Source organism: Lactuca sativa, chromosome 5 (genome assembly GCF_002870075.4).
Source record: "Lactuca sativa cultivar Salinas chromosome 5, Lsat_Salinas_v11, whole genome shotgun sequence".
NCBI lineage: Eukaryota > Viridiplantae > Streptophyta > Magnoliopsida > Asterales > Asteraceae > Lactuca > Lactuca sativa.
In genome coordinates, this window is record NC_056627.2 from 201,440,448 (window position 1) to 201,512,536 (window position 72,089).

Sequence of the window (72,089 nt, forward strand, 5' to 3'; positions counted from 1 at the left end):
AAACATATATTTAAAAAGATATAAGAATTTTGAATTGAATGCCTCTAGAATAATTTTTACTTTTATTGCTAGAAGAAAAAGTTTTTTTTTTTTTTTTTTTTTTTTTTTTTTTTGTATTGTTTGATAGTATATATTGGGTTTTTGCTAGGCGGTGGAGTAGCTCCATATACCAAGTCTAGACGGAGCAATATATGAGGCATACTAATTAAGAATGGTGTTTCTGTATATGTGTATTTATCAACTGATCATTCAATTTAATTATATATTTTCTCCAAGTTAGATAAGATGTCTTAACAAAACTCATGTATTTAAGAAATATGTACCAAGTATCATCATCATTACCAATATCATTGGTCTTGTGCCACCATCAACATCATTTTAGTAAATGAATTAAAAATATTCTAATTACACTTATGTCTTTTATAAAATAAAATTGTTTTTAGGGCTTAATTAACAGTTAACCTAGAATGAAGGGATTTATTTGACATTTAAGCTAATAGAGGGTATTAAATGTCATAAAAATGAAAAGTAATTTTATAGAAAAAAATAATCAAATGTCAATTTAAAAAGTTTATGGGCTAAATATAATATTTTTGAAAGCACTAGATTATAAAACCAATTTCATTTTGGTGTAGGAAGTGTAACAAGAGGGAATACTCAGGGACCATCTTTGTAACTTCGATTTTTAAAATACACAACGTACTTTTTTCATGTGGCGACTGGCGAGATTCCTGTTAAATATCCAGCCAAACGATTTAATAATATTTATTAGTATTAATGTAATACAGTATCTAAAAGTGGGCCAACATTTATGTCGTTTGACAGTTAACAGTCATATGACAGTTACGAAAACTATGTATCTATGTATCTGTGTCTTGATTCCAACAATTCCTTACTCACAAACGGATCTGGAAATGTGATACGCTCAAAAGAAAAAAGTGATTTGAACCATATATACCCATTTATATACACACGTAAGGATATGTTCTTTTCTGCTTCTCTTAAACTTCAAACAAAACGTTATGAGAGACCTCTGGTAAGTGAGCTATTTCTCCTTTATTTTCTTTTTAGTCTTTTGATCTATTGTTGTAATCGATACAATGTCTCTATCTGTCTTCTATATATCGTTCTAAATTTCTCAGCGCTACTTTCAGTTCCTCGTTTATCTGCACTTGTGTTCATCTTCAAAAAATTGTACAATATGTTCTTGTTAATTTGACCTAGTTTGGATTTCACTGATTACCCTATAATTTTGACGAAGATCACTGTAACCCTTTTATGACATTTAGAATATGACATGAATGCTTGCCTGAATCAATTCTTTTACAGAAGCGAGTTTATATCTACTTTTAGTTTGTGTTTTAGGAATCTGCAGCCATGGATGAAAAGTTAGAAGATGGAGCCTCTTTGCTTTCTCGCATTGAAGTATTGGAGAAAGGTTTGTGCTCTATTTTTTTTTCTATGATTTCGTTATTTTAGAACATTGTTCACTTGATCTCAAATCAAATACAAACTAATTTGAATTTCTACTTGTTATGAACTTTTTTTTTTTTCAAAGGTACATCATTATTCAAGAACTATGAACAAATTTTCCCATTGTAACAATCTTTAATTTTGATATTAATGCCCATTAGGATAGCTGGTCTGGATCAGGATATAGATGATTTTTTTAAAATAAAAAAAACTTACCTTCTTGTCTAGCCTCTTGTTGATTCTATGTATTAATTACATAAATTATTATTCTATAATCCTGTAAATTGAAATGTGTATATGGTCTCTCTATGTTGTGTATCTTTTCAGTGAGCAACAATGAGAGTGCTTGGATGACTATTGATACAAAGGTACACACCCTTATCCTTCGTGTTTTGGGATTGTCACGATGGGTTAATTAATTTGAAAAGATATTCTTGGCAATCCCATTTATTTATTCATTTATATAGTGCACTCTATTATTGGTTTATCAATAAAAATATTTTGAACTTGATAATTGTGAATGTACTCTTATTAAAGAAGGAAATTACCCATTTTATTTGGATAAGTAACTAAGAGAGATTAAATAATGGGAAATTAAGTAATCTAATAACTTTTTAATATGTATTTGAAGAAAACAACCAATTTTTTTTAGCAAAAATAACCAACTTGGTTTGGAATAGGCATTCCAGTCAAAAATGACTGATTTCAGAACCACATAGTAACGAGATAAAAAAAAAAGTTAGAATGCATGTAATTTTGAAATAAAACTAACAAAAGTAGCTAGTAGTTCCTATATATACTACTCTTTTTTAAGTTGTAATGATTGTGTTTTGTTGTACCTATAAGTTAAAGTTTTTAAATATAAGTACCATTATATTGAACAAAGAGAAAATATTGTTTATATGAATATCCATGTTTAATAATAAAATATAGGTTTAAACCAGTAGCATCTAATTTGATATAATTTTTAAAATTTTGATCCTTATGCAAACATCTAATGGTTGTGTCATTATTATAGTTATACTATTATAACTTAATAAGAAAAATAAATTGTATTGTATGATGTTAAGAGTTAATGAAAATTGAACAAAATTAATTCAACTAATGTAAGTGACATATATAAGTTTGTATTAATCCGTATTATTATAAGGGCGTTAGGGGATTGCAAATTGGCTAGTGAAACGACTTATAAGATTGATACATATTAGGATCAATTACTCATAAGTGTTAGTATTTCAATGGTTTTCTATCAAACTTTCAGGCATGTCTAAAACATATCCAACCCAAAACCCAAATTTTTGGATCGTTTAGCCTTTATACTTTCAACATCAGAAACCCGATCTACCTAAAACAATCCAAATTATTAGCCTTTTAAGTGGATATCAAAATTTATGTTGTAACAAATACTAAAATTGACAATGGTAAGACTTATTGATTTTATTAACTTTTTTCTACAAGCATCGACCTCGCAATCCTTAATGAAATATGCTTCAAGTTTAAATGTCTTTTGGAATAGGTTTGTTTATTTTATTCTTTATTTACAAATTTACAAATTTGACTAAACTTTTAGTTGTTTTATAGTTTTGGTCCATTTTTTATAAGTTATCCTTATTTTTTTTAACTTTTTATTTTATGCTCAAAAGATCTCTTTAAGTATATGCTCAAAAGAAAAGGAAGTCGTGAGAACTCTAACATTATTAACTATAATTTTCTGAAAATAAAACTCATTCAAAGAGAAAAATACCCCTGGATAGAAACGATCATAAACCAACGGCCAGGAACTAAAATTTAATTTCATGGTCAATTTCTTTATTTTTTTCTTTAACAATATCATATAGGCGGTCTATGAAAAAACTTGTAAAGAAAATGTAAAAGAAATTGTCAAACAAATAGAGTATTGTTATATATATATATATATATATATATATATATATATATATATATATATATATATATATATATATATATATATATATATATAACAATACTCTATTTGTTTGACAATTTCTTTTACATTTTCTTTACAAGTTTTTTCATAGACCGCCTATACGATATTGTTAAAGAAAAAAATAAAGAAATTGACCATGAAATTAAATTTTAGTTCCTGGCTGTTGGTTTATGATCGTTTCTATCCAGGGGTATTTTTCTCTTTGAATGAGTTTTATTTTCAGAAAATTATAGTTAATAATGTTAGAGTTCTCACGACTTCCTTTTCTTTTGAGCATATACTTAAAGAGATCTTTTATAAGGACTTAATGATTTGTTAAAGGCGTTGTACTTGGTAGGGCTAATCAGGTTTTTTCTTTGCTATTAGTTACATCAAGTTCTTAAGTAGTGAGAGAGTTAGTTTGAGGGCATCGATTTTCATAACCGGTTTCTTGAGATCGTGGGCTCTAGGTGAGTCTTGGTCTCTTGAACATCGATCCTATCCTGAAATCATTAGAATCAAATTCTGTTCAACTGATTGTTCTTACATAACGGAATTCATAAACAAAAATTTCAAAAATATTCTAAAACTATATCTACAAGATCTATCATGTGAAAATGCTATCATCATGTTGAACATTCAAATGCAACATGCATTTAATATTAGAAGTAAGTTGTTTATTTTGGAATTTAATATTGAATTAAAAAAAAAAACAAATCATTCGCTTTTGAAAATGTCATAGTTAAGAAATTATTATAAAACCAACACTCAAAAAGTAAAAGTCAAATAAATAAATAAATATATATATATATATATATATATATATATATATATATATATATATATATATATATATATATATATATATATATATATATATATATATATATATATATTAAAAAAAAGGTTTTATGTATATTTTCTAAATCTAATTACTAACAGTAAATTGAGTTTTTTTTTTATTTTTTTTTTATTTTTTATTTATTTTTTTTTCAAAAAGGTTAGATGTTTTGTTAATGTCAATTAGTCAACTATGTTGGTATTGAACTCACAAAAGTGATATTGCAAGAGTTTTGGTTTGTATCAAAGAGCATATGGTGTGATGTGTACGATTTCTTCAGTAATCATTCATTTTTATGTCAGTTTCATAACAGTTTAACTATAAATTTATTAAAATTGAAGTCATATTCACAACCGAAAATTGAAGTCGTGATGTCTGTTCCCCATAAATTGAACCAAACAAATGTTTTTTTTTTCACTTGAATATAAATCAAACAAAACCAAATTTGAGATATTTGAATATAGTATCCATTTTGTTTGGTTTCCTTATAGTAGAACATAAACAACAAATTAAAGTAATGCATAAACATTGATACAAATGTTTTTTCTGTCTTCATATTAAAAAATAACATTTAAAAATAGTATTTAGTGTAGAACAAAACAAAATGTTACTATAAATAATGTAAAACTTTTTACCTCACCCTCGACTGTCACCGGATGAAATCATATATCGCCTAAACTTGATGCACCATTAGACAATGCAATAGACAGTTGCTTTAGTATTTAGTATTAAGTCGTCTAAATTTTCAATATTACCAAAAAGGTTATGCATAATAGAATCAACGACATGAGGTGGAGGTTTTTAAAGGCGTGGAAGCTTTAGTTGAAATATGTTAAGCGCATGTGAGTGGGTGTGGGCTTTGCTCCTCCTTTAAACCCTAGGATGCGTCGTTTGAATGGGATGATACCTTCTTATATTGGCTTATGCGATTGTTTGGCTGTTTATATAGTTTCTTGTGGTCATTTTGGTGGGCAATATTGATTATAATATTGGGTTATGTTTATCCGAATAAGATAACTTATATTTTATTCTACTACAACAATACCACAACTTCTATGTGTTTCTAGTAGTTAAACATTTAACATAATTTTTTTATGGAGTTAGAATCGTTTGTAAATGTATAATCATTCTCACTCAATTTTTTTATGGAGTTAGAACCGAGTGTTACAACGCTCCCCTTCTTAAATTCGATTTTGTCCTCGAAATCGTTCCTTACCATCCCTGGCATGCCCGACAGACTGAGGGGCACAACAACAAACTTAAGCATACAACGGCCTCCCCAAGGCACCCGAACCCAACGCAAGCAGAACTTTCCAACCCTAAGAATAATGAATCCTTATTCCCATGCAAAAAACCACCTCTACTTCCCCGAAACCTGAAACCTCGAATTGGTCTGACTCCCTGACAGACCGCCATGTAAAACCACTATCGGGCCAAACCCTAATTAAAGTCCAGACTTAAACAAAATACTTCCAACCTTTGATTGACTTGATGATTCAAATGGAAATAAAATCACTGACCATTACTGCTGCATAACACCTATACTTGACAGAAGGCTCGGATAATCCTTCGAGTAGAAGACTCATCCCTGCAACGGTTAGACTCAAACGAGAGCGACGCAACAGGTTCAAATGATTTACTATGAGATTATTCAACCCAAGCTGCAAGTGACTTACCATATTTTCTGAATATCAAGCGACTCCACACACGAGTCCTAAATCACAATACCGCCTTGACTTGTCTGGATGCCCCCTAGCTTCTTTCCAAAAGCAGTCGATACCTCCCTTGATCCCAACTTATCTACCAACTAAATGAATCATCGGATCCCCACCTGGTTGCTGAGTTAGAAGACACACGTAGTCGCTCCACGCGACTTCCGAATAAAAGCCTCATCTGGCAATAATTGCCCAAGCTATCTCGCCACTTATGACTCCAACAGATCATAACAATCCGATAAATCTGATGCCACCAAAACCAATGCTAAGAGTGAATGCTACACGACCAATTGTAGTCTTATATCACAACCGGCCTCTAATGACCTACCATTTCATGATTCTATGCTTGTTGTGGCCTTCCCACGGTCTTACGAACTGATCCATCCTAATCTAATCCATCAGAACAAAATCCATGACTAATCATGGGTTTGCCACATCCTTACCGCTGCAAAAGGACCGGTGAATGCTACGGGTCAGCCTGCAATCTTACAACACCCCCACACTAACTGCCAACTAGTGAATGCTACAGGCCACCCTACAGTCTTACACCACTCCACACTAACTGCCAATTAGTGAATTCTCTAGGCCACCCCATAGTCTTACAACACTCATATTTTTCTATGGCCTCTGCCCATGGTCTTACCGCTCATCTATCAATCCATCCATACACATCCAGAGTCGAACACGCACCCGACCAAGCGCCCCAAGCTAGGTTCGAGTCATGCCTGGAACCTTAACTTGGGTCCACCAAGAGCCTACTACCCATCACTAAAAAGGCGCTAACCAACTGTTGGGAAGTTTCCTGAACTCCCAACTCATAAATTCTCAATCCAAATGGCCTCTTGGGCCGCCTTCCTCCCCGAAGGGGATGTGAAACTCATCCTAGTTCCACACTTGATTCCGCTCTCAGAAATCTGAATGGTTCTCCCCAACTTTGATTTGGAAAAGCTCTCCCAGCCCACAAGATTTGAAGGATTCCCATTCCATTTTACCCCTTATGATTGAACCACTGACAACTTGTGCTTACCAATGCTAGTGTTCCATTACTAGCCAAACCCAAAGGCCGCACAACCCTTGAACACCAGATGAACACTCCCTGAAATCTCAACAAATCCGAAAACCCCAAATGCTTCTGATGATACAGCCCCCATATCCTGAAGTCCTTTATGTTGGTGACAAGACTAAAACCTTAGCAATAAACCACTTCCCTTGGAACTCCCAGTGGCCAGCCGAGCTCAACTGCTAAAACCACTAAACCCGAACGATACTAGAGAACTAACCTGTTGAACCTAACCATAGACCTTCAACACAATACCCTTGAACCGATCTCGAACAAGAACCAGAATAACAACTGGACACATTGAAACCTACTCAACAAGATGCAACCCCCTTTAACCCACTAATGATTCATGGCATGCAAAATGGCATATAACAATCCTTGATGATACAACTCAAACAATAACAAAGAACTAAACCAAAGATAACGCTTACCCAAACCGATACAAAATCCCAAGTAATATAAACATAGATAAGAACCAAAGAGAGAGCAAAAGATACATCCCGCAATATCACCTAGTGAAGTCCCTGCCTCCCCTGACTGATACTGCAATGCCCGAATCCTCTCTGTTGGGGATCCTACCATACCCTCACCACCATTAGTGATCCTCAAAGTAGCCAGAATAGGAGCACTCATTGCTCCCCTCTCTACATCGGACAGTTGGCCTACTTGTGGCCAACTAGGTTGCGGTGAAAACATAACGGGCTTGCTCCCTGAGGATAATCCTTGCTGACATGACCAACCTTGCCACGCTAGTAGCAACCCAAACCCCTAGAACGACTTTAGAGTTAAGTGGTGATGCATTAAAAATAACAGTTCAATTTTATTATAAAAAAAATTAATATAAACCAAATGACTTTAGAGTTAAGTGGTGATGCATTATATTTGTTTATATTGAAAATAATTGTACACAAGTTATTAATATAGACATATTGCATATTATGGAGGAATAATAATCATGTACTTGGATAATTGAAATTAAAAGTTCCTTTAAAGCACTATGCTAGAATTAAATTATGATAGGTCTAGTCTTAAACCCATACTGACGACATGTTGAAATACTTTGGGTGCTAGACTTTTCATCATCGAATCCGCTAGCATAATATTAGTACTGATGTGCACGATACAAATATAATTTTCCTCCACTTGCTCTAAAAAAACAAGTATTTTGTATCGAGATAAATTCCCACTCTGCTTTAGCTATTTCGAGTGAAATTTTTTATAAAGGCAAAGTTATAGGAATTTACCTCTTTTAACATAATAGAACTGGAATTTACAATAATGAGCCTTGTGATTAAATTTCTCAACAAGATTCGATGGCAAGTTGCATTATATATGACAACATATTTTGCCATCATAGTGGATATAGTCATCAATTTTACTTATGACTCTTCCATGATATTCGCTGGCTAATAACATAAAGATGTATCCCAATAATGACTATTCATCTTTGTATTTTGCAAAGTAGAGTAAAAAAACATATCATTTCCAAGTTGTAACTTCTTTTATAAACAAGTTTGTAATTATCAGTCTCATCACAAAACTTTCTTGGCAACATTTCAAGGATCAATACCATGATTTGATTGATGACGGCTCATCAGGCCAATAATATAAGCGATTTCGGGACGAATATAAACTTTGGCAAACATAAACTTCTAATTACTTAAGCATAAGATATTAATTTCATTTGATCTTGTTGTACCTTTATTTTTAGCATGGTTGTATAAATCGGCCTAGGGGGACGATTAATCGGTGCCTAGATGCTTAGTGGTCTCCATCCGCCTACGAATAAGGGTTAGAGGGTAAAATAATTGGCCTTAGTCAATATCGGTCAAAATCGGTACAACTCGGTCCAAATCGGACTAAATCGGTCCAACTCGGACTCAAAATTGGGCCAAATCGGTCCAGCTAACCAGGCTCGAAAGAACCAGCTAGCACACCGAGTAGTTGGGTTTGAATTTTTAAAGGAACCTAAGTCTCCTTTTATAAGATATGGGTGCCTTTGTTTATTTTCCCACCAGCGATGTGGGATGACAAACTTGTAACAATTCTATACATATTTGCACATGATGGTCTATTGGTTCACAACTCCACCGATTCAATTCAAACTCATTGTGATGTCGTTTTCTGCTAGATCGAACGCGGAAATTGGTAAAGTCGACTCTCTCACGACTTAAGGACAAAAGAAGTAAAACATCAAAAAGTTGAATCTTCTTCCTCCGTTCACGCTATCGCCTTTTGCTCTAGTTTATCATCCTCCTCCAACCTTGTTGTTGCATTGTCGACTCAAAGTTGTTGCCCTTCTCCTCCGATGTCATCCATGACTCTGAAAGCCCTTTGACCCAGTCCTTATCATCTATGAAGGTTTGTTCTTCAATCTATACTCAGATTAGTTGCTAAGGTGTTTTTTGTTGGTAAAATCGATTCTCTCTCGACTTAAATTGGCAAAATCAGCTTAGTGTTCTTCAATCTATACGGATGTTTGTTCTTCATATACACTCGATTCGCTGTTAAAACATATTTTAGACAAACCTGTAAACTCAATTGAAGGCAAACTTATGTTGTTACTATGTTTGTGTAAATGGTTGTCTGATCACTGGGAATCACGATTTCAGTGATTTTGGTTATATAATGCTTAAGAGAAATTTCAGTGATATGGTTGATATGGTTGTTTGATAACTAGCATGCCAAGTGTTTGTTTAAATTCTTAAGAGAAATTTCAGCGATTTTGGTCATAAAATGCTTTGATGGTCCAACAACATTTACACGAATCTGAATTGCACACCATCTGAATTGATGTTACATCATTCAAACATATATCAGGTACCAAAAGAAAAACTTAATTAATCTGTTGGATTTGCTTTCTTTGCATACCATTGAAATCAAGAATCTGAATTGCATACCATCTGACTTACATTCTAGTTCTTTACATAGCATGTGCTCCATTGAAATCAAGAATCTAAATTTCATACCATCTGAATTGAAATCTGAATTGCATTCTAGTTCTTTACTATTGCTGCTCATTCATCAAAATCTTCAAAGTCAAAGAAAAAAAGGATTCAAAGCAAAAAGGAATAGAGAAACAAATCTTGAAATGAATCAGCCGAAGAAACCAAGAGGGAGACCAAGAAAGAAAGCTTCTAATAATGTTCTTGCTCCCTTAACATTCACAATGTAGTAGTTGGTTATTTAGATGTGATGTATTAAGAATCAAAGGATTTTTTTGTAATCATAGTTTCATGTTACTAATGTTATATTTATTAAATTTTTAATATTTGTTTTTTTAATTTATAATGTTATCTTTATTAATGTTGTATTTAATGTCATATTCTTAGGATTAATGATATATTTATTAATTTTTTTAATAATTAATGGTCACCGATTAATCCCCCGATTAATCTCCGCCAACCCGATTAATCTCTTAACCCCAGTCCACCAATTAGCCTACGTCGAACGATTTCTACAACCTTATTTTTAGGTATTGAAATGATCTGAAAATGTTTCCTTTAACTACGGAAACAACTGAAGGGAAGCATTATTGCATGTTATCCTAACTTAATACACACTCGATATATCCTTTTAGGATAATCCCAGTGTTCTAAAAGGCGCGCCATGGCGTGAGGCGTGGCTTTGCCGTTACGAAAAGTTTCATAACGTTGCTGTTAGGTGTAACGCGTAGCAAGGCGTGATATGGCGCGCCATGGCGCGTTATGGCGTGTTATGGCGCGTGTTTTTTCGTTTGAGACACAATTTTTTTTCTCTTTGTTATGTTTTTTCAAACCGGAGATACAAGTATTGTGGTTTTTGTTAACTTTTTGTTATTAGTTATTGATTTAACACTTCTAAAAAGTAGTTATATTTAATATAAATTTATATCTATGTGGTAATATAATTTTAAATTAATACAAAATCGCCGCCTTACATTACGCCTTGAAACATGTCATGGCTCGCCATGGCTCGTTAAGCTTGAGGCTTGGCCTTGCCGCCACGCCACGCCTCACGCCATTTAAAACCTTGGATAATCGTATTCGATATATTCATATGCCTATAATATACAAGGCTTCAGTAGGATCTTTTATATCGATGTGACATAATAGAAAATGTTTTGATTAATGCAACATATAAATGTCATTACTCGCCAAGAGAATGTCATCTACATATTATACAAGTATGATAAATTTCCTCCCACTAATCTCGAGGTATATACATTGATCTATTTCATTCTTAATAAAGTTGTTCCTTTTCATGACTTTGTCCAACCTTAGATATCATTAACACAAAGCTAGTTTTAGCCTATATGATGATTTCTTGAGTTTAAACACTATATGTTATTGACAAATAGAAATAAATCCTATCGGTTTGGTCATGTATACATTTTCGTGTTAGTCATTATTAAGAATAACTATTTGACGTCTATTTGATGTAGCTCTGAATCAAAATGAGCTACAAGGGCCATTACGATCATAAGGAAGTCATTTTGAGAAACGAGTGAGAACGTTTCTTGGTAATAAATACCTACATACCCTTGTTTTGTGAGTACCCTTTAGAGACAAATCAAGCTTTATTGTCCGATGTTAATCACTAGGATCCAACTTTGGCCTTAAAGACCTACTTTCATCCTATAGGTAGAAATCCTTTGGCAATTCGGCAAGTTCCCAAACATCTTTCTTTTATAACGAATGTGGAGCTCCTCAATAGAGTCCAAGGGGTCATGCATTCTAGTGACATATCTCCTAGATCCACAAATATTGTTTTCAAAAGAATTGGTTTTGCTAACCAGAAAGGGCTAGCGGCGCAGCTTGTTTCCCGTTTGCCTTCAATCGATATGCATTGAACCTTTATGTTATCGGTAAATACCGCTTTGTTATATTTAAAAAAAAATCTCTTTAATCATTGCTTCATTCCACTTATTTGATTGATCACAAGTTATGATATCACTATACATAATTTGGTTACAATCCTTCCTTATGAAGATCAACCTCATTTAAATAGGTTATGTAATCGTTAAAATTCATGGGCCGCTTACATCAAAGAAAATGTCTTATAGGCCATTTCGTTCATGGCTTTCGTGTCAATGTATTAAGTGGGCTCATTTTGTGGTATTTCATTTTCATTTTCATTTGAGGGGTCATGTTCATAAAGAAAACATGAATCTCCTTATGAAGTGCTAATCATAATTGGCACTTGAATTATAGTTGACGATTATTGGAGGTCAAAATCCCTCAAAGAACCACTCCTACTGATTTTGACTTCTCAAGATTTATGCTTCATTAGGAGATTCAGAATTTTAATTTAACAAGTATGGATAAATGTAAAAAAAATTATTTATGATTTATGATCACATACGTCCGTTGAGAAAATCCACAAATAGTGGTATAGATAGCTTTTAGTAATCTTGAACTTATTGTGGATCTTTCCTTATTCTCATTTACATATTTAACACGTTTATTGAATATTGAGTAGTGAAGGTATAGTGGAACTTCATATTTTATGATATGTACCCTCTTATTATGTCATGAGTGGCCTAAGCTTTAATACCACAACATGGATGACCTCTTCACTTCGTAATTATGTTTGTTCAACTTATCATTACGTAATAAAGATTCCAAAAGTGGTTGTTGAGTTTTAATTGATAGAGGTATCCCTCCTCCAGTCATATGAGAATTGAAACTAATAGTTACATGATTGTATCAAAACTAGGGGTGACAATTTATGACACGAAACGACAAAAATACACGACACGAAACGAAATTGGGACGAAGCTGAAATTTGAATTCATGCTCGTGTTAACTGTTAAAAACACGATGTCGTGTCGTGTCATGTTCGTGCTCAAAATTCGACATGAAATTGACACGATTTAATAGTTATTTATCGTGTTTGTTATGTTATATTTGATAAAGTATTCATTAAATAAACTAGTTTTTAGTATATGTTATATTTATCGTGTCGTGTCGTGTTTGTCGTTTTTTAATTCGTTCGTTTTTGTGTTAGTTAAAAAAAACACGACATCGTGTCGTGTCGTGTTCGTGTTACATAAAACTTTGTCATGGCTTAAGCAAATGTATGCAAAGAAGACAATAACTTGATTTAATGGGATAACAAGATTAAAACATATCATTACACCTATTATTAACACCATCAATAATAGGTCACAGACACATCATTCAATTGACAATTTCGTTTTGGATAGACCACCAATTGTATTATGGCTTCCTAAATATTACACTACGCTACATAAATATTGCATTCACATATGGGCAGAAATACAATATTTATGTATATTATGCTAAAATTTCATTGTATGAATCATTATCCAACGTCAAACTTAAGCAACTTTTCTTTGGTCCAGTTACTTAAATATAACATTGACGTTACCACTAATCATTCAACATTAATATTCTTTGAATTCTATAAATAGTTTGCTAATTTGATGAACAGATCCTGAGAGCTAAGGTATATAATTAGATGCCAATTATAAATGTAATTTCTTAAAGTGACATATTAGACAAAAACAAATAAAATGTCAAGATCTTTTACGACAAATAAGATGTAAATAAATAAGATGACAAATGTATTCATACATCGTATTCTCCATAAGAAAAACTAATTGTAGCTGTAAATTAGTGGTCATTTAAAATAAATAATATATAATGCATCTATTTCGTTTAAATGACATCATACAATCAATATAGAAGAGTTCAGGCTTCTTATAGATTAAACTTTATATGGATGTCATATTAAGCTTGAAATGGCATCATATATGTGGTCATAAATGACCATAGAAACATTTAAATGAATGTTGATAACAGTAGTTGCAGTCTTTACTTTAAATAAACTGTCAAAATAAAAGTTTAATAGATTCTGAAACATTATGAAGTAATAAAATTAACTTCGATTATTGTAGGATATCACAATTAACCTCAATCATGTTTCTAGTTAGTAAATAATTAACTCAACTTAAGCGAATTTTAACTGATGAACTGTTAAATATGATGAGACCGTAAACTAAAAATTTCCCATCATAATTATTCAAACCATATTTAATAAGTTCATGGTAATTATTTAACGTTTCATGGATCATCATAAAATAACTTTGAATACCACTTTATTTGTTTTTATTTTTACTCAACCCAAATAAAATAAAATTTGATTTGAATGAACGAACTCATCTCAAATTAAAACAAGTAATTTGGTATGGCCAATTAAAGAACACCAATAAAAGAAAATTATTAGCCATGTGATTATCCTTTAAAAGGTATCACAGACACAAACGTATCCACATTAATTTAACTAAAGTCTCGAATATTAATTTAAGTGAAGTTTAGAAGTGACAAACAAAAGCGAGATGTAGGCCCAGTATAAAAACCTTTCACACAAACAGAAGACAGCAGCAACGAAAATAAATTTGATTGCGTTTGATTTTTTATTATGGTACGCACACACAAACGTATATCTAATATATTGTATATAGATTTCAAAACTATCTCCGACATCTAAAAAATTCAAATTGTAAATATTTTAATGGTGGCATGAAAACGCTTCATCTTGAAGGTATCAAATCGATAAAATCAAACAGTAACCACAAGTTATTCGTTTATTGAACTTCTATTTTGATCCCATCTGCTTTTAAGAAAAGGCCAAACATTACCATTTCATATATATTTCCAATTTGAAAATTCAATTGTAAAAGTGAAGTACCGATTGTTAGGAATCAAACGCCAAAACCTCTAATACCACAATGTAAATAATCAGGATCAATTAAGAAAATAGATTGACTTACTTGGAAATGTATGAGCTTTGAAGAAGAAGATGATGCCATTTCAGTGACCCATTTCTTCCCGTAATGTTGCCTTTAGATTGAGTTGATGCCTTGATACAAATGATCATGGTGTTATATAATGGTTAGAACATAAAATGAAGTGCTCTTCATTTCCCATGATTGTTCATATGCACAAGGGCATTAATTCATGAGTTGCAACTTATAGGTACGATATTGGAATCTCTCAAGTTATAGACAATTGTCATATCCATCATACTACAAATATTTAAGTCTAAGGACCTAATATGTCAGTAGGACAATTATTATGATACACAATTTAAATGTACATAACATGTAACAATCATTACAAAATAGTCCTGAGGCCACACGGATGAGATTTTTTCCAACATGTTTAACTTTCTTTCTTAGTTGTTAGTAATAAACTAGAGTGGGCAGGGTGATATTTTGGTCATCGTCTTTTGAGATCATTAGATGTCGTGTTAAGGCTGGTTAGTCGATTATGTTGGCATTGAACTTGTAAAAGTGATCTTAGGTGAGCTTAGGTCTCTCAAAGAGCCTATCGTGTGATGTGTAAGATTCCTTGAATAATCATGCAATTTCGTTTCAATTTCTTGCAATTGATCCTGTCTATACCAATCTTATAAGTTGTTTCATTAATCCCCCTAACTACTTTATAATAATGTGATTAATAGGAACTTTTAGATAATTAAATTAATTTTTGTTCAACTTAAATTAACTCATAACAAACTTATAAACAATTTATTTTTCTCATTTTCAACCTATGAAGTTGTAATAATATGGACTAATAGAAACTTGTAGATGGTTAAATTAGTTTTTTATCAACTTAAATTAACTCATAACAAACTTATAAACATTATATTTTTAGGTTATTGTCATTGTAGACCAACCAACTCTTGAATTTTAATTTAAAAGGTTCTTGACATATCTTGTTTGGTTGTTTAGATCACAAAAATTACATTTTATCTGTTAATTATACCAACAATATATTTTTTATCAGTTTTATTGGTTATCATATGATAAAGGTCGGTCAATTCTCAGTGTGACCCAAGTCTACAAAGCCACGTGGCATGCATTGACATTTTCAACAAACCTACCACCAAAAGCTTTGACTCTATAATTTTTGCAACTTCCCATCATCATCACTTCAAATTTTTTCTTCATTTCTCACTTTCTTCCAAGTTGATTAATGAAGCACACAAGGCAACCTCCACAATCACAGCCACCATTGTATGCAGCAGTGGGTTGTACTCTCAGCATCACCAACAGTACCAACAACAAAATACAACACAGTTCATTACTCAAGAACTTCAAATCATACCTTGACATATCCATAACCTCAATATCACTACCCCTAAAAGCCCCATCAAAGAATGACAGAAGTTGCAGAGAAAAACATTGACGAATCAAGCTTTGAAGATGCACAGTTTTGGTCAACGTGGGTTAGTTCAAGAAGCAGGACTAGGAAGTTGCCTCTAATGTTGGAAGTCTTGAAGATACCTTCAAGAATCATTTCTACTAGCAGTGGTAATGTTGAAGATGCCTTCTGGAAACCCAAGAAAGATAAGTCTCGTAGCAGATTCCTTATGTCAGCCAAAGAATCACTTAAAGTTGCAATATTATGTGTTCTTAGCAAGTGGCATAGAAGGTTATCGTTTTTCTGGAGACATTCGACTCGAATTTTGGGAAGTTTATGGGTGAGTGAAGCTTAAAAAGGGGTAGTGATTCGAAATTGCTAGTTATTTCACGGGATTAAGAGTAGTCATCATGAATCAAATTTACTTAGCTATTTATGGGAACGATTCGAAATCGTTAATCATGCTAATTGCTTGGCTCTCGGAAAGCAGGGGAGTATGTTTATGTGTTCTACCTCAATTTTGCAAAGAAAAGAATAGTTGGTTGGCTATAGTTAACCCTATATTTTTCTAAGAAGTTTATTATAATTTAATTTATTACTAGATAATAATTATGACACCACTGCTAGATGTTTGTAAAATGATCGAGCTTTAAAATATTATTCTACTAGGTTAAAACCCGTGGAATCCATGGGTTAAAAAAATACTATTAATAATTGTAAATTGTAAATTGTATTATGATCGTTAATCAAAGATATTGCAAGTCTTGGTAAGAATTACTAATATAGTTTAGGGGATATTTTATAATTTTATATTCTAATAAAGATAAATAACATTTTGTAATTTTATATTCTAAAAATGATAAACATAAAAAAAGGAAAAGAAAGATGAAGAATGTTTGTGTATTTGTTGTAAATGTCTTTATAGTTATGATTTTGTTAATGATAAAAATAGTTAGATTTAAAGAAGTGGTTAAGACGTTATTACAATAAACTGATAATTAACCCAAAAATGACATATATTCGATTGAGTTATAATAATCACTTAAAAAACATATCAAAATTTGAATATAGATAAAAATCAAGGAAATTAATGTTGCAATTATATCTTCTAAAAAGATAAAACACAACAAAAGAAGAGAAAAGAAAAGGAAGCAGGTAGTCATTCATAGTAGACAAATCCAACATCTCTTCTACTCTCACACCGGTTCTACAACAAAGTTGATGTCGTTGGTCTGCCTTTTTCCGTCGTCATTGATGTGGCTTTTTTCTATTTCTCTGCCTGTAGTTTTCTGAGGAGGCGATTCAACTTTTGCTTTCATCGATCATTGATGAATCCCCAAAGGCATGACGCTGATTTTCGAAACTACAGGTTAATTGATTCAATTTTTTTGATTTTTGTTTAATAAGGGTTCTTACAATTGTGTATATAGGTTCGTTTTTTGTCAATTCGGAATCAACAACTGTGTTTTATTTGGTAAGAATAAATTCATTTGGGGATACATAGGGTTTCCTCTCACACCGAAGGTGAACTAGGCAATTGCAATGTAGAAGACAAAAATCTGGAATGGAAATCAGTTCATCTAAGCATTTCTCAGGCAACAACTATTATAATCTAACTCATGTTTTCTCAATTAAATTTTGTAGGTCAGAATATACAAAGGTGTTTGTTGTTGTTTATTTATGTATCAATTTCTGTTGTTGCAGGTGTTTGGAAAGGTCTACATTTCTTTATAAAACATGGGATCCATGGTAATATTTTCTTTGTGAAGATTACTTTTTTTTTTCTTATTTTGAATTATGCATATAAGTTGTTTGATGAAAGTCCTGTTAGAACATGAAAGTCTTATGAAAATTAATCGTATGGTGCAGGTGTAAGGTTTAACTTACTAATATGAATCATTACACTGCTATGTAGGTATAAGGTTTAACTTACTAATATGAATCATTAAATTCCATTTTGATTAAATAAAATGTATAAAGTAATTAAGAACTTCGTGGGTAAAAGATAATTTATTCTTTTGTATTATTCCATTTCAGTACCTATGGAGAAAAATGTTTTTAAATACCATTATTTAAGGTATTATCACTTAGCCCCTTGATTATCTACTAATTAGCAATGTATTCAGTAATCTTCATCTTAAAATTATATGGTTACAGACTTACAATTTCTTTCTAGATGGCTTGATATCTAATTTTGAAAAAATTAGCCGATGATTACACTTTTCTGTTTCAACATGCAACTCTATTTTACCTTCTTAATTAAAGAAAATTACTAATTGTTTCTTAACAGTGTTGGCTATGGTGGTTGATTTTCCAAGAAATTCAAATCCAATAATTTAATACTTTCATAAAAAAGATTAATTAAAATAATTTCTTTTAAAATAAAACAGTTTAACATATTGTAAATACTCATATTGCCAAAATTTTATGTAAATTGTTTATTTTTTACATTTATAATTAATTGTAAGGCTGGTAGTAGATGAAAAATATGGTTTTTTTCTTCAAATTTGCTATTAACATTGATCCTTATAAAGTGAACTTTTTTTTAATCTGTTTGATGCGGCTATTGCTAATTTGCTATATATATTCATATTATTTTTCAGAGATTTCCCTTTTATTTTATGATAGATTAAATGTGGAAACCTTTATTCATATTGACTTGGTTAATAAACCTGTTAAACCTGATGTATTTTCCTACCATTCTGTTTTGATATGCCTCTTACTACTGAGTGATATCACACTTATAAGCCTATGACTTAGTCCTAACCCCTATGATGTATTAATGTTTATGATTATTATCATCACATGTGTTTATCTTTATTTTGCTCCTCTTTTGTTTATTTTGCTCCTTTTTTGTATTGTAGTGAAATAACACCGGAAGGACGTAGGATTACAAAGCTTGATCATATTTTGCTCAATGGAAATAACTTAGCAATTGTAGGTTTCATTGTCATGCTTCTTGATTTTTGTTTAACTTCAACACAAATCTGCTGTAAAAAAATCCCCTTTTACCCCTATTTGGGTCCCTCATTATTACATTGTCATGATGCAGCTGGTTCCTGGTGGTTCTCCAAATCCAGAATGATCGAAGATTTTGTGATATTGACAAATAGGGGCAATTTAGGATTCTTTGAAGATATTGGTAGATATTTTTTTAGCACAACATCTTCAGTCACCAGAGTGTACAGAGGCATAATAGATCATCTTCTATTGTTTAGTGAACTCCTATTTTCATTTGTCAAACAATGAAAATACATAAACTTTTTGAACTATTTTCCATTTATTTTCAGGAATGGTCATTCAAAGTAGAATCGTTTAATAGGAAAAAGTTAAGAAATTAGTTTTTTCTGAAAGTACAATACTATTTTCTTCATATGATACACAGTTTGTTGTCTATTTTACGTTTTTATAGAAAATAGTTTGAAACACAACACAATAGAAACACTGTAACGACCCAAGTTTCACGTCCAAAAATTTCGTTTTTAAAACATTACTTTAGAAAAACATTAATAATTAAAACATTGTTTGATCAAACCATATCACAACGTAAACCATGTCTAAAAGCCAAATCATACAACCAATCAAAATATCAGAGTATAATTCCCAGAGAAATCTCGTAAATGCGGAAACTAGTGTGTGTGTATGATGTGCCGCTACCGCGCCAGCTCCTTCCCCTTCGATGAAGAGGTACCTGAAACCAAAACTGTAAACTGTAAGCACAAAGCTTAGTGAGTTCCCCCATAATACCTCATACCATGCAAGCATATAACATACAGCATTCAGCTAGGAGTTACGGGCCTCGCCCACACTCGTGAAGATACGGGCCCCGCCCATACTTCGCTAGCCGGGAGATACGGGCCTCGCCCACACTCGTGAAGATACGGGCCCTGCCCACACTTCGCTAGCCGGGAGATACGGGCCTCGCCCACACTCTACTATCTGGGAGATACGGGCCTAGCCCACACTCCACCCTCGGAGAGATACGGGCCTTGCCCACACTCAACCGCTAACTCATAATATACAAGTATCACACAGACAACAAGTATAGACAACTCTATCATACCGACACATATATCATAATTAACTAAACCAAGAGATACGGGCTCGGCCCACACTCTAGTGCTAACATCTCGTCTACACGGGTCGGCCTTGGTGCCTTAGACCCGTTCCTACTGGAAGGAAACTCACCTCGAAATAGCTGCTGGTCTGCGTGGGAATTGACTGACTGCTGCTGCTCCGGAAATCCTCTGACTATAATTCCCACAAAACACTCAATCAAACACTGCTAACTGACCCTCGGGTAAATTGACCATTTTACCATTAATCAAGTTAAAAGTCAAAGCCATAGTCAACTTTCAGTTGACCCGACTCACCGAGTTGGCTCCCCGACTCGCCGAGTCCTTATCCAATCAATTGACCTGCAACCCGTCTCTACTCGTTGAGTTGGGCGTTGACTCGACGAGTTCTCCTTCTAAACTGATATCCAAGTCCTTCATCCTACTCGCCGAGTTGTATGAATAACTCGCCGAGTTCATCTTCATCCGATGAACAATTTATGTTGTGACTCGCCGAGTTGTATGAACAACTCGCCGAGTCTGTTCTTGATCTAAGAAGATTGTCTTGAACTCGCCGAGTCAGGGCGTTGACTTGCCGAGTTCCTTCATGGGTGAGTTCGGCTACCAACTCACCGAGTCCACCCAGGACTCACTACTCAACTCGACACAACGAAAAGGGGATAACTCGGAGACTCGCCGAGTCTGCTTCATGCAAAAGCCAAATACGCGATTTTGCTCGAATCCAGTCCATGCCATTCATAGATCTAGGCTCCTAGGGCCTGGTTTACACGTAAAGTTTCCAACTTTACGTGTAGATCATCACCAATAAAGGTTCCAAGGCTCAAAGTGCACCAAAAGGGGTAGATCTAGGGCTTGTGTGCAATATGACTCCATAAAGGCAGTAGATCCAAGCTCTAGGGACTGAATAGGGTCTAGATCTAAAGGCTAACAACTTGAATCAACCAACAATGCACAACCAAGCTTGGGACATGGTTCAAAAAGGACTTTAATGGAGTATGAGCATAGAAATAGAGGGAAAACGAGTTATACCTCCAAGAAATTACTGAGAGAACACGGAGATGCTTGGCTTCCTTCCCTTCCTCTTGATCTACTCCTCTTCCTTCCCAAAATCTTCAAGGAAACACACTAAAAAGCCTCAAACTCACAAGAACAAGGGTTATACTGTATGGAGAGCTTCTGAGGGTGAAGGGGGCGGAGTTGGGGCGCAAATAGTCGGTTTAAATAGGGTGCAAACCCTTGGAAATTAGGGTTTCATCAGACAGCGCGGACTCGCCGAGTCCATAATATGGACTCGCCGAGTTGCCAAATTAACCGCGTCCCAAGTCCCGTCTCTACTCGGCGAGTCGGCCCTCCAACTCGCCGAGTCCAAGGCCAATAATACAAAATACTCAGATAAATCTTACATACCAGGAACCAGGTGCTACAAATCTCCCCCACTTATTTTAGACTTCGTCCTCAAAGTCTGCTGCTCGATCCTGAAACAGCTCGAGGTAATGCTCCACAATCTCTTCCACCGACTCCCAAGTCCACTCCGATCCCTTCTGGTGCTGCCATTTCACCTTCACGAGTTCCACTCGCTTGTTCCTCAAATCCTTCGACTTCCTGTCGAGGATTGCGACTGGGCGCTCAATGTAATTCAGGCTGTCATCAACCTGTATATCCTGTAACGACACTACTACTGAATCGTCTACTAGGCACTTTCGCAGCTGAGAAACATTGAAAGTGTTGTGGATCTGGCTGAGCTCGACTGGCAGATCCAGCCTATACGCTATCTTCCCCACCCGGGCTATAACTCTGAACGGTCCGATGAATCTCGGGCCCAACTTGCCCCGCTTCCTGAATCGAATGACGCCTTTCCAAGGCGACACCTTCAGGAGAACCATATCCTCGACTTGGAACTCCAAGTCGGATCGACGCTTGTCGGTGTAACTTTTCTGTTGACTCTGAGCAGTCTGAAGCCTGCTCCGAACCTGCTGGATCCTCTCGGTCGTCTTGAGCACCACCTCGGTGCTCCCCATGACTCTCTGGCCAACCTCCCCCCAGCATATCGGGGTCCTGCACCTCCGACCGTACAACAACTCGAATGGAGGGCGGTCAATACTCGTGTGGTAGCTGTTGTTGTATGAGAACTCTATCAAGGGAAGATAGGTATCCCAGCTACCCCCGAAATCTAGCACGCATGCCCGCAACATATCCTCCAAAGTCTGGATGGTTTGCTCGCTCTGACCATCCGTCTGCGGGTGAAAGGCGGTGCTAAAATGCAGATGAGTGCCCAACTCGTCATGAAATATCTTCCAAAACCTGGAAGTAAAACGCACATCCCTGTCCGAGATAACCGATACTGGCACCCCGTGCCGCGCTACAGTCTCCCTGATATAGATGTCGGCTAATCTCTCGGCCGATATGCTCTCCTGAATCGGGATAAAGTGAGCACTCTTGGTCAATCGATCCAATGACCCAAATCGAATCTAATCCACGCGCAGTCCTGGGAAGCTTCGTGATAAAATCCATCGTGATATCTTCCCATTTCCACAACGGGATGTCCAACGGCTGCATCTTGCCATGCGGTCTCTGATGTTCGGCCTTGACCTTCCTGCAGGTCAAGCACCGCTCAACGTACCATGCCACATCCCGCTTCATGCATGGCCACCAATATTCTGGACGAAGATCCCTATACATCTTCGTCGCCCCTGGATGAATAGAGAATCGGGATTTGTGCGCCTCCTCCATCAAGATCTGGCGCACGCCTCCATAATACGGCACCCACACCCTACGGTGTAGTGTCAAAAGTCCTCGGCTATCATAATCGAAGGAGGAAACCTGACCCACCACACGCTCGCTCTTCCGATGCTCCTCCTTGATAGCCTCCTGTTGAGCCTCCCGAATTTGCTCCAACAGGGGAGTCACTACGGTCATCCTCATGCAAATATCCCTGATCGGCGCCGCCTTGCGGCTAAGTGCATCGGCCACCACATTGGCCTTCCCAGGGTGGTAAAGGATCTCACAATCATAATCTTTCACCACGTCCAACCACCGACGCTGCATCATGTTCAGAATTGGCTGATCCATGAGGTACCTCAAACTCTTGTGGTCCATGTAGATGGTACATCTAACCCCGTAGAGGTAATGCCGCCAAATCTTGAGGGCAAAACCCACCGCCCCCAACTCCAAATCATGCGTTGGGTAGTTCGCCTCGTGGGGCTTGAGCTGCCTTGAAGCGTAGGCAATGACATGCCCCCTCTGCATCAGTACCGCGCCCAACCCTGAAATGGACGCGTCGTAGTAAACCACAAAATCCTCTACGCCCTCTGGCAGGGCTAAGATTGGCGCCTCGCACAATCTCTATCTCAGCGTCTCAAACGCAGTCTGCTGCTCGGGTCCCCACCGAAAGACTACGGCTTTCTTCGTTAGCCGTGTCAGGGGTACGGCTATCTTGGAAAAATCCTGAATGAATCTCCGATAGTAGCCTGCTGATCCTAGGAAGCTCCAAATCTCGGATGGAGACTTATGAACCTCCCATCTCATCACGGCCTCGACCTTGGCCGGGTCGACTAGAATCCCGTTCTAGTTGACAAGGTGTCCGAGAAATTGCACCTCGCGCAACCAAAACTCGCACTTGGAGAACTTGGCATACAAGCCCTCCCTCCTCAGGGTCTCCAAAACCTCTCTCAGATGCTCCTCATGCTCCTCCTGTGTCTTGGAATAAACCAAGATGTTGTCAATGAAAACTATCACAGACCGATCCAGCATCGGTCTGCATATGCGGTTCATGAGGTCCGTGAACGCGGCAGGAGCATTGGTGAGCCCAAAAGGCATCACCACGAACTCATAATGGCCATAGCGCGTCCGAAACGCGGTCTTCTGCGCATCCTCCTCTCTGACCCTCATCTGATGGTATCCCGAACGCAAATCGATCTTGGAAAACCAAGACGCTCCCTGAAGCTGGTCAAAGAGATCATCAATCCTCGGGAGTGGGTAACGGTTCTTCACCGTTACCTTATTCATCTCCCGGTAGTCTATGCACATCCGGTGCGACCCATCCTTCTTCTTCACAAACAGGATCGGGGCTCCCCAGGGTGAACTGCTCGGACGAATAAATCCCTTGTCTAGCAGCTCCTGCAGCTGCGTAGACAACTCCTGCATCTTGGGAGGAGCCAACCGATACGGTGCCTTGGCTATCGGAGCCGCACTAGGAACGAGGTCAATCCTGAACTCCACCTGTCGTTCCGGAGGTATCCCAGCAAGCTCCTCTGGGAAAACATCTGCGAAATCTCGAACCACCGGAATCTCGCTCACTGTCGCCTTACCCGCCTCCCGGGTATCCATCACATATGCGACATATCTTGCGCATCCCTGCTGGAGATAGCGTCTAGCCCTCGTTGCTGAACATACAGTGGGTCCGCAATGTGGCCTCTCGCCATGAATCACTAACTCTCCCCCACCTGGGGTCCTGACTCGCACTAGTTGTTGTGCGCAGTCTATCACCGCCCCATTAGGGCTCAACCAATCCATGCATATAATCACCTTGTTCCCGCGCAACGGAATGGGAACCAAGTCTACCAAGTAGCGCTCCTCAAACAAATGCAATACACAATCCCGAAACACCATCGATGCTCGCACCGATCGATCATCAGCAATCTCTACCTCTAAAGGGCAATCCAATATGCCTGAAGACTCAGGAAACTTCTTGCTAAGCGCAAGGGAAACAAATGATCGGGAGGCACCCGAGTCGAACAACACCTGAACTGGGATGTCGTTCACATGGAACGATCCTAATGCATACATATACACACAGAGCACATATCAATATCATAACATCATAAAATAAAGTAAAGGGAAAGAATCATATCCGTCACCATGTCGGGTGCGGCGCGTGCCTCCTCGGTAGTCAGCTGAAATGCCCGACTCCTCACCACCGGAGCCTCTGCCTTGCCTTGCCGGCCATCAGTGATCCGCAAGGTCGCTGGAGCTGGCGCCTTTACTGGCGCAGATGCTGTCAACTAGGGGCAATTGGCCTTCTTGTGGTCCCTCTGGTTGCAGTGAAAACACAACAACTCCGAAGTCTGAATAGCCGAAACAGGAGTAGTACAATCCCTGCTAAAGTGCCCTGCCTTGCCGCACTTGTAGCAGCCTGTTGATCCCATCCTACATGCTCCCTCATGTGTCCTGCCGCATTTCCCGCAGCAGCCCGGTCCCCCTTGGCCTTTCGGCCTCCCATCTGATCCCCTGGGCTTTTTCCCTGAAGCCCCAACCGCTTGCCCCGCCTCTGCTTTCCGTTTCCAAATGTGCTCTAAATCGATCTCCCTTTCCCTCGCCCTGGCAATCATGGACTCCAGGGTAGGGCAAGCTGAAAAGCTAACATGCTCTCGGATGTCAGCCCGTAGCATATCATGATAACGGGTCCTCCTCATATCCTCGTCACCCGCATACTGGGGCACCAACAAAGCCCTCTCCCGGAACTTGGCGGTGATCTCCGCCATAGTCTCCGTCGTCTGCCTCATGTCCAAAAACTCCCTAGCTAGCTGCTGAAGCTCGACAGCTGGTGCAAACTCTGCCCTGAATCTGGTCACAAAATCCGACCAAGTCATAGCCTCGATCGCTGAAGCTCCCAACGAGTCACCCACTGACTCCCACCAGTCTTGAGCTCTCGTAAACACCCAGCGGCATACCTCACCTTTGACCCCTCGGGGCAGAAGCTAGTCAACTGTGCAGACTCGATGTCTGCAATCCATCGTCTGGCGGCAATGGGGTCTTTCACCCCATGGAAATCCAGCGCACCACTGCCCCTGAAGTCCTTAAAGGACAGTGTGCGAGATCTCGATTGGCCAGATGCCATGTCGCTCCTGAATGCCCGAAGGCGATCTTCCATGAACTCGATAATCCCCTCCTTGATCGACCCGAAGATAATGGGGGTCGACTCAAGGATACCCCTGGTGATCTCTGACGCGATGAAATCGCGTAGTCCCTCATCTATTGTCTCGGAACCTGATCCTGAACCTGACCCCTCTCCTGAACCGCCATCTATCAGCCTCGATCGTAGTACCACCATTCTGCAATACATAGTAACAATCATTAGTGATACTGATACTTCTTGAGGGATCACAACTACTTACAAGTTCCCGGGTCTTATCTTGGCCTTCCTTGGTTCGGGTACGGATCCTCTGCTTTCAGTAGTACGGGCCCATACTACCTTCCACATCTATCTGTACCTTCTTCAAGGACTGCCTCGACTCCACCAGATTCCTTCCACTACTACTAATTACCGCTATACTCATCCTAGGCTTGCCTTAGGGAAATCTCTGACTCTACTCTATCCAGTCCTCAGCTGCTGCAGGCCTCCTTGTGATGCCAATTAGTCATTACCCGAATACCATCACATGTGATGAGGCTCAGATAATCCTTCGAGTAACAGACTCGTCCCTACAACGGTTGGACTCAAACAAGAGCTACGCAGTAGGATCGAATCCAGCACTCTAAGATTATTCAACCCTGATCACAGGTGACGTGACGTATTCACCTAATGGCTAACTCCCATTATTCAGAGTCCCACAAAGCACGAAGCAAGCAGCATTCAGACAAGGGTAACAATCTCAATCAACTCTTTCTGCTTACATGAACTGTACTAGCATAAAATGCTAAGCTCATACTACCAGGCATAACCTAATCAGGTTATCCTACTCGCTGTCTACTTAATACTAGCATGCAATTCTCATACAACTAAAACACATAAAGCAGGCACATAAGGCATCACTCCTAGATCCTTAGTCCTATTCTAGCATGTTGTTCTACAAAAGCTGATAAACATAACATAAACTTGTATGGGTACTTTGGGGAATACTTACTTGAGCTCGGCCGGTCGCGCACATCACATACTTCGTTCCTTCTTGAAATATTTTACTTACCCTTTTAGAAAACGTTTTCTTTTACAAAATCTTTTGACCCCTCGATTTGAGTTCATACACCCCCGAAGGTGTGTCTGAATCCCTCAAACCAGGGCTCTGATATCAACTTGTAACGACCCAATTTTCACGTCCAAAATTTTTGTTTTTAAAACATTACTTTAGAAAAACATTAATAATTAAAACATTGTTTGATCAAACCACATCACAACATAAACCATGTCTAAAAGCCAAATCATACAACCAATCAAAATATCAGAGTATAATTCCCAGAGAAATCTCGTAAATGCGGAAACCAGTGTGTGTGTGTATGATGTGCCGCTACCGCGCCAGCTCCTTCCCCTTCGATGAAGAGGTACCTGAAACCAAAACTGTAAACTGTAAGCACAAAGCTTAGTGAGTTCCCCCATAATACCTCATACCATGCAAGCATATAACATACAACATTCAGCTAGGAGTTACGGGCCTCGCCCATACTCGTAAAGATACGGGCCCCGCCCATACTTCGCTAGCCGGGAGATACGGGCCTCGCCCACACTCGTGAAGATACGGGCCCTGCCCACACTTCGCTAGCCGGGAGATACGGGCCTCGCCCACACTCTACTATCTGGGAGATACGGGCCTAGCCCACACTCCACCCTCGAAGAGATATGGGCCTTGCCCACACTCAAACGCTAACTCATAATATACAAGTATCACACAGACAACAAGTATAGACAACTCTATCATACCGGCACATATATCATAATTAACTAAACCAAGAGATACGGGCTCGGCCCACACTCTAGTGCTAACATCTCGTCTACACGGGTCGGCCTTGGTGCCTTAGAACCGTTCCTACTGGAAGGAAACTCACCTCGAAATAGCTGCTGGTCTGCGTGGGAATTGACTGACTGTGGTTGCTGCTGCTCCGGAAATCCTCCGGCTATAATTCCCACAAAACACTCAATCAAACACTGCTAACTGACCCTCGGGTAAATTGACCATTTTACCCTTGATCAAGTTAAAAGTCAAAGCCAGAGTCAACTTTCAGTTGACCCGACTCGCCGAGTTGGCTCCCCAACTCGCCGAGTCCTTATCCAATCAATTGACCTGCAACCCGTCTCTACTCGTCGAGTTGGGCGTTGACTCGACGAGTTCTCCTTCTAAACTGATATCCAAGTCCTTCATCCTACTCACCGAGTTATATGAACAACTCGTCGAGCTCATCTTCATCCTATGAACAATTTATGCTGTGACTCGCCGAGTTGTATGAACAACTCGCCAAGTCTGTTCTTGATCTAAGAAGATTGTCTTGAACTCGGCGAGTCAGGGCGGTTACTCGCCGAGTTCCTTCATGGGTGAGTTCGGCTACCAAGTCACCGAGTCCACCCAGGACTCACTACTCAACTCGACACAACGAAAAGGGGACAACTCGGAGACTCGCGACCAGACTCGCCGAGTTAGATGAGCGACTTGCCGAGTCTGTTTCATGCAAAATCCAAATACACGATTTTGCTCGAATCCAGTCCATGCCATTCATAGATCTGGGCTCCTAGGGCCTGGTTTACACATAAAGTTTCCAACTTTACGTGTAGATCATCACCAATAAAGGTTCCAAGGCTCAAAGTGCACCAAAAGGCTTAGATCTAGGGCTTGTGTGCAATATGCCTCCATAAAGGCAGTAGATCCAAGCTCCAGGGACTGAATAGGGTCTAGATCTAAAGGCTAACAACTTGAATCAACCAACAATGCACAACCAAGCTTGGGACATGGTTCAAAAAGGACTTTAATGGAGTAATAAGCATAGAAACAGAGGGAAAACGAGTTATACCTCCAAGAAATTACTGAGAGAACACGGAGATGCTTGGCTTCCTTCCCTTCCTCTTGATCTACTTCTCTTCCTTTCCAAAATCTTCAAGGAAACACACTAAAAAGCCTCAAACTCACAAGAACAAGGGTTATACTGTATGGAGAGCTTCTGAGGGTGAAGGGGGCGGAGTTGGGGCGCAAATGGTCGGTTTAAATATGGTGCAAACCCTTGGAAATTAGGGTTTCATCAGACAGCGCGGACTCGCCGAGTCGCCAACTTAACCGCGTCCCAAGTCCCGTCTCTACTCGGCGAGTCGGGCCTCCAACTCGCCGAGTCCAAGGCCAATAATACAAAATACTCAGATAAATCTTACATACCAGGAACCAGGTGCTACAAACACACAAAACACACATACACTAATATACATTAAGCATATTTTTGTTTTGGATTGAGAAATAGAAGATGAACAAATTACATATAAAATACACAGGGAATGATTAATATAAGTACAAAGAAAAATAACCTGGTGTTCTGTTTTTTGTTGTATATGATGTAGGGATGAAGAAACGTATATTGGAGCTCCATAAGAAATATAGAGAGAATGAAAACATAAACAAAATAGGGCTTGTACAATTTCGAAAATAATATGAAATTGACATATGAAGAAGAGGTAATAGGAAGAAGAGAATGCATACTTTTATATGTCTACTATTACATGAATGTAGAACAACAAACCTAATGATGAATCTCTAATATCGAACAGAAAGAGGAAGAATGTAAGCGTATACATGTATATACGAATGGGAAGTCTAAACCCTGTTTATATATATATATATATATATATATATATATATATATATATATATATATATATATATATATTTGAGATAGAAACTATCGGTAATTTAGAAATGTATAAATGTTTAAATTAGGAACATATCATATTTAATTGTTTTATTGTTATTAAATGAAATTCAAATTGATTTGCCTGATTTTTTAGGCTTAAATAAAATCATAATCGTAATGGCATATGTGTATAACATATATTTTTTTTTTTTCATATTTTTTTGCAGATATATATGGACAATTTGAAAATTGAAAATTGAAATTTCCTGGAAAAAAAAAGGAAGACAATAAAGGCATTCGAATGGAAGGGCAAACTCGAAAATTCAGTTTCATGTTTTAAGCGGGAAAAAGAGAGCCGGAGGTGCTAAGGGAATATCACGTGACATTTTGGGTACTGTTTTATTAGAAGAGAGGATATACTAAATAAATGAACAGTGAACTTTAACATTTGAGGTTTTTGTGACAAAAGTTTTTAATATTGGCAGATTTAGTCCCTAAAAGTTTTATATTTTAGACTTTTGCTACAAAGGTTTTCAATATTGACAAATTTAGTCCCTATAATTTTTATAGAAAAGGTACCTATGAAGTTTCTTTTTATAGGTTTAAGGTTTAAGGTTTATTTATTTATTTATTTTATAGAAACAATCCATATGTTTTAAGATTTCGTATATTGACAGGTTTGAGCATTGTGTAAAAAATAAATTGCACGAGATTTTAAGTGATTTTGGAAGGGTGGATTCTTTTGCAATGCAAGTTTAAGACTTCAAGTCTTCATCGTTTTTTATGTATTGTTCTTTCAAAATGGTACATATAAGTATATTGCTGTTGTTTTTCAAAATTTTCAGATTTTAAAATGTCCTAACTGATTTTGACATTTATCTTTTTTGTTTGATTAGAACATGACGGAAAAATTAATGAAACCATGGAGAATACAGTGTTCATGAGTACTGACCTAATAAGATACTCTCAAGCTATTATGTTATGCCGCTTAAGAAAAAAAGTCTCATGTTCTTTTTTAAACTCTTTTCTAAAAGTTCACAAAATGCATATAAAACATCTATTAACAAATCTTAAGGATAAAACCTTGATATTCTTGATATTCCTTTGGGTTACACATAAAATGTTTTTATAAACCTTAAACAGATCAAAAGGCAAGTCATTATAAATTTCTTATATATCACCAGTGTTATACCATACACAACATCAACTATTGTTATAAAATACACAATATGAAGAACATGGAAAATTAATTCTTCGAGATGTAATCTAAAACATTCTACAAAATGATAAAAGCCTTAAACAAAATTATGATTCTTTCACTTCTTCGCAACTCTATGTCCATGATTGCTTTACACGTGGCGCGTTCGCCTTTGCTGTCTACCAGGGATTTTCAGGATCGGATTGCTGTGGATAAAGAATTTATCAGGTCAATGCTATATTTGTAACAAATTCTGTTTCTAGAATGTTGTGGAATGTTGATTCTAGAAAACGATTCTACGGAATCATGGATATCTTGAGTAGGGGGATTCTAAATACACCTATTTAAAACCACTAATTACTTAGTCAAAACCACTAATAAAAAAGTCAAATAAAAAAAATATAAAAAATGTAATAACCTAATCATATTTAATGAATTTAATGAATGGAAGAGTTATAGGGTCCTCCCCTTTTAAGCTATGCGGGTCAAATTTCTTATAACTATTTTCATTTCTATTTAGATAGTTGGTTATTATATTAATGTTTATAATTCTCTAATATCTGTTTTTATATCTGTTTTTATTCATTATTTAACACATTTTATTGTTTATTCTTTTATATTATAATATCTAAATTAAACTATCTCATAATATAAAATAGATTTGTTATAAACTATTATAATTGTTGTCTTTTTATTTTTTGATTAGTTTCGTATTAAACATTTATTAATCGGGCCTCGCCCGGCATCGAGCCCCGCCCGGCATACATTGTTAACACATACAATTATCATAAAACAATAGCATACGATCACTAATCGGGCCTCGCTCGGCATCGAGTCCCGCCCAGTATACATTGCATCACATAACACATGCAAGGGTCACGCATACTCCTAGCATCCTAACATAAACAATAAATGCCAACATTGGTGCCTTAGACCCGCTAAGCCAATGAAGAAACTCACCTTAATCCACAGATAAAAGATCTTACACTCGCTGCTGCTGCGAACCAACGAATCTCCGAGCTATCAATACCACATAACATCCAATTAATAATTGAATTCCAATCCATAATTATCAGTTCATAATTAGGGTAAAAAGACCACTTTACCCTTTACCTAGTTTAGACCAAGACTTAGGCTCAAACCTAACCCAAAAGGCTCAAAAACCAACTAACCAATCAAGGCTGATACTTGAACTAATTTTTCAAATTTGGCCCAAACCCTTATATCTGTCTTACCCTAAAGCCCACCAATTCTCCTAGTCCAAAACACTTGTACTATCAAACCCAAATGGTTGGTTTACAACTATATATATATATATATATATATATATATATATATATATATATATATATATATATATATATATATATATATATATATATATATATATATATATATATATAAAGTGTGTCAAAAGAATTAAAATCAAAATATAAGTTAAATATATTTAAGAATCAAAGGGCTTGGAGCCCAGCGGTATCAGGTGGTGTCTTCCCTTTTTGTGGACATAGATGGAATAGATGTTGTTAGCTTAAGAATAGATTAGATTTTTCGATTAAAAAAAATATTTAAGAATAATTTATCTGTTAAGTAATTTATAAACATGCTCCAATCATATTAAAATGGGTTAACTCTCCGGTCAAATCAAAATGGATTAAATCAAAAGGTTATTGACATCATTATGTAGGTCAAAACCATTTTTACCTAGTCAAAACCACTTTTATTTGTCGTGGACGTCATCATTATTTCATTGGGACCAAACTCCATAATATAAAATAATTTTTACATTTACAACCCTCTGTGTTATATATTCTTTTCAATTTTAACCTTTTATATTTTAAATAGGACCAAACGCATAGTATAAAAGAAATTTTACATTTATAGTCCCTTTATATATATATATATATATATATATATATATATATATATATATATATATATATATATATATATATATATTCATGGTTATAAAATTACTATAATTATATATACATATTAGATAAAACTTACTACTTATTAAGATATACATCATTAATTTTTCTTTATTATTGTTTTTTATATTTTATATGCTAAGTCTTTATAAATCAAATTCATTAATCAAAACCATATTTTCAACTATTATATTTATAAGCATCTTATTTATATCATTTACATGTTTTTTTTGATATATTTTACAACAATATAAATGGTATAATATAAATGCTTAATAATTGTTTGTTTTTTTTTTTTACACCTAACCGTCTTTTTATATTAATTACAAGAGTTATTGTCACTGTAGCTCAACCATCTTTCGTATATTGGTTTAAATGGTCCATCGTGACTATTTTTTGCTTTTAAAAAGCTTATATTTGTCATTTTATGGTTTAAAAGGTCACATTTATAGATTTGAAGCGTGCAACCGGTCACACCCATCTGACTAGGACGTTGTTTTATTCCACCTCTTTGCCAACTAGATTAAATGTGCCACGTGTTATGTTACTAAATGAAACTTGATATCCGTTTAAACCCTCTTAACTGTCCATTTCATTTATTCTGCTACTTTTTCGTTGGTATACTTTTTTCAAACTGTGATTGACACGAATCCGTTTATTAAACTCCTCCTCGCTCAAATTGGGCAACATAATCAATCCTATGACTGTCTACATGAAGATATATATCCATTATGCCGGAATTTTTACGAGGTACCCCATTATTTGTTACTCGGATGGTGCAGAACAAATGTTCGATGATGTTAACTTTGTTGGAATGGACAAGAACGAGTTTGTGGGGTTTATTCAAAGATTTGCTAATGAGCTATGCGTCAATGTTTACTTTTGCATGCCCGATGTGGAGTTCCCTGGGATTGAGGGTAATAGCTACCTATATAGACTATATGGACTTCATCGAAGTAGGATATGCTTCTGCTAGTGTTATTAATGTATACATGGACCATCTTGGTGTTAACATGCATCAATGGATTCTTGATGAGCAAGGCGAATTATGCAGTTCATTAGACGATGTTATATGTAATTAAGGGTAATGACATAACATATTATCCGTAATGACACAACAACACATCAATGGACCATCACATAACTACATAGTGTTCTCGATTCAACTACCCAAGTATATTTGATTACAACTTATAAATGATTAAGCCAAAAAAAATATATACTCAACTACAAAGTAAAATCAGCTTCAACTTCAAGACCTCTACTTAGAGGTTTTTCTTCGACCTTAGGAGTACACTTAAAATTATTTCTTCATTGTTGCATTTTATTTCATCAACCCAAGAAATGAAACTTGATCGTACTCCCTAAAATAAAAATTAAGGTTACAATAAAAAAACAATCGTCAAACTAGGGTTCTAAACATATGACTACATCTACCTAGTTTAGGGGCCTAATTTTTTAGTATATTACTATATTCATTAATCAGGTCAGGAATCACAAAATTATATCACGCCCAGTTATAAATGAAAATGAACGAAATAAAAGTTGAGACGAGTAGAAACCACATATGGCTTATGCTATTTATGGTTTCTTGGGAATATATATATATATATATTTGGTTTCGAAGTTACATAATATTCGATAGTGGTTTTAATTTATGTGTACAAAAAGGGACATATGCCTAATATTAGTATATTAAAGGATGCGCTATAATTATTTCACAATAAAAAAGATGGATAATGAAAAATTGATGAGAACATCAATTTTATCTTTCTTTCATGTCAAAGAAGTCAACATGGATGGTATAGGTGTATAGGCTATAATTGAATTAGTAGGTGTGCGAATAAAACTCCTAGTTTTGATAAAGTGGTTTTGGGTGTGAATAACAATACAGTAGCTGCACGAAAAAACATATTATTACTCATTGACCTGTTATTAATAAAACATAGGTCTACCAAAAAAACCCATTTTCATTGTATTTCATTTATAAGCGATACCCAAGATTATTCATGGATTTTCAGCTGATGTTCCCAACTTGATGCTGCAAAATAAAGATTAAAAAAAAGTTTACAATGTGATATTGATAAAAAAAACAATAAACGGTTCTATACTAACTCGTCGTTTGGAGGATGGGCCCAATCATATTCATAATCGAAGACATAGCCTGCAATCATAGATATTATTATATGAGAATAAGAACCAAAAGGCATTTATGGATTAAAGTTTATAAAATTGGATTATGAGGTTTAACCTTTAGACTTAAATAGTCGACGACACCTAGCCTTAATAGACGTATAGTATAGCATATCTTCGAAGTGCGTACATTGACAAGATGTGATCCATACTGCAAACTCAGGTGGACATGATTCACATAGCTCCTGTTTGAACAAAATTCAGTCACAACTCACAATTACTAGAGTTTAATTAAATGCTAGATTATTAGTTATAACTATACACAATTAGCCAAGTTATCGGGTGCAGTGAAAGCGATTATGGGATACTTCGTAGAACAAAAAACTTGTCTTGCGGCTTTTTTTTTTATGATTAAAAATTCAATATCTTACTTCTTTATTTGTTATATATGTTTTTGAAACAGAAGAGCCAACATTACCTCAGGTTTAATGGCAAACTTCTTCCTCATTACATCCCCATTTATCTCCTCTTCGTTGCTTCCTGCACTCAATCCCTGCCATGGAAGGCTGAAGCCATGCACACAATTAGACCACACAAGATAAAAATTAAATAAAACCATTGACAAACTTCATCTCCTCTGCTCTCACCTTCCTTTTAGGAAATACACAAGAACATAAGCAAGAGACTCCATATCATTACGTCTGCCTTGTTCTGCAAGGTCATATTAAAAGCATCAACTTTTCATTAAGCAACTTCTTATAAATAATAATAATAATAATAATAATAATAATAATAATAAGATGAACAACTCACCGACACCACAGTGTGTCCACAGACTCGCATAGCAGTGAGTGCCCACAAAACTTACACCTTCCCTGCAAAAAGTTTACCTTAACTATAGCCTTCTACTTACATTTTTTTCCTTAATAGAGCACTAAACTTTGAAAATTTTACTCTATTAAATCAATGTAAAAAGCATTGTATTCCAAGGAATGTCTATATGATGTTATAATAAGCAAATCAAAATTGCTATTTCTTGCATTTAACCCAATTTCTTAATCCTACTCATTTAACACATTAAGAATAAACAGGACTTACAAAATACCTGTATTCTATGTGTTCATCTGTCTCAGGATCTAAAACAACATTTGCAAGGCCAAAATCTGTAAGGTACACCTGCCATATGAAACATTTATCATACCATTACTCCAATATATAACACATATAATCTCATGTAACACAATCTATCATGCACTGATTACTTTGAAATCAAACATTCTGATACAAGCTAAAACATGAGGCTATATAAACTACCAAAATTTTTGCACAAACTGTGGTATGAAACAGGTCATGCAACAATGGCATATATATGGTTTTTTTTCTTCAAAAAACAAACCCACATGCTAAAGGGAACAATGTTAAGATATTTACATAATTGAAGAACTACCTGACAAACATTGCTGCCAACACCCATTAATAAATTTTCGGTCTTTATATCACGGTGAACAACACCCTTATCATGCATAAACTCGACTGCTTCTATCTGCACAAGTTGGTATAAATATGATTCAGAATTCAAATGATGCTACACGACTGAACAAAATTTCTAGGGCTATATTCAGTAATGGGGATGATGAGGGCATTTATGTCTATTTCCACAAGAAGAGACTGAAACACAATACAACCAATTCTTTCATGCCATGCAATGATTAACTTTCACAACTTACTAGTTGATCTGCAAGCATTAATACTGTCTTCAAGCTGAACTTTCCACCACATCTGTGCAGAAGTTCTTGGAGGTTTGGTCCAAGAAGGTCAATAACCATTATATTGTGCCCCCTTTCAACTCCAAACCACTTGAGGCTTGGTATTCCCACTGCATTAAACTTAAACAAACATAATATCAGATAATATGTAAAATAATCAACACGAACTATCCAAGAGAGAGAGAGAGACCTCCTCCTTGGAGACGTTTATATATTTCTGATTCATGATACAGTTGAGGATGCTCCGTTGTGACAGGTTCCTAGAAATAAGTTTGGGCTCACAAAATCTTGTTTGAAGATCAACTGTAACAATCATATAATCACACAAGTAGAGCTTGAAACATTACCAGCTTAATAGCTACTTCTTCCCCACTTTCAAGAATAACACCTGCATAAACTTCACAGAAAGCTCCCTTCCCAATCTTCCTTCCCAACTTAAACTTCTCACCAACAACATCATCTGTATCAATTATTCTTTCTTTATTTTTCTATAGAACAATGAATCCGAACTTAGACCCACATAAACCAAGCTTAAACCTCAAATCAGGGCATGAAGAAAAAACTAAACACTAGTTAATACTTTAAAAACCCGCCCCAAAACTTTCATCAAGCTCAACAATTAATCCAACATCCTATGCAAAATCAAGAAGCTTTCTAACTTCTAGTAAAAATACAAAACTAATGTTACTTGGTTAAATAATTGAGTTATATGATGTGGGATTGTGGGTCGAAGCTTGACGCTAGCTTGTAGGGGACAAACAAGGAGGGATCAAGGAATTATATGAGGAAAACGAACGATATGCTTTGGAGAGTGAAAAACGACGAGAGAATGATTGAAAATAAAACAATAGGAGTGGATTAGTGTTAGATATTACCATGCAGATCGCCGAGGAAGATCGTGAAGGTGGAGTTAAGATAAAGCTAGGTCTACGTCCACGGTAAGGAAGGGTTTATATGGTAAATACTATTTAGGGTATCCAGGATGTATTAAACTTATTATGGGAGAATTTCGTGACGTCTAAATATCATATTTTTCAACCTAAACTTTAAATATCATATTTGTCATTTGCCATTCTTAGGATTTGCCAAAATCTATTTTTAATAGGTTTTACTATTATTTAATCCTTTTTACAATTTAAAATCATTAAAGTTGAAAAAAGATAACCAAATTCACAATAATATCCTTTCGTTCTAAATCGCATGAACCTATTTACCTGCTGCAATGGCAGATTGAGTCTAAGAGATCATCATAACATGTGTTGGCCTCTCTTTTTTTTGCCTTGTCGCATCTTCTTTGTTGCAATCAGCTAAGATTATCATGGAATTTTCTGGCTTTCTTTGTGAATTCTGCTGAATACCTTAATTATTTTTAGGATGCATGATCAGAATATGTGCAATCGGATACAATCACTAGGTCATTTCTGGGCATTTTTTAATGTTTCATTACAACTAATGATATAATCTGCAATACAAATGGGATTACTATCAACAGGTTATATCTACACGAATGGGATTACACCAACATCGATCTTGTTGGCTCCTTCAAATTCCAATGTTTTCATTATTTTCATCTCTTAAAAACACATTTAGCTCACAATTAAGCTTTGAACTAACAATCTGTAATCAAAATAGAAAAAAAAATTGTAATGTAGATTGAATTTATTGATATTTGTGTTGCTCTTTGAGGTATTTTTTTCGAACAGTTATTGTTCATAAAACTCGACATAACTTTATGTATGCCGCTAACTTAGATTCATCATAAAGGTAAGAAGCACATAACTTATCAACTTAGCATTAGTTCTAAATTCGCATCCACAAATCATAAATAACAACAATCTTTGACATTTGAACCAAAGAATAGCAAGCAAAAATTACATCTCACAATGTTGGTGTAAGCTATGTTGTATGCGTATTGCATATTAGTTCACAAAGAAAACCATAAAATTGATACTTTTAGCCAATTGCACAAGAAATATGGCGAAAAGACATAACAAAAAGACGCAAGAGGTTAAGAAGATGATTGTGTTAAGAACTGATCACAACAGGTAAAGCATAAGGTCAATTTGGCCTTCTATTACTCGTCGTATAATCTTGATCTGATAACAACATTAGAGAAAAACCGAAGTTGAGAAAGGGCAAGAAGAAGGACGACATAATTAAATTATCTGCAGCTTATACTCGATTGGAAGATGGAAAATGGCGACATGGAAAGAAGGAGGATGGAAAGGTTAACATTGATGATGATCGTGAGGAAGACTTTGAGAGATACCCGATATTATGAGTTCTTGTCATTTTAGACGGAAATGATAATATCGTCCATCTAGTTTTTATTTTAGTTTTAATGGTTTCAGAATATAAAAAAGAACTATTAAATGTTAAAAACATTAAAAATATATATTTGGGCAAATCTGATATTTTAAACGTTTAGGAATGGAAAATATGATATTTATAGTTTATGTCGGGAAAATATGATATTTTGACATTTACTAAGGACATAAACAAAATTCTCCTTAAAATTTAATGGATTGACATATCATCATTTTACTTACTATATAACTCTATATTAATTTTCCTACAATGAATTGAACTCAATAGAGTTCAATGAAATATATATTTAGTTCTTAAAAGTTTTCCTTTTTTCCATTGAAGAGTTCAATGGTCTTTGAACTCCATATCCATTGAATGCCAACATGACATTCCATAATAGCAGAGTTTAATCCATGTAAAGATCCAATTTTCAAAAGAAAATTTTCACTTTTGATAAACCAAAATACTTTTACAAACCATGAAATCCCAAATTCAATCGTTTTCAAAATTCATATCAAATACAATTTTATTTCAAATCATCAGAGTGTCCCATAAAAACGCCTGAGAGAGTGCACGACACGCCATCAAGCCTTGTCCTTGCCCTTGGGCTCAGATGTACCTTAAACAAATCAACAAACTGTAAGCTAATGCTTAGTGAATTCCTCAAAGCATACCCCTAACACAATCCGCATAACACATATCATATTAGCTATAAAAGATACATATATCACATAAGCCATGCATACAAACATATAAGGATGCCGTGGGCTCCCCCCACATGGTCTTATACCAAAGTGCCATGGGCTTCCCCATGGTCTTTAACCAACATGCCATGGGCTCCCCCACATGGTCTTTCATTTGACTGCCATGGGCTCCCCCATGGTCTTTAACTATCAAGCCATGGGATCCCCAACATGGTCTTATCTAAGTGTCATCCCCCCCATGGTCTTCCCTACAAGTATCATATAATCACTAGCATACCACTTAGCATATAGCTAACTATCATACCACATATCTCTACTACAGCTAGTGTACCACATATCACAAAATGGGCCGTCATTGGTGCCTCAGACCCATTGGTATGGTGAGGAGACTCACCTTTGTCTGTTGAATCCGAAAGCCACCCTCCTAACAGTCCATAACCACCCGTCCTGAACAATAGTAACATTACCCAAGGTTAGAGCTGAACACAATCCAACTGAAGGACCCCAAACCCCAAGTCCTTTCATAATGGCCCAAAAAGTCTTCCTTTGCTAATGGGCCCAAAGTCCATGTCTAAAATCATTAATGGGCCTCATGGCCTAATAAAGCCCAACCATAGTATCTATGGCCTATAACAGATAAGTTAGCCCACTAACTCCAAAACGTGACTAGGCCCAATGACTAATTAAGGCCCAAAAGCTTACAAGCCCAAAACAAGTCTGAGCCCATCTGAGCTGCATATGCCTTGTGTACCACCCTGGTACGTGCAGCGTACTGAGTCCCTGAGCTGTATGCGTGGCGTACTCTAACTTACGCCCTTGCATGCTATATGTGACTTAAAAACTTGATTCTTCACATGAGGACTTCATATAAGATTCAAACTCATGCATGGAGTCTAGATACTCTTCAAGCTAGCACCTTTATGCATCTAGCATGCTCACAAAGTTCAAATCTAACCATTTCAGCCTCTAGAGTTGCTCAACTCTCAAGAGAAGGTCCAAAACCAACTAAAGGGACCAAATAGAAAACCCTAGCTAGATCTAATGAATAAAATGGCAAGATCAAAGCTTTATACCTCCAGAAGCTCTTCAAGGTGAACTAGATGCAGATCCTTGAAGCCTAATGCCACTCTAAGCTTTCTTAGCAACTCCTTCTTCTTAAATGGACACTAGAATGGCCACAAATACACTCCTTAAGCTCAAAAACACTCTTACAAGGTATCTCTGGTGTAGAAGGGCGAAATAAGACTATGGAGGCTGACTAGGGTTTGGTCTAAGAGGCTTAAGGGTGTTTAAATAGGTGTCATGTTTGAGAATTAGGGTTTTGGCCCTCTGTCGCGTAAGCCCCGCATACCTATACGTACGCCCTGTGTATGTGGCCACCTTCCATGATCATGCATCCTTAGTACGCTAAGCGTACTGCTGGAGTACGCCCCGCGTACTAAGGGACTTTTATGCAATGTTTTCCTTTTCAAGGGTCTAAAGAGTAATACCTGAATTGGAGTGTTACAACTCTCCCACACTTGGACTAGACTTCGTCCTCGAAGTCCATATTGATGGGTTTTAGCCATAAGAACTTTCCTATGTGCGCATGCAAAACCCTAATGCTTGGATCTAGGCTTTCTAATTAAACATGCTTTGAATCCAAGACTTCTAATGACTATTTAGGTGTAATAACAATATTGAAACAGATCTAAAATCATACCTTTGAATTCCTTGTTGATCTTGTTGTCTTGGAGCTTCTAGAGTCACAATTGTCACTCCTCTAATGGCTTACAAACACCAAATAGCAAGGAGGATGATTTGGGAGAGAGGAGAGGGGAGGAAATCGGCCAGGGTTTCTATACTTTTTATGAAGTGTCGATTTCCCTTTCCCATAGGGTCTATTTATACTTGTAGACTCCTTAAGGGTTACAATCTAAACCCTAATTGGATAATCTTCTCTTAAAGCTATCCAAAATCCATTCCTTAGATAACCCTTTGGATGATTTGAAGCAATCCATAGCTTCTAGAATCCGTCCAATACATATCAATATGGATTTACATTCTAAAGTTTAACTATCAATCAATTTACAGTTTATACCCTCTTATTTAATTAATCTCTTTAAGTCGCCAAATTAATTCCAATTAATTCTATGACTTATATTAATCAAATAACAATATTATTATTCTTTATATTATTCCCATAATATATTAATAATATTTATTCTCTCTTAATAAATCATCCTATCAAGTTGCTATGGTGAAGGCAACCCAAAAGGACCATGCACAACCGGGTCAAATACTTGCCTAATATAGTTGCAGCCTTAGACACTATTCCAACAGTCTCCCACTTGGATAAGTCTAGTAACTATATGCACAAGTACAATTCGATTTGCAATCGTAGCTCTCAAAGACGCTGTCAAACTCTGATATAATCAATCTTGTCCTTTAGATAAGGGATCGTACAGTTCTCTGTTAGATATCATGTTAACAATCCTATGGAATGGTTAGTCAAGCATTTAGGTTTCTCGATCTCTGATTTATTCGACATAGAACTTAATCGAACACATCAATTCAGTTCTGACCGGGCCCGACACATAAGTCAAATCAAATCATCGAGCGGCCGAGATATCTCTTCTACCCTCTTAGGATAAAATTTACAGATAAACTTCGACTTATATGCATTTACTTATTCAATAATCAACTATACACAACAATGCGTTTTATAACATTGAGTTACCAATGCGTTTTCGCATTATCAATGTACAATCAATTAGCAAATAATAAACCATATATCTAGGTTTTAAGACTATATGATATTATCGTCTTGCGATCACCTCATATATATCATATTCCATACGGTGATTCCAGCAAGCGCGGGTTTATTCCAATGCTCAAAACCAGTTCATAAGCACTCATGAACGTTGCAGCAACCCTTTGCTATGTCTAACACCATTTAGACAATCTACACACCGATTCACGACAATCTTCATTCATATCTACTTCCAACATATGAACGATTGTGGACAATTTGAACAATTGGATTATTCCTAATAAACTCAATTATTCTGGAAGTCAAAACATGCAAAGTGAAACAATTAACATAAGATAGTAACATTACTCATAAATAAACTCCTTTATTTAATCATCAAATGTTAATTACATTTATCTATTACACGTTTCTAATACTATCTAATCTACGCTAATATCATCCTTCAGCCCAATACTCCTAGCATGCTGCAAGTGCTTAACCCTACTCAGTCCCTTCGTAAGCGGATCTGCTGGGTTATCTTCTGATGATATCCTCATCACTACGAGTTGTCCTTCTTCTACACTATGTCTAATAAAGTGATATTTTATGTCGATATGTCGTGATCTACCATGATCCCTCAGTTCCTTGGTCAAGGCAACCGCTCCTTCATTATCACAGAAAATCTCCATGGGCTCCTTTATGGTAGGTACAACTCCAAGATCACCGATGAAGTTCTTTAGCCATATTGCCTCCTTCAACGCTTCGCTCACTGCAATGTACTCTGATTCGCACGTTGAATCAGCTACGGTTTCCTGCTTGGAACTCTTCCATGTCACTACTCCTCCATTCAGGGTAAAGACCCAGCCCGACTGCGAGCAGTAGTTGTCCCTGTCGGTCGGAAAACTGGCGTCACTATACCCTCGCACCTTCAAGTCATCACTCCCTCCGAGGACTAAGAACCATTCCTTCATCTTCCGAAGGTACTTAAGGATATTTTTCACTGCAATCCAATGGGCTCTGCCAGGGTTCCCTTGATATCTACTAACCATGCTCAAAGCGAAGGCTACATCAGGGCGAGTACAATTCATAGCGTACATGAATGAGCCAACTGCGGAAGCGTATGGTATTCGGCTCATTTCTGCTACCTCAGCTTCGGTACTCGGACTTTGAGTCTTACTCAACTTGGCATTACTTTGTATCGGTAATTCTCCCTTCTTCGAGTTTTCCATACTAAAACGTTTTAGTACCTTCTCTAAGTAAGTGTTCTGACTAAGTCCAATTAGTCTCTTACTTCTTTCTCTTACTATCCTTATTCCCAAAATGTAAGAAGCCTCTCCGAGGTCCTTCATAGCGAAGCACTCCCCAATCCAGGACTTAACATCCTGCAGAGTCGGGATGTTGTTTCCTATGAGTAATATGTCATCGACATATAGAACGAGGAAGCTTACTATACTCCCACTGGCTTTGACATATACACAAGATTCATCTTCGCTTCGTACAAATCCAAACTCTTTGACTTTCTCATCGAAGCAAAGATTCCATCTGCGAGACGCTTGCTTAAGTCCATAAATGGACTTCTCAAGCTTACACACTCTATTCGGATGCTTCGGATCCACAAACCCCTCTGGCTGAGCCATGTAAACATCCTCAACCAACTTTCCGTTAAGGAAAGCGGTCTTGACATCCATTTGCCAAATCTCATAATCATGAAATGCGGCAATCGCTAGCATCATTCTAATAGATTTTATCTTCGCAACTGGTGAGAAGGTCTCATCATAGTCAACTCCGGGAGTTTGAGTAAAGCCCTTCGCAACCAATCGCGCTTTATATGTGTGTACGTTCCCATCCACGTCGGTCTTCTTCTTGAAGATCCATTTGCACCCAACGGTCTTACGTCCGGGCACATTATCAACCAAATTCCAAACTTGGTTATCATGCATGGATTGGATCTCGTTATCCATTGCCTCTTTCCATTTTGCAGACTCCGGGCCTGCCATGGCTTCCTTATAGCTATTAGGTTCATCAAGATTTATTAGTGTACCATCACTAATATACGTGTCCCCTTCGGTAGTAATATGAAAACCATAAAACTGGGGTAGAACTCTAACTCTATCGGAACGTCTAAGAGGTAAGGATTCGTCAATCAGTTCAACCGGAGTTTCCTCCTCGGGTTGAGTGTCAGCGGTAGAGGTTCCTTCATCTATCGACTCTTGAATCTCTTCAAGTTCGATTTGCCTCCCACTATCTCCTTGGCTTATGAGTTCTCACTCTCGAAAAACTCCTCTTCTCGCAACGAAGACAACATTGTCCTTCGGTCTATAGAAGAGATATCCAAAGGATTTCTGTGGGTAGCCGATGAAAATACATCGCTCACTACGAGGTTCGAGCTTGTCGTGAGTGTCTCGTCTTACGAAAACCTCGCAACCCCAAACCTTGATGTGTGCTAACGAGGGAGCTTTCTTTGTCCACATCTCGTGAGGTGTTTTGGCAACCTTCTTAGTAGGGACTCGGTTAAGGATATGGGCGGCTGTCTCTAAGGCATAACCCCAAAAAGAGATTGATAGTGAAGCACGACTCATCATAGAGCGAACCATATCTAATAAGGTTCGATTACGCCTTTCTGCCACACCATTCAACTGTGGTGTCCTAGGAGGCGTCAATTGCGAAACTATTCCACACTCCTTGAGATAATCGTGGAATTCAAGACTTAGGTACTCTCCTCCTCGATCGGATCGAAGCATCTTGATTTTCCTGCCCAATTGATTCTCCACTTCATTCTTGAACTCTTTGAACTTTTCAAAAGTTTCTGACTTTTGCTTGATTAAATAGATATACCCATATCTACTATAATCATCGGTAAAAGTCACGTAGAAGCGGTTCCCATCCTTCGTGGTTGATCTAAACGGTCCACATACATCAGTATGTATTAGGTCCAATAGACTCTCACCCCTTTCACACGTACTCGTGAAGGGTGATTTAGTCATCTTTCCAAGTAAACAAGATTTGCACGTGTCATCTTCCCTAAGGTCGAATGACTCCAACACTCCATCCTTTTGGAGTTGGGCTATGCGTTTCTTGTTGACATGTCCAAGACGACAATGCCACAAGGATGCTTTATCCATACTAGTGGAAGAATCTATGTTCAAAACATCATTTCCTAAGTTATCAACAATCATAACAGTTTCATAAATTCCATTACATGGTATAGCTTCAAAGTAAAAGACACCATTTAGATAAGCCAAAATAGAACCATTCTCATTATTAAAAGAAAATCTAAAACCTTGTTTATATAAACCATGAAATGAAATGATGTTTCTAGCCATTTCTGGCGAATACCAACAATTGTTCAAATCTAAATATAAATTATTCCTAAGCACTAAACAATACACTCTTGGTCACAGGCGACGATCTTCTGTTCCCCATGATTAGATTGATTCTTCCTTGCTCCACATCCCTACTTCTTCTTAGTCCCTGCACATTAGAACAAATGTGGTAACCACAACCGGTATCAAGAACCCAAGAAATAGCATGATTAGAATCGTTAGATTTAATTGTATATATACCTGCGAAAGATGGCTTGATCTTTCCTTCCTTGATGGCTTGCAGGTATTCTGGGCAGCTTCTCTTCCAATGTCCTATCTTGTGGCAGTGGTGGCACTCTGCCTCCTTAGGGTTAGGGCAGGGCTTAGCGGGATCAACTTTGGTCCCACTAGAAGAGGCACCATCTCGGGCTTTAACCTTCCGATAGTTCTTAGACGAAGCCTTCCTCTTCTTTCCCTTTCCTTGACCAATAGCCAAGACAGGAGCACCGGGTGGATTGGGAGTTGGTGCAACAGACTTGTCTTTGAAGTTGCTCTCAGCGACCCTCAAGAGACCTTGGAGTTTGCTTAGGGTGACCTCCTCTTTGTTCATGTGGTAGGTCATCCTAAATTGATTGTACATCGGAGGCAAAGAGTGAAGCACCATGTCGATCGCCAAGTCTTCCCCAAAGTCAACATTTAACTTGCGAAGGCGGTCGACATACCTTTGCATCTTTTGCAGTTGCACGGAAAGAGACTCTCCATGACCCATCTTAGCGGAAATCATGTTAGTGAAAATCTCATAACGCTCTTGTCTCGCGTTTTGGTGGTATCTCTCGAATAAGTCTTGATGCATCTCGTACGGGTACATGTCCTCGTAGGACTTTTGGAATTCGGAGTTCATGGTGTCTATCATGATGCAATGTACCTTCGTTGCATCTCGCTCATGAGTTTCAAAAGCGGTAATTTCAGCCGGAGTAGCAATTTCAGGGTTGATTTTCTCGAGCTTCTCATCGAGGACATACTCCTTATCCTCATAGCGAGCAATGGTGCGAATGTATCTTATCCATTTGCTAAAGTTCGTTCCATTGAAGGTGACCTTTTGGCAAAGGCTTATCAACGTGAAAGAACTAGCAGCAGCGTTGTTTGCGTTCGACATCTACAAATAGAAAGGACAAAGATAGATTAGAATATGAATCCCTAATTATCACCCAATAAGAAAAATTAGGGCTAGGATCCAACAACAACATTTACATATTAGAAAAGGAATGCCGTAATCTAACATGCAAATAAATTGAAGGTAAGTGAATGACGATTCACTAATTCTCCACCATAAAACCTAACTATTAGTCCTAAATGTATTGAGAATTCCTAGGTTCGGATGAGATTCATTGAAAACTATTCAATGGCATGTTTAAATCTCGATATGCCCCTCTAGTTTGTGACTGGGATACCGAGGATCACAAAGCGGGTGTGAATTACCATGCAAATTCACATGATGCCTTCATTGTAACGATCACCTATTCGACGTGCCGGTAAACCACACACGCTCCATCGAACTATGATAAACAATGAATCACCCTTTGCCACCTTTGCTTAGAACCAATTAGTGTGCCGGTAAACCACACACGCTCCACTAACTTCTTAGCAAGGGTGCAAAGTGTAATTTCATGGGATTGCATCAATTCACTTTTCCTAAAGTAACTAAGATTTGGAAAATTTTAGAAAACATGTAGTTACTTTGTATTTCTTATTATACTTTTAATGAGAGGATGAGGTTGCCCTATCCTACCCGTTCGGCTAACGACCCTCCACTGATCAAGCAAGCGATGGGTGTGAGTGTACACCCATTAAGCGCCATTTTATAGGTCGCAACCTTATACCCACCTTATAGATCGGCTTCGTGAATGAGGCCTACTAACGGTAAGACTAGCATTTTAGTTATACATACATACATACATATATATATATATATATATATATATATATATATATATATATATATATATATATATATTAATCTTGTAATATTATATTTGTATAGGGTTGTATTTTAAACATTTTAAAATATAGGGTTTGAAATTTAAATTGTCTAAATTAAAACTTTTAATCACAAAATATAAATTTCAAAACTTGAGGACAAGTTTTAAACATTTAAAACATGGAGGATCAAATAACAAATAATTTCAATTAACAATTAATTTCCTAATTATCTATATTTGATTTATTCAAGATTTCTTTCAAGATAATTACCAAAATAATCAAAATAATTAATTAATTATCATATAAGGAAATTAAATATTTTATTAGTTGATAAATATCTTTAATTAGATCAAGATAATAGTCATATATATCAAAAAATCGGATTAAGGTTGATCTAATATGATTAAGGTAAGTTTCCATAACATAATCATGAAGAAATCCCGAATCTGGCCATTTCTGACGCTTGGACTCGCCGAGTGCACCAAGGGACTCGCCGAGTCAGGCCAACTCGCCGAGTCCACTATGGAACTCGCCGAGTCCATGACTCAGAAACACAAAATTCGAATTTTGCAGTTTAGTTTCAGATAATTAAGCAACAATTTAATGAAAACCAAGCTAGGCTCTGATACCACTGATGGGTTTTAGCCATAAGAACTTTCCTATGTGCGCATGCAAAACCCTAATGCTTGGATCTAGGCTTTCTAATTAAACATGCTTTGAATCCAAGACTTCTAATGACTATTTAGGTGTAATAACAATATTGAAATAGATCTAGAATCATACCTTTGAATTCCTTGTTGATCTTGTTGTCTTGGAGCTTCTAGAGTCACAATTATCACTCCTCTAATGGCTTACAAACACCAAATAGCAAGGAGGATGATGTGGGAGAGAGGAGAGGGGAGGAAATCGGCCAGGGTTTCTATAATTTTTATGAAGTGTCGATTTCCCTTTCCCATAGGGTCTATTTATACTTGTAGACTCCTTAAGGGTTACAATCTAAACCCTAATTGGATAATCTTCTCTTAAAGTTATCCAAAATCCATTCCTTAGATAACCCTTTGGACGATTTGAAGCAATCCATAGCTTCTAGAATCCGTCCAATACATATCAATATGGATTTACAGTCTAAAGTTTAACTATCAATCAATTGACAATTTATACCCTCATATTTAATTAATCTCTTTAAGTCACCAAATTAATTCCAATTAATTCTATGACTTATATTAATCAAATAACAATATTATTATTCTTTATATTATTCCCATAATATATTAATAATATTTATTCTCTCTTAATAAATCATCTTATCAAGTTGCTATGGTGAAGGCAACCCAAAGGACCATGCACAACCGGGTCAAATACTTGCCTAATATAGTTGCAGCCTTAGACATTATTCCAACACATATATGCAATTAGATCGGGGTAATGCTCCTGCATCTCGTTCTCCAGCTCCTATGTCCATTGGGAGCCCCTTCGGTGCTGCCTATAACACTCATAAAAATCATGCAAAATTTAAACTTTTAAAAACATTTCAAAACCATTAATCATTACAAAATTTGTTTTCAAAATGTATAATATCAGATTATTCCGAAAACATAAACACAAATGTGAAGAGCTGTAAGATCACACCTTTGCCTTTCCGTGATCACCTGATGTACTTGAAACAAAAAAATGAAACTGTAAGCCCGAGGCTTAGTAAGTTTCCCCAAAATACCCATACACACAACAATACGCATATAATCACAAACAACATACTGTGGGTCCAGTCAACCATCGGGTTGGAATACCCCAGGCCCTCAACCATCCGGTTAGAATGCCAACATACTATGGGTCCAATCATCCCCGGGATGGAATACCCCAGGCCCACAACCAACATGTTGGAATGACCACATAGTACGAGTCCAATCATCCTACAGATGGAATACTCACGGCCCACAACCATTAGGTTGGAATGCCCACGTACTACGAGTTTAATCATCCTAGGGATGGAATACTCACGACCCACAACCATCAGCTTGGAATGCCCACATACTACGAGTCTATTCATCCTCGGGATGGAATACTCACAGCCCACAACCATTGGGTTGGAATTCCCACATACTACGAGTCCAATCATCCTCGGGATGGAATACTCAATGCCCATAACCAACAGGTTGGAATGCCCAGGTCTATTGGCTTTTGCACAAAGAAGATATGCCTCAACCACCAATCAAACATGTACACATATAACAAATAATCACATAACAATCTATAGACAGATAAACCGATCTAACTGATCATAGTAGCACAATAACATCCTGTCTACCAGGATACTGATTTAACAGATCATAATAGCATATACCATCCTATCTACCAGGATACCGATCTAACAGATCATACTAGCATAACATATTAGGATAACAATCCAAAAGGGCCGACCGTGGTGCCTTAGACCCTTGAGTATAGTGAGGAAAACTCACCTCACACTGCTGAAGTCCCACGTATAAAACTCCAACTGTTTGTTGACAGATTCCCAAGCTATCAACATCAAGCGACACCCAATTAATAATTGGGTTCCAAGCCCAAGCTCCAACTCACGCTCCAAAGGCCCAATAGTCAACCAATGGACTAAAGCCCAACATATGGCCCAATTTTCTAAATTGGGCCCAAACCACTACATGGTATTTCCTTAAGGCCCATCCAATTATTCTAGTCCAAACTCTTGGTATTCCCATGGCCCAATATCACATAATCATAAAGGCCCAATTATGGCCCATATATGACCCAATTTTCCAAATTGGGCCCAAGACTCTCATATGGGCCTTATCCTAAAACCCATACAATTATTTAGTCCATTTACCTATTCTTGGAAAGCCCATCAGTAACCCAATCACCAAGGTCCAAAAGAAAAGCCCAAGTGAAATTAGGGTTTTCACATGAAATGACAATTAGGGTTAAGTATTCCTACTTAACCCATTAAGGACTTAATCTATTAAGCCCGATATTGCCTTTTGTTAATTTGCCAATGATTATTAATTACCATTTTAGGTTTAATAATTAATTCTCGTACGGTCCCGATCAATCCCAAAGTTAGGGTTTCAAGGCATTAGGGTTTTCCAAACCCTAATTAGGGTTTCCAACTCAAATAATAGCCCATTAATCAAACAGTTGGCCGTTTAGGTCAATTAGGGCTTCATTGGACCCATTAGTGTTTCATTGGGCCCACTTTGTCCAAGCATCCCCAAACGAGTCAAACGCAAATGAGGGACACACCGCCACCCAACACGGCGGCCGGTGGCGGCAGGAGGCGACAGCCGCCACCTCACGGTGATGATTATGGATTTTTCTATTGATTATTACGGAATGATTACAAAAATATTACAATGAACACACACACTCAAAATAACATAATTAATACACACCCACAACCACCCTTGTGGTGGCAGGTGGTGGTGGTGGTGGCCCTCTTGTGATTCTGGCTAAAACAATCACCCACACACGAAATCTACACCATACAGCAGCATACGCACCCGCCATGGATGTCCTTGAGGCGACAACTACCATGGCCGGCAGCCATGGTGATTTTTCTTGGGTTTTTCCGGCAGCAACAACAACATAGCGGCGGTCATGGCGTTTAGCAGCTGCCCACACCGGCGTTACTTCCCTGCTACACCCACACGACGAATCCGCTTCATGAGTCCACGAGCTCAGACACCATTTCACGGTTGCAGAAGAGCATTTGTGACGACATCTTGATCTTCAACGAAAATGGGCAGCAACGACTATGCCTTCACCATTTCAGCGCCACGGGGCAACAATCCTGGTGGTTCACACTATCAGTTCTTGTTCTTCGCTAACCACGAACGGCAGCAACTTCAGCCACGAGTCGTCGTTGACGTCGGCAATGAAACAGTGGCAAATGACGTTTTCGACGGCAGCAAAGTTCGTCGGTGACCTTGATTGATCGGAGCAGCGAAATGAGGAAAGGAGGTGGCGGTTGGACGATGGAGAATGGAGATGGCGGCTGGAGGTTTAGGGTTAGGGCTTGTTATGCTTTGTTTTTAAATGAATAGGAAGAAGGTGACGGGGGAAGGGAGCCAGATTTAATTAAGTCTCGTGTTCCAAACGAAACTATAACACCTTTTTATAAGTTTGGCCCCCGGCTCCATAATTTAATGCAGATAAAGTTCAATATTTACACTACAGCCCCTGCTCTACAAAATTCCTTTCAACACAAGTCCAAAAAATACCAATCAGTCCCTGGCCTCTAAAACTCATGACAATTTAAGTCCCAGAAGTTACCATATAACCCCTCCATGACAAATTCTTTTCAGCTTAGGTACATAACTTACCATTTTAGCCTCAGCCATCCAAAATCCTTTCATATTAAATCCAAATGATACCAAGCACCCCCTGGCTTCTAAAATCCTTTGAAAAATAAACCCCGAAACTACACTTTAACCCCCGAAAATTCAATTCTTGTCATTTGGCTTCCCGAAGCCAACACCCCGCCAAATATTATTTGTTTTTTGGGCTATTATAAAATAATATAAATTATAAATTTACATCTTGGGGCTCCGTATTTATTAATTATTTTAATTAATTTAAACAAAATGTTACACTACCATTGCACCTTTACTAGCTTCACTTCCTTGTTCTGAAGAACCTTGGTCCTCCTATCTAAAATCGCAACGGGCCTCTCAGTGTAGTTTAGGCTCTCATCCACTTGAATGTCGTCCAAAGAAACGACCACGGCCTTGTTGGTGACACACTTCCAAAGCTGTGACAAATGGAAGGTGTTGTGAATCTGGCTAAGGTCATCCGGCAGCTCCAAACGATAGGCCAACTTGTCCACCCGGGTCGTAATCCTGAAGTGTCTAATATATCATAGTACACAATCAACCTCTAGTTGCCCAAATAATTTATGCAATCCTATTTCTGTAATTAAATCCCGTATCTCTAGGTGACCGGTGTGTCTCCACTGCCACACCCGATGCAAGAATTTCCATGAACATACACACAAATACTCCACAGTCTGCTCTAGTTGCCTCTTCTTCCTGCTGCGGTACATTTTCAGCTTCAACAAATTCCACCAAACTAGGTTTCTGCCATTCGAGAAAATGCCGTCACCATGAAATTTTGTCTAGTTCACTTAAAATACTATCACCCAAGTTTTTGAAACAACAGTTATTCCCATATTCTACAAAGTAACACACCATTTGGTTGAATCGTATATGGTCACTTTCTAGGTAATGAGATTTAACTCGGCTAAAAACCAATGAAAATTCCTAACGTTCATGGGAACTAAAACCTACATAAAAATTAAAATTACATGATATATAAAAAATATACTAACCCGATCAACATCCTTCCAATGAGGTCCACAAAATTTCCCTGCTGCTATATTCCTCAAATAAAATTCTTTACAAGCATCCATAGTGGTGCCTTGATGATTAATAATCATCCACCTAGCAGTCACATGACTGATTTCCTTGAGCAACGACGTGCATATTATCAAATGTTGTGTGTTATAAGATAAATTGTTACATTTTGTATAATTAATTATCCAAAACGTTTTGTGCTATGAAATAATATAGAGAGTCCAACCACCCACTCCCATACATACCAAGTTACCTTGCCCAAAATTCCCAATGGATATCAAAACCTCTATAATGCTTTTATGGAGTCTTCTATATCTTTCAGTCGACGCAGATCTTCATTTGTGACATTTGGTAATAATCGATTCTATGATAAAAATTTGTGTCAAATTTTGTATTTATTACATCGACATAAGGTCCAAATCTCAACCCGCTTATCACACAAAATTTAGTTTCACCATATTCTATGACCCTCCTCATGTAACATCATTAAATGACAGAGCATCAAGTTACCATTCAGGATGGGAATACCGATGAATATCCCAAATGGTGTCTCTTGAGATAATTCCATCCACCTAGTATTTAGTCTTGGAATGAACTTCCTCAAGACTGTCCCCACCACCCCTCTAAAAGTTACTTGTGCAGCCCATCCACGCATACTATGCTACATAAGACAATATATGTGTGTGTGTGTGTGTATATATATATATATATATATATATATATATATATATATATATATATATATATATATATATATATATATATATATATTGTTAAAATTTTAGACGATCACACGTATATACTTACTACTAATCCGAGATAAATATCACAGTATATGAAAAAATTAAAGCACTTTGATCTATTATTTAAAAAAAAATCAAAATTTCCATGCCTCAACTGCATTTTTTTTTAAAATCACGACTTCCACAGAGGGCTAAGAGGATCCACAGAGCCCTCTGCAGATCTGTTATTCAAACATATGTCTCTGAGGAATTGTTCTTCGCTTAACCATGACCTAAAAATGATTTTCGTAACTGTCTTCTTCTTAATATAACAGGGTATCACCATTTCGCACATATCATTAAGTAAATATAACAATTTAAACTATAAAACTATGTTTCTAAGATAGTTTATAAGCTAGGGTTTCATAGCATTTCAAAGGAAGATGATGAATTTAGATGAGTTCCATAGCCATCTGATAACACGTCTTTGTTTAGTTGCTGCTCTTCTGTGCTCACCTTACCATGTTGATCGATTTCCAACTTTCGTTTCGATTAATTTTGATCGATTTCCACCTCGTTTCTTCCTTCGTTTACCTTGTTCCTTACCGACCCTCATTTCGTCCGCAGCCCTCCCTCTTCAAATCCGCATAAACTATCAATTTGCTTAATTTTTTTTTGTGCTCTTACAACTTTATCCCTACCATGTCATTTCCTCAAAGATTTTCCTCTTACTTAGAGGTTAACAAGTTCCGCAGAGACCCTCTCTATAGAAATCGTGGACATTTTCTTGGTCATTTTTTTTTCAAACACCACCTTTTTTTGGTCATGTCACAAATTTTCCCATGAAAAAAAATGGAAGCCTTCTAATGATATATAATGTGCTTACCGTAAAGTAAAGACCAGGTGGACTCTCATTGCCATCTATTTTTTAAATGTAAGTTCCCAATTGAAGTTTGGAATTTGGTGAATATTAGTCATAACCAAGGGATTTGGTTATGAGATTATTGAAGAACTCTGAGTAAAGTGGTTCAAAAGATATTAGATTGAAGTTGTTTGGTCTCTATTTAGGTTATTTGGGTATGAATATGGAAGTTTGCAGTAACTGAAACATTCCCGTTAAAAATCCTAACTGTTTTAATGGGGATCAAAATTAAAAGAAATCAAATTTGGAGTTTCCAATGGCAGATTTGATGCCTTAGTAGAAGAAAAGATTATTGAAATCAAGATTATGTATATATGTTAATAAAATAGAGGAGTCTACACGATGATTTTTGTGTGAAGGTTACAACTACTTAATAATAAAATTGTTTTTGGTTATGCTTTTTTTTTTCCTCAAATTCCACTTACGCTATGTTTATAAACTACATACATAAAATGTTTATAAACCTTAAACATATCAAAAGCCAACAGTCATTATCAATCCTCCCTAATAAATAAAAATGATTTTTTCATTTTTCATCTTCTAATGCATTATGACACATTTTTTTTCTTATTATTTTCATTTTTTTTTCCATATGTCATTTTATGGTTTTTCATTTTATTAAATTCCACATAGTATTTAAATGTGATAAATAATAATAAATGCATATCAACTTTATTAATGGACTTTCCTTCTAATCACAAAATTAAAGGTTCATTAGTTTCTTTTGTTTATTTGCTTAAATTATGTGTTCATATTTAAAAGAGAAAAAAACACTTCAATTTTAATAATTCAATATACTTTTTTTTCAATTTCTTGTAAATTCAAACTTTTCAAATGTTTAGAATTTTATATTTAATTTTTCTTTTAAATAAACTCATTTAATACATCGGTCTCACACTTAGTTTCTTATATATCACCATTGTTACAAGATACGCAACATCAAAAACATGGAAAATTCTACAAAATAATAATTTCCTTAAATAAAATTATGATTCTTTGACTTCCTAAACATAGCAACTCCATGTCCACCACCGCTCGACTCGTGGTGCCTTTGCCTTCGCCGTCCACCAACTATCTGCCAGGGATTGGGATTTTCATTTTCAGGATCGGGTTGCTATGGATAAAGAATTCAACAAGTCAATGCTATATTCGTAACACATTCTGTTTCTTGAGTGTTGAAAAGAGATAAATTTACCACATCTTTTGATGAAGGTACATCATCGGAAATCCTGGTTCTGGAAAACGCTTCTACTGTATCATGGGTATCTTGAGTAGCTGCACGAAAAAAGATATTATTACTAGTTGGCCCTATAATAGGTTGTCATTATAAGAGGCCTTTAAGAGGGGTTTTTCCCAATATTGGGAGGAGGCTTTATAAAAGTTTTGTGTTTAATTTTGGGATTTTTGTTATGAGAGGGTCAAAATTACTATAATTGTTTATTCGGTAATACTAATAGGTTGTGGTTTTCAACATTTGCTCTAAATTCACCCATTTTCTTAGAGCATTTGTAGATCATTTATAAGCAATACCCAAAATTCTTATTGGTTTTTCAGCTGGTGCTCCCAACTTGATGCTGCAAAAACAAAGCAAAAAATTTGCTTGTGATATTGATCATAAAACAATAAAAATAAAAATAAAAACAAGCGGTTTTGTACTAACTTGTCCTTTGGAGATATGCTCCAATCATATACATAATCGAACTTATAGCCTGCAGGTATCAATATTATTATATGAAACCGAAAGGCATTTGTGGATTAAAGTTTATAAAATTGGATTATGAGGTTTAACCTTTAGACTTAAAGAGTCGTTGGGTAATAGCCATCAAATAAATATAGGAGGGCATTTCACTAAAGAGTGTAAGTCGCATACACTTGACCCATGCTGCAAACTCGGGTGGACATGATTCACATAGCTCCTATTTGACAAAATTCGGTCACAAATAGAATTTAATTAAATGCTAGATTATTAGTTATATTGTACACAGGTACCCAAATTCTGATTATTCAAATAACTAAGAAATAAACTGACCAATTACTATTAGGAGATCCTTGCATATTTCTACCAATTATAACTTTCAACCTTTAAATCATTCATTCAATTACATGTGTCCTAATTCCATTCTAAATCTCTAGTGTGTTACAAAAATAAAAGGACTTGTGCCCTTTTGTTATTCATCAATAAATCTTTAAAAAACTTGTCTTGCAGCTTTCTTTCCTGATTAAAAATTCAATATCATACTTCTTTATTTCTTACATGTTGTTGAAACAGAAGAGCCAACATTACCTCAGGTTTAGTGTTAAACTTCTTAATCATTAGTTTATGATTTAACTCCTCTTCGTTGCTTCCTACACTAATTCCCTGCCATGGAAGACTTAAGCCATGGACACAATTAGACCACACAACCAAAATTACAATAAACAAAACCATCAACAGACTTTATTTGATCTAACCTTCCTTTTAGGAAATACACAAGAACATAACCAAGAGACTCTACATCAACACGTCTACTTTGCTCTGCAAGGTCATATAAAAAAAGCATCAAATTCGATCTCATTAAAAAATTTCTTATAAAAAATAAAAATAAAAAACTAATAAGATGAACAGCTCACCGACACCACAGTGTGTATACAGACTCGCATAGCGATGAGTGCCTACGAAACTTTTATGTTCCCTGCAAAACATTAAAATGGCTACAATTGAAAATGTGACAAACTTGCCTACAAAAACTATAAATAGAAAGCGATTTCAAAACACTTGAATACATTTTGGTCAAGTTTTAAAGTTTTAAACTGTTTGACCCATGATTAAAAACTTATATATGCAAGAAATAGCAGATTACTTTCTCCATCCTACTTTCATTTATTTCCATCACAACACTCTACTTCCATTTTTTTTGTCTTATTAAGGTATTATACACCTATTTATAGCATTCTAATTACATTTTTTTTCTTGATAGAGTACTAAACTTTGAAATTTTTTGTCTTATTAAGGTATTAAAGCAATGTAAAAAGCCTTGTATTCCAATGCATTTTTGTAATTATAATTTTCAAAGCACAAGAAGAAATGTAAGAAAGATGTTATAATAAGCAAATCAAATTGCTATTTCTTTCATTTAACCCAATCTTTTAATCAAGAATAAATAGGACTTAGAAAATACCTATATGATATGTGTTCATCTGTCTCAGGATCCATATAAAGTTTTGCAAGGCCAAAATATGTAATGTACACCTGCCATATGAAACGTTAATTTATCGTAACATCACTCCAATATAGATATTCTTGCGAACATACATTAAATTCAATTTATAATTTCATCTAAAACAATATATCATGCACCAATTACTCTGAAATCAAGCATTCTAATACAAGCTAAAACATGAGGCTATATGAACTACCAGCAATTTTTGCACAAATTGTGGTATGAAATTGGTCGTGCAACAATGGCTTATATGATTCTTTTTTCTTCAAAAAAAACACATGCTATAAAGGGAACAATGATAAGATATTTACATAACTGAACAGCTACCTGACAAACATTGCTGCCCGAACCCATTAACAAATTTTCAAGCTTTATATCACGGTGAATAACACCCTTATCATGCATACACTCCACTACTTCTAAATGCAAAAGTTGGCATAAATATGATTCAAAATTCAAATTATGTTGCATTTGTTAAACAGGACTGAACAAAATGATGTTGCATATGTCTATTTCCACAAGAAGAGACCGAAACACAATACAACCAATTCTTTAATGCCATGCGATGTTTAACTTTCACAACTTACTAGTTGATTTGCAAGCATTAAAACTGTCTTCAAGCTGAACGTTCCACCACATCTGTCCAGAAGTTCTTGGAGGTTTGGTCCAAGAAGGTCAATAACCATTATATTGTACCCCCTCTCAACTCCAAACCACTTGAGGATTGGTATTCCCACTTCATTAAAGTTAAACAAACACAATATCAGATAATATGTATAATAATCAACACAAACTATTCAAATATATAATACATAAAGAGAGAGATAAATTAACCTCCTCCTTGGAGACGTTTATATATTTCTGATTCATGATACAGCTGAGGATGCTCCGTTGTAACAGGTTACTAGAGAGTGTACAAATAAACAAATAAGTTTGGGCTCACAAAATTTTGTTTGAAGATCAACTGAAACAATCAATTAATCTCACAAATAGAGGTTGAAATCATTACCAGCTTAATAGCTACTTCTTCCTCGCTTAAAAGATTAACACCTGCATAAACTTCACTGAAAGCTCCCTCTCCCAATCTTCCTTCCCAAATTAAACTTCTCACCAACAACATCATCCGTATCAATTATTCTTTCTTTATTTTTCTACAGAACAATGAATCCAAATTTAGGCCCACATAAACCAAGCTTAAACCTCAAATCAGGGCTTGAAGAAAAAACTAAACACTAGTTAATACTTTAAAAAACACGCCCAAAACGCTAGCTTGTAGGGATCAAACAAGGAGGGGTCAAGGTATTATATGAGAAAAACGAACGATATGCTTTGGAGAGTGAAAAACGATGAGAGAATGATTGAAAATAAAACAATAGGGAGTGGATTAGGGATAGATATTACCATGCAGATCGCCGAGGAAGATCGTGAAGGTAGAGTTGAAGACAAGCTAGGGTCTACGTCTTTGACAAGGAAGGGATTATATGGTAAATACTATTTATTTTAATTGGGCATCGTGAAAAATGTTTTAAGTTTAGTCTAGTCAAACCCTAACAGAAAGGAGTTAAAAATAAATGTCAGGAATGTTAATCATAGAGCGTGCACAAAAAAAAAACGGTTCACACGATCCGAACTGGTCCAAATGACCGGTAAACAGGTTCGCTATGAACGGGTCCACTATGAAGTTTTCTTAGTCATGAAGTATTCTTAACCATCAAGTTTTACTTATCTATTAAGAATACGTCCTTATTAAGTTTTACTTAACCTTTAAGTTTACTTCTATGTTAAGTATTTCCTTAGTTTTGGCTCCTATATAAGGACCTAATGTTTCTAAGAAAAATATAAAAGAGATGTATGACAAAACTGAAGTAAGTGATATAAAAATAGAGCAGTAGCTTTCGTTTGAAATAATTAAGTTGTTTTGTGTGAGTAATTTTAGTCAACCGTCTTTGTTTCTTTATAACCACCAACAAGTGGTATCAGAGTCGAGGTTTTGTTCAACGACGAGACGATGATGAATATGATTCAGCCGAAAATACCAAAATTGTCGGCAACAAATTACAGGAACTAGAGTATTCAAATGAAGGTGTTACCTGGTTCTCAAGATATTTGGGATATATTAGAAGATGGATACATTGAGCTGGCAAATGCAGTTGCTGAAGCAGCTTAACAGATGCTCAAAAGACGAAGTTAAAGGAGTCCCGGAAAAAGAGATAAGAAAGCTCTATTTTTTATTTTCCAAGGTGTTGATGAATCAACCTTTGAGAAAATTTCAGATGCAAAGACATCGAAGAAAGCTTGGGAGGTTCTAAATCGCTCCAAGGATCCGAAAAGGAAAAAAAGGTACGACTCCAATCACTCTGGGCTGAATTTGAAACGTTGAAGATGAAAACTTCATAAAGCTTAGATGATTATGTTACTTGCTAGAAAAAAGTGGCGAACGAGATGAAAAGAAATGGTGAAGCTTTTGATGAAGTAAGGTAATGGAAAAATTACTTCGTTCATTAATAGGATGAATATTTGAGAGAGGGGTTATTTGTAATTCATTAATATATTATAAGTATAATATATTAATTGAGAAATCATATTATTTAATTAGTATTGATCAAGAATTAATTTAGAAGTAATTTAGTGATCAAAAGAGACAAATTAAATTTGTAGGGACTGATTAGGTAAATCGGTAATATTTATAGTTTGGGCTAATGATCCGTGTTGACTAGAAATTGACTAAATATTTATGAGGATCCATGAAGAGTTAGTCCATGAGGCTAATAAGTTATTGGATTAAAATTCCAAGTGACTTAAGGTTTACAAGTTTAAACCTTAAGGATTCCAAACTATAAATATGATCACTAGCATGCTAAAATCGGCCCCTATAAGTCTAAGAGCACCATAACCGATATTATGTCTCCTTACTTCTCTCTCAAGTTCCTCCTCTTGTTCTTGGTTTCTTATAAGCATTTGAGGCATCACACTTGAGGTGATAGGCTCTTGAAAGACCAATTCCTAAAAGCTACAAAAAAGAGATATTCTTCTAACTTACTTTTATGCTTCAATTACCAATATTGTATGTTAGTTGTAGGTTTCTAGCTTTGGAAATTTTTGTTGCATGGATAACTAAAGAAAACTTAGATCCAAAGCTATTAGGGTTGTATGTGCACCATATGAGTTATATAGTACACAAAACCCAACATCACCCTAGTCCATAAACATATAAGTCATATACTACCTAGCTTATCTAGGTGCTGGGATACCCCTTCAGCCCTATCGACTAGTACTGGGGTCTATCATACTCCTCCTACCACTATCACATAACATCACAACATACAAGAACATAAAGCATATAGATAGTGACATACCAGATAATTATCACAAAGACAAGCATCTCTACTATAGCTCTACTAGTGGGTTGGTATTGGTGCCTTAGACCCACTTCTACTAGAAGGTAACTCACCTTGTACTGTTGAAGTCCACTGCAAGAAATCCTTACTGCTTCCAGGTGACTCCTCAAGCTATCAATATCACAATATCACCCCAATTAGCAATTGGGTCCTAACCATAATGCATAACCCATACTTCGAGTAAAATGACCATTTTACCCCTAGCCTAGCAAAATACATAACTAAGGCCTAAGTCCAAAACCAATCAATGGCACATTAATGGCCCAAATTTCCAAATTGGGCCCCAACCCTTACATGAGACTACCTTCTAGCACCCATTCCATACTTCATAACCCTCTAACGGTCAACCTTGGTCAAAGTCAACATCAAAGTCAACATTTTGGTGAAAGTCAACATCCTGGTTGACTTAACTCATCGAGTTGGTCTATCAACTTGTTGAGTTCTTGATCCATGAAATTCTGGAAATCTCAATCCTACTCGTCCAGTTCTTTGATGAACTCGTCGAGTACCCCTTTAAACAGAGTCGAGACAATTCACTCACAACTCGTCGAGCCCGTCTTTGAACTTGTCGAGTTCCTCAATCTTCATAGCTCAAAACCATGGCCAACTCTCTGAGTCATCTCCTAGACTCAACGAGTTTACTCAGTAATAGAAAAAGGTTGGGGAACCACGACCCACCTCGCCGAGTTGTATGAACAACTCGTCGAGTCCCCCATAGCCTATATCCATTAAGTCACTTTCTATTGGGCTCAGTGCATCGAATCCCTAGATTTGGTCCCCTAGAGTCGATATATCACGTAAAGTTACTAACTTTACGTCCATGGATGAGTTATTTAGCTCAAAAGGCCGAAAAATGTGGTTCACAAGTTGCATGGGAATCCCATGGCCATAAAGTTGGCACTTTTATACCATGGAGTTTCTCAAAGGCTCTAGATCCAAAGCCATGACTCCAATACATGCTTGCATCCATGAATGGTTCTAAAATAAGCTATTAAAATCCCTAAACTCCTCCATGAAGAGATATCGCAAGTGAATAGTCAAGGTATAGACTTTATACCTTAATATGGTTGCCTTAGTAGAGAAAACCCTGGATCCAAAGCTTCTTCCTTCAACCAAGCACCCCCCCCCAACTTCAATTCCTTTAAGAATTTACCAAAGAATCACTCTCTTTTCACTCCTACCACTCAAGAGGGCTCAAGCTCACGAACTAGGGTTTGATAGATTAAGAGGGGCGATGAGGGAGGCCACAATGAGGTGTTAAGGTCCTTAAATAGGGTGCAAACCCTGAATATTAGGGTTTCACTCTGGAAGTCCTACTCGTCGAGTTGGGGCTCCCCAGCCCGTCGAGTAGGTTTCTTAACCCGTGTCCAAATTCCCATTTCTACTTGACGAGTTTTGGGCCTCCAACTCGTTGAGTCCCTTGGCATTAATGAGAATTCTAATTTAAAATACCTACCAGGAACCGGGCGTTACAAATCTCCCCCACTTATTTTAGACTTCATCCTTGAAGTCTACCACAATCACCTAACCCCAAAATGACTCATGTGATAAGTCTACAGCTCCCTCGATTTGCCATGAACCAACTGACGTTTCTTACGAGAACTGACACCTGCCATACTGAGGGTACAACTAGCACCCCGCATGATCAGTGGCCTTCCCACGGCAACTGAAACTTCTATCTCCCGAACCTTCAACCCTAGTAAGCTACTTCTTCCTTCTGAGACCTATAACTTATCGTAACCTAGTTTCCCGATGACTTGCCCATGCTAAAATGACTTGAAACAACTCTCCATCAATCCCCAAACTACTAGCGAAACAATTGTTGGGTTTAAGCACTATAACACTCCTATGGTGCACATGCAACCCTAGATGCTTTTGATCTATGTTTTCTCAAATTATACATGCATTTTAAATTTTCCAAAGCATACATCCTAACTAGCATACAATAGAGGATATACATTATAAAATTTATAGTTTGATGAATACCTCTTATGCAGTTTGAAGTTCTTGTCCTTGAAAGCTTTAGCACCTCAAGTGTGATGCCTTTAATGTGTCACAAACACCAAATGTAAGAATAGGCTTGAGAGAATAAGCTAGTTAGCACAAAATCTATTATCAAACTCTTAGAATGATGGGTCAACCCATTTTGGCTCTAGGGGTGTACTTTTATAATGTTACAAATGCTATGGTTACATCCATGCAAACCCTAATGCAGCATGAACTTTCATATTACTTAGGCTCCATGGGCTAAACCTCCATGGACTATCACACTGGCCCATCCTAATGAAACATGGATCGTTGGCCCACACTATATGTAACGACAAAAAATTTCAACAAAATTTAAACTTTTCAAAAACAACCCATTTTAATAATGTTATTACAAAAAGGTTTTCAATACATTTATTATCAGAGTATTCCTAGAACCATGTCATAAACATAAACACGAGGAGCGGTACGATCACGCCTTCGCCTTGTCATGGTCTCCTGAAGAACCTGAAAAACGTTTAAACCACAATTGTAAGCCCGAAAGCTTAGTGAGATACCCCCAAAATACCAACCACATATACACCCTTCCAGGCTACGACCTTCCGGTCCAAAACATATTGCCTTCCGGCCCATAACATAAATAGCATACATAACATAACAGAACATAGAACAGCCATGCATATCGGGTCTATTGTGTGACTGGTCCGCCGTATCGGCCTTCAGTCCACCCTCCGTGTCTAGTCATGTCCTTCGAGTCTGCAGTGTGGTTGGTCCGCCCGCACCGGGCCTTCAACCCACCTGGTCCACTCTCTGAGCCTACAGTATGACTGGTCCGCCCGCATCGGGCCTTCAGTCGGCCTGGTCCACTCTCCGAGCCTCGGAACGTCTGGTCTGCCCTCGTGGGGCCTACAGCCTATCCGAACCGCTCGCTGGGCCTTCGGAACAACCGGTCCGCCCTGGGTATCTTAGCCTACAGCACAAAGCAGGACCCGCCTCAACCCAACTCCAGTCCAGACAACCATGTGCACATAGCATACAATCATATAACAGTTCATAGTCAACAAGTCGATCAAACAGATCACATAACATATCATTACCCTAACCAGGATACCGACCTAACCGGTCACTAGCATAGCATCACCCTACATATCCGGAAACCGACCTTAACCAGGTCTCTAACGTATACCATCCTAGCTACCAGGATGCAGACATATCAAAGCAATAGCATAGCAACAAATATCCAAATCTCAATCCGATAAAGGGCCGGCCTTGGTGCCTTAGACCCTGTCGATATAGTGAGGATAACTCACCTCGCGAATGCCGATACTCTGAACTGAAGAAGCAGACTCTCGAATCACCAACTCACCGCAAAACCTGAACTAACCATCATAACAAAATAAACATTAGGCCAATCATACATCCACCTATCAAACCAAGACCAAAGTCCAAATCTCATACAAAGTCCAATATTGGCCCAATTTACCAAATTGGGCCCATCTCACCAAATGGGCCTAGATCCAATGTCCATAACAATAATTGGGCCCAAAATACTCTATCCATAAATTTCCAGATTTGGCCCAATAACCAACTACCCACAAATGGCCCAAACTCAAAAGCCCAAAATGAAAGTCCAATCAGGGAGAGTACGATGGGCGTACTCTCTCTGGTATGCTGGGCGTACTGCAATGCTCACAAAAAGAAAATGGGGCACTGGCCCGCTACGTGGGGCGTACTCTAAGGCTACGCGGGGCGTAAACCTGATGCTCAACAATTCCACATAATGACTTAATGGTTTAAGCTCTTAAGCCGAAACTTCAGATCCTTAGGCCAAATTGTTGGAATAGTGTCTAAGGCTGTAACTATATTAGTCAAGTATTTGATCCGGTTGTGCATAGTCCTTTTGGGTTGCCTTCACCATAGCAACTTGATAGGATGATTTAATAAGAGAGAGTAAATATTATTAATATATTATGGGAATAATATAATGAATAATATATTGTTATTTGATTAATATAAGTCATAGAATTAATTAGAATTAATTTGGTGACTTAAAGAGATTAATTAAATAAAGGGGTATAAACTGTCAATTGTTTGATAGTTAAACTTTGGACTGTAAATCCATTTAGGATATGGTATGGACGAATTCTAAGAGATTTAGGATAGCTAAATCGTCCATATGATTATCTTAGGAATGGATTTGGATAGCCTTAAGAGAAGATTATCTGATAGGGACTTATCTGTAATCCTTAAGGAGTCTACAAGTATAAATAGACCATATGGCTGATGGAATTCGATGACTTAACGAAAAGTAAGGAACCTCTGGTCAAAATTCCTCCCCTCTCCTCTCTCCTAAATCATCTTCCTTGCTATTGGTGTTTGTAAGCCATTAGAGGAGTGACATTTGTGACTCTAGAAGCTCCAAGACCTCAATGTCAACAAGGAACTCAAAGGTATGATTCTAGATCTGTTTCAATGTTGTTATTTAACCTAATTAGTCATTAGAAGACTTGGATTCAAAGCATGTTTAATTAGAAAGCCTAGATCCGAGCATTAGGGTTTTGCATGCGCACATAGGAAAGTTCTTATGGCTAAAACCCATCAGTGGTATCAGAGCCTAGCTTGGTTTTCTTTAAATTGTTGCTTGATTAACTGAAACAAACCTGCAAAATTCGATTTTTAGGTTTCTGAGTCACTGACTCGGCGAGTCCCAAGGTGGACTCGGCGAGTAGGCCTGACTCGGCGAGTCCCCTTGTGCACTCGGCGAGTCCAGGCGTCAGGATTGGCCAGATTCGGGATTTCTTTGTAATTATCTTATCCAAACTTTCCATAAACTAATTAGATCAATGTTAATTCGTTTTTCTGATAAATATAACTGCAATCTTGATCTAATTAAAGATATTAATCTTATAATAAAATAGTTAATTTCCTTATATGATAATTAATTAATTATTTTGATTATTTTGATAATTATCTTAAAAGAAATCTTGAATAAATAAAATATAGATAATTAGGATATTAATTGTTAATTGGAATTATTTGTTATTTGATCCTCCATGTTTTAAATGTTTAAAACTTGCCCTCAAGTTTTGAAATTTATATTTGTGATTAAAAGTTTTAATTTAGACAACTTAAATTTCAAAACCCTAGATTTTAAAAGTTTTAAAATACAACCCTATACTAATATGATATTACTAGAATAATATATATGTATAACTAAATGCTAGTCTTACCGTTAGTAGGCCTCATTCACGAAGCCAATCTATAAGGTGGGTATAAGGTTGCGGCCTATAAAATGGCGCTTAATGGGTGTACACTCACACCCACCGCTTGCTTGATTGGTGGAGGGTCGTTAGCCGAACGGTTAGGATAGGGCAACCTCATCCTCTCATTAAAAGTATAATAAGAAATATAAAGTAACTACACATATTTTAAAAATTTCCCAATCTTAGTTACTTTAGGAAAAGTGAATTGATGCAATCCCATGAAATTACACTTTGCACCTTGCTAAGATGTTAGTGGAGCGTGTGTGGTTTACCGGCACACTAATTGGTTCTAAGCGAAGGTGGCAAAGGGTGATTCATTGTTTATCATAGTTCGATGGAGCGTGTGTGGTTTACCGGCACATCGAATAGGTGACCGTTACAATGAAGGCACCATGTGAATTTGCATGGTAATTCACACCCCCTTTGTGATCCTCGCTATCCCAGTCACAAACAAAAGGGGCATATCGAGATTTAAACATGCCATTAAATAGTTTCAATGAATCTCATCCGAACCTAGGAATTCTCAAAAACACTTAGGACTAATAGTTTAGGTTTTGTGATGGAGAATTAGTGAATCGTCATTCACTTACCTTCAATTTATTTGCATGTTAGATTACGACATCCCTTTTCTAATATGTAAATGTTATTGTTGGATCCTAGCCCTAATTTTTCTTATTGGGTGATAATTAGGGATTCATATTCTAATATATCTTTGTCCTTTTCTAATTATAGATGTCGAACGCAAACAACGCTTCTGCTAGTTCTTTCACGTTGATGAGCCTTTGCCAAAAGGTCACTTTCGATGGAACGAACTTTAGCGAATGGATAAGATACATTCACACCATTGCTCGCTATGAGGACAAGGAGTATGTCCTTGATGAGAAGCTCGAGAAAATCAACACCGAAATCGCTACTCCAGCCGAAATCACCGCCTTTGAAACTCATGAGCGAGATGCAACGAAGGTACATTGCATCATGATTGCTACCATGAACTCCGAATTCCAAAAGTCCTACGAGGACATGTACCCGTACGAGATGCACCAAGACTTATTGGAGAGGTACCACCAAAACGCGAGACAAGAGCGGTATGAGATTTTCACTAACATGATTTCCGCGAAGATGGGTCATGGAGAATCTCTTACCGTGCACTTGCAAAAGATGCAAAGGGACCGCCTTTGCAAGTTAAATGTTGACTTCGGGGAAGACTTGGCGATCGACATGGTGCTTCACTCTTTGCCTCCAATGTACAACCAATTTAGGATGACCTACCACATGAACAAAGAATAGGTCACCCTAAGCAAACTCCAAGGTCTCTTGAGAGTCGCTGAGAGCAACTTCAAGGACAAGTCTGTTGCACCTACTCCCAATCCGCCCGCTGCTCCTGTCTTGGCTATTGGTCAAGGAAAGGGAAAGAAGAGGAAAGCTTCATCGAAGAACTATCGCAAGGTCAAAGCCCGAGATGGTGCCTCTTTTAGTGGGACCAAAGTTGATCCCGCTAAGCCTTGTCCTAACCCGAAGGAGGCAGAGTGCCACCACTGCCACAAGATAGGACATTGGAAGAGAAGCTGCCCAGAGTACCTGCAAGCAATCAAAGAAGGAAAGATCAAGCCATCTTTCGCAGGTATATACACAATTAAATCTAACGATTCTAATCATGCTATTTCTTGGGTCCTTGATACCGGTTGTGGTTATCACATTTGTTCTAATGTGCAGGGACTAAGAAGAAGTAGGGATGTGGAGCAAGGAAGGATCAATCTAATCATGGGGAACAGAAGATCGTCGCCTGTAACCAAGATTGGAGTGTATTCTTTAGTGCTTAGGAATAGTTTGGTTTTAGATTTGAACAATTATTGCTATTTGCCAGAAATGGCAAGAAACATCATTTCATTTCATGGTTTATATAGACAAGGATTTAGATTTTCTTTTAATAATGAGAATGGTTCTATTTTGGCTTATCTAAATGGTGTCTTTTACTTTGAAGCTATACCATGTAATGGAATATATGAAACTGTTATGATTGTTGATAACTTAGGAAATGATGTTTTGAATATTGATTCTTCCACTAGTATGGATAAAGCATCCTTGTGGCATTGTCGTCTTGGACATGTCAACAAGAAACGCATAGCCCAACTCCAAAAGGATGGAGTGTTGGAGTCATTCGACCTTAGGGAAGATGACGCGTGCGAGTCTTGTTTACTTGGAAAGATGACTAAATCACCCTTCACGAGTACGTGTGAAAGGGGTGAGGGTCTATTGGACCTAATACATACCGATGTGTGTGGACCGTTTAGATCAACCACGAAGGATGGGAACCGCTTCTACGTGACTTTTACCGATGACTATAGTAGATATGGGTATATCTACTTAATCAAGCAAAAGTCAGAAACCTTTGAAAAGTTCAAAGAGTTCAAGAATGAAGTGGAGAATCAATTGGGCAGGAAAATCAAGATGCTTCGATCCGATCGAGGAGGAGAGTACCTAAGTCTTGAATTCCACGATTATCTCAAGGAGTGTGGAATAGTTTCGCAATTGACGCCTCCTAGGACACCGCAGTTGAATGGTGTGGCAGAAAGGCGTAATCAAACCTTATTGGATATGGTTCGCTCTATGATGAGTCGTGCTTCACTACCTATCTCTTTTTGGGGGTATGCCTTAGAGACTGCCGCCCATATCCTTAACCGAGTCCCTACTAAGAAGGTTGCCAAAACACCTCACGAGATGTGGACAGGGAAAGCTCCCTCGTTGGCACATATCAAGGTTTGGGGTTGCGAGGCTTTCGTAAGACGAGATACTCACGACAAGCTTGAACCTCGAAGTGAGCGATGTATTTTCATCGGCTACCCGCAGACATCCTTTGGATATCTCTTCTATAGACCGAAGGACAATGTGGTCTTCGTTGCGAGGAGAGGAGTTTTCCAAGAGCGAGAACTCATAAGCCAAGGAGACAGTGGGAGGCAAATCGAGCTTGAAGAGATTCAAGAGTCGATAGATGAAGGAACCTCTACCGCTGGCACTCAACCCGAGGAGGAAACTCCGGTTGAACCAATTGACGAATCCTTACCTCTTAGACGTTCCGATAGAGTTAGAGTTCATCCCCAGTTTTATGGCCTTCATATTACTACCGAAGGGGACACGTATATTAGTGATAGTACACTAATAAATCTTAATGAACCTAATAGCTATAAGGAAGCCATGGCAGGCCTGGAGTCTGCGAAATGGAAAGAGGCAATGGATAGCGAGATCAAAGCCATGTATGATAACCAAGTGTGGAATTTGGTTGATTATGTGCCCGGACGTAAGACTGTTGGGTGCAAATGGATCTTCAAGAAGAAGAACGACGTGGATGGAAACGTGCACACATATAAAGCGCGATTGGTTGCGAAGGTCTTTACTCAAACTCCTGGAGTTGACTATGATGAGACCTTCTCACCAGTTGCGAAGATTAAATCTATTAGAGTAATGCTAGCTATTGCCGCATTTCATGATTATGAGATTTGGCAAATGGATGTCAAGACTGCTTTCCTTAACGGGAAGTTGGCTGAGGATGTTTACATGGCTCAGCCCGAGGGGTTTGTGGATCCGAAGCATCCGAATAGAGTGTGTAAGCTTGAGAAGTCCATTTATGGACTTAAGCAAGCATCTCGCAGATGGAATCTTTGCTTCGATGAGAAAGTCAAAGAGTTTGGATTTGTACGAAGCGAAGACGAATCTTGTGTATATGTCAAAGCCAGTGGGAGTATAGTAAGCTTCCTCGTTCTATATGTCGATGACATATTACTCATAGGAAACGACATCCCGACTCTGCAGGAAGTTAAGTCCTGGCTCGGGAAGTGCTTCGCTATGAAGGACCTCGGAGAGGCTTCTTACATTTTGGGAATAAGGATAGTGAGAGAAAGAAGTAAGAGACTAATTGGACTTAGTCAGAATACTTACTTAGAGAAGGTACTAAAACGTTTTAGTATGGAAAACTCAAAGAAGGGAGAACTACCGATACAAAGTAATGCCAAATTGAGTAAGACTCAAAGTCCGAGTACCGAAGCTGAGATAGCAGAAATGAGCCGAGTACCATACGCTTCCACAGTTGGCTTAATCATGTACGCTATGACTTGTACTCGCCCTGATGTAGCCTTCGCTTTGAGCATGGTTAGCAGATATCAAGGGAATCCTGGCAAAGCACATTGGATTGCGGTGAAGAATATCCTTAAGTACATTCGGAGGACGAAGGAATGGTTCTTAGTCCTCGGAGGGAGTGATGACTTGAAGGTGCGAGGGTATAGTGACGCCAGTTTTCAGACCGACAGGGACAATTACCGTTCGCAGTCGGGCTGGGTCTTTACCCTAAATGGAGGAGCAGTGACATGGAAGAGTTCCAAGCAGGAAACCGTAGCTAATTCAACGTGCGAATCAGAGTACATTGCAGCGAGCGAAGCGTCGAAGGAGGCGATATGGCTAAAGAACTTCATCGGTGATCTTGGAGTCGTACCTGCCATAAAGGAGCCAATGGATATTTTCTGTGATAACGAAGGTGCGGTTGCCTTAACCAAGGAACCGAGGGATCATGGTAGATCAAGACATATCGACATAAAATATCACTTCATTAGACATCGTGTAGAAGAAGGACAACTCGTAGTGAAGAGGATATCATCAGAAGATAACCCAGCAGATCCGCTTACGAAGGGACTGAGTAGGGTTAAGCACTTACAGCATGCTAGGAGTATTGGGCTGGAGGATGATATTAGCATAGATTAGATAGTATTAGAAACATGTAATAGATAAATGTAATTAACATTTGATGATTAAATAAAGGAGTTTTATTTATGAGTAATGTTAATTGTTTAACTATTGTTTCACTTTGCATGTTTTGACTTCCAGAATAATTGAAATTATTAGGAATAATAGAATTGTTCAAATTGTCCACAATCGTTCATATGTTGGAAGTAGATATGAATGAAGATTGTCATGAATTGGTGTGTAGATTGTCTAAATGGTGTTAGACATAGCAAAGGGTTGCTGCAACGTTCATGAGTGCTTACGAACTAGTTTTGAGCATTGGAACAAACCCGCGCTTGCTGGAATCACCTTATGGAATAAGATATAAAAGGGTGATCGCAAGACGATAATATCATATAGTCTTAAAACCTAGATATATGGTTTGTTATTTGTTAATTGGTTGTACATTGATAATGCGAAAACGCATCAGTAACTCGGTGTTATAAAACGCATTGTTGTGTATAGTTGGTTAATGAATAAGTAAATGCATATAAGTCGAAGTTTATCTGTAACTTTTATCTAAGAAGGTAAAAGCGATATCTCGGCCGCTCGATGATTTGATTTGACTTATGTGCCGGGCCCGGTCAGAACTGAATTGATGTGTTCAATTAAGTTCTATGTCAAATAAATCATAG

At 37.1% G+C, this 72,089-nt stretch overlaps 2 protein-coding genes, 2 long non-coding RNA genes and 1 other non-coding gene across 6 annotated transcripts; 2 read left to right on the plus strand and 3 right to left on the minus strand.

Moving 5' to 3' along the window:
- The first annotated feature begins 826 nt into the window (after positions 1-826).
- LOC122198064 (uncharacterized) lies at positions 827-3,044 on the plus strand. Of its 2 annotated transcripts, none has more exons than XR_006191891.1 (3): positions 827-1,036; positions 1,354-1,438; positions 1,801-3,044. XR_006191891.1 is itself a non-coding variant. In XM_042902268.1 (3 exons), exons 1-3 carry the CDS (start codon positions 863-865, stop codon positions 1,890-1,892), a joined length of 339 nt encoding a protein of 112 aa, XP_042758202.1. In that variant the 5' UTR covers positions 827-862; the 3' UTR covers positions 1,893-3,044. The 2 variants fall into 2 exon arrangements, 1 of the variants encoding a protein (XP_042758202.1); XM_042902268.1 differs by having other exon boundaries at positions 1,366-1,438.
- A 4,930-nt stretch (positions 3,045-7,974) lies between these two features.
- Positions 7,975-10,285, plus strand: LOC111918643 (uncharacterized). Its single transcript, XR_002859301.3, has 2 exons — positions 7,975-9,377; positions 10,017-10,285. It is a non-coding gene; the product is annotated as an uncharacterized LOC111918643 (long non-coding RNA).
- A 24,642-nt stretch (positions 10,286-34,927) lies between these two features.
- Positions 34,928-38,727, minus strand: LOC111918634 (casein kinase 1-like protein 9). The gene is made up of 13 exons (XM_052771865.1): positions 38,692-38,727; positions 38,424-38,426; positions 37,157-37,297; positions 37,000-37,069; positions 36,771-36,919; positions 36,491-36,586; positions 36,149-36,219; positions 36,091-36,104; positions 35,691-35,754; positions 35,522-35,609; positions 35,234-35,288; positions 35,022-35,074; positions 34,928-34,951 (listed from the first exon to the last, which is right to left on the minus strand). Exons 1-13 carry the CDS (start codon positions 38,725-38,727, stop codon positions 34,928-34,930), a joined length of 864 nt encoding a protein of 287 aa, XP_052627825.1.
- A 16,967-nt stretch (positions 38,728-55,694) lies between these two features.
- On the minus strand, positions 55,695-58,072 carry LOC111918629 (uncharacterized). Its single transcript, XR_006191889.2, has 7 exons — positions 57,996-58,072; positions 57,448-57,509; positions 57,122-57,352; positions 56,498-56,753; positions 56,368-56,411; positions 56,033-56,112; positions 55,695-55,951 (listed from the first exon to the last, which is right to left on the minus strand). It is a non-coding gene; the product is annotated as an uncharacterized LOC111918629 (transcript).
- Positions 58,073-58,627: 555 nt separating this feature from the next.
- LOC122198063 (uncharacterized) lies at positions 58,628-59,181 on the minus strand. Its single transcript, XR_006191890.2, has 3 exons — positions 59,047-59,181; positions 58,872-58,941; positions 58,628-58,773 (listed from the first exon to the last, which is right to left on the minus strand). It is a non-coding gene; the product is annotated as an uncharacterized LOC122198063 (long non-coding RNA).
- Positions 59,182-72,089: the final 12,908 nt, after the last annotated feature.

What these genes read in the sequence shown, in the direction of transcription:
- LOC122198064 (XM_042902268.1), top strand. Translation starts at nt 863, where the DNA reads ATGTATCTGTGTCTTGATTCCAACAATTCCTTACTCACAAACGGATCT. An exon ending in AACGTTATGAGAGACCTCTG is followed by an intron (nt 1,037 to 1,365) that starts GTAAGTGAGCTA and finishes TTTGTGTTTTAG; the next exon opens with GAATCTGCAGCCATGGATGA. An exon ending in CATTGAAGTATTGGAGAAAG is followed by an intron (nt 1,439 to 1,800) that starts GTTTGTGCTCTA and finishes GTATCTTTTCAG; the next exon opens with TGAGCAACAATGAGAGTGCT.
- LOC111918634 (XM_052771865.1), bottom strand. Translation starts at nt 38,727, where the DNA reads ATGCAATACGCATACAACATAGCTTACACCAACATT. An exon ending in ATGGATCACATCTTGTCAAT is followed by an intron (nt 35,075 to 35,233) that starts GTACGCACTTCG and finishes CTATGATTGCAG; the next exon opens with GCTATGTCTTCGATTATGAA. An exon ending in ATCCTCCAAACGACGAGTTA is followed by an intron (nt 34,952 to 35,021) that starts GTATAGAACCGT and finishes TTTATTTTGCAG; the next exon opens with CATCAAGTTGGGAACATCAG.